We start from the raw sequence: 72,089 nt of genomic DNA on the forward strand, positions 1-72,089 counted from the left end.
GTAACAATAAACACATTAGATTAAGATACAGTGAATAAAACATGAATTCATCACATTTCATATAGATGGAATAAATGTGTATTCTATGAGAATACACACATTAGTCAAAGATATTCAGAATATAAATTAATTTTAATTATTTTTGGAAATGAATGCAAAAAGTAAAATTTAAAATAAATGCTAATTTTCAGACTGGCCACAAGTGGAAAAACGAGTTTAACTCTGGTGTTTTAAGTTTCAGAACGGGCTAAACAATTCCAATGTTCGAAATAGCTGAACTCTCTAGGAAAACACATATTAGATTAAGATAACCTATGTAAACCCTGAAATCATTATGTTTCTGATAGATGGAATAATGAAAGAACAAACTAAATGTGAAATTGTGCAACATACATATTTGGTTAAGATATTGACTATATCTAGTTTATTTGTATGAGAAAATACATGCTAAAGAGTCCTAAACGATTAATAGAGCTATCTTGTTAAAGAATACGCTCGTTGGATTATTTAACACTGAATAAAAATTGAAATCATCAGGGTTTAATAGAGGAATCAGGAAAAAGCAAAAAAAAAAATGGTGAATGTCAAAAATAGCCAAATTTGGATAAGACAGTTATAATCTGTGGTGTTATAATTAAGAGAACAAGGTTAACATTTCCAAACAATTCATCCAGTCTTATTATGTAGGGATATACACGTTCTTTGGCTTGGCTTCGCGGATGACAATTTATGGAGGGGGTAAATGTGCACGTCATCTGCAGACTCGCTTGTGGCTGACTATCCATTGCGGGACAGTCAGACACAGCTGCAGCGGTTGCAGGGTAAAACTGCTTGGTTGGGGCTGGGCGATGCGTTTTTCTTCCTTTGTCCTTTGTTAGAGAGGTGGGCTCTGTGGTCTCCATGGAAGCAGGTTGCTGCCCGCCGAACTGTGAGGCGCCAAGATGTATGGTTTGATGCGATATAAGCCCATTGGCAGTGGTCAATGTGGGGGGCATGAAGAGATTTCTTTAGGCTGTCCTGGTACCTCTTCTTTGGTGCCCTCTGTCATGGTGGCCAGTGGAGAGCACGCCATATAACACTATCTTGGGAAGGCGATGGCCCTCCATTCTGGAGATTTGACCCACCCAGCGCAGCTGGATCTTCAGCAGCGTGGTCTCGATGCTGTTGGCCGCTGCCATCGAGTACTTTGTTGTTAGGGATGAAGGCGCTCCAATGAATGATGAGGATGGAGCGGAGACAATGCTTGTGGAAGAGTTTGAGGAGCCATAGGTGATGCCGTTATAGGAGCCATGATTCGGAGATGAACAGGAGTGTGGGTATGACAACGGCTCTGTATTCACTTATCTTTGTGAGGTTTTTCAGTTGGTTGTTTTTCCAGACTCTTTTGTGTAATCTTCCAAAGGCGTATTTGCCTTGGCGTGTCTGTTTTCTATCTCGTTTTCGAATCTTGCATCTGATGAAATGGTTCAGCAGAGATAGGTAAACTGGTTGACCATTTTAAGTTTTATGTGCCCGATGGAGATGTGGGGGCGCTGGTAGTCATGGTGGGGAGCTGGCTGATGGAGGACCTCTGTTTTCTTCAGGCTGACTTCCAGGCCAAACATTATGGCAGTTTCCACAAAACTGGCTCTGAATGGGCAACTAAAGCGGCATCATCTGCAAAGAGTAGTTCATGGACAAGTTGCTCTTGTGTCTTGGTGTGATCTTGCAGGCGCCTCAGATTGAAGAGACTGACATCCTTGTGGTATCGGATATAAACAGCGTCTTCATTGTTGAGTTCTTGCATGGCTTGGTACAGCATCATGCTGAAGAAGATTGAAAAGAGGGTTGGTGCGAGAACGCAGCCTTGCTTCCCGCCATTGTTAATGGGTAAGTGTTTAGAGAGCTCATTGCTGTATCTGACCCGACCTTGCTGGTTTTCGTGCAGTTGGATGAACATGTTGAGGAACATTGGGAGCTAGCCGATGCGGTCTCGTATTTGCCAAAGCATTTTCCTGCTCACGGTGTTGAAGGGTTTGGAGAGGTCAATGAAGGTGATGTAGTGTCCTTTGTATTGTTCTCTGCACTTTTCTTGGAGCGATCTGAGTGCAAAGACCATGTCAGTAGTTCCTCTGTTTGCGCGAAAGCTGCACTGTGATTCTATGAGAATATTCTTGGCGACACTAGGTATTATTCTATTTAGAAGAATCCTAGCGAAGATTTTGCCAACAATGGAGAGCAGCGTGATTCCACTGTAGTTTGAGCAGTCTGATTTCGCACCATTGTTTTCGTACAAGATGATGATGAGGGCATTGTGAAGGTCCTGAAACAGTTTTCCTTGATCCCAACAAAGATTGAAAAACTCATGCAGTTCGACATGCAGAGTTTTGCCGCCAGCCTTCCAGACCTCTGGGGGGATTTCATCCATACCTGTTGCTTTGCCACTTTTCAGTTGTTAATTTGCCTTATATATCCCATCCTGGGTGAGGACCTCATCCAGCTCTAAACGTAGGGGCTGTTGAGGGAGCTGGAGCAGGGCAGAATCTTGGACTGAGTGGTAAGATTACAAATAAATGACTAAAATCTTAATTTATCATGGCAGGAATGAATTGAAAAAGGAAACATCAAAATAAACATGAATTTCATGAACAGACAAATTTTGTTAAGACAGCGCATATATATCTATTGTTTTTGGTTACAAAATGTACTAACAGGTCCCAGAGAATTCAGACAGATTAAATGTGTAAAAATACACAGCTTAGATAAAGATATTTAGAATACAAATTTATGTTATTGTTTTGCAATAAATGCAAAAATGAAACAGCAAAATAACCACTAATAATCAAAATATAAAAATTAGGATGGTAATTTTCTCTGCTGTCTCAAGCAATAGCACAGGTTAATCATTTCCTAACAATGCTACATGAAGTTTTCTAAAGGAAAACAAACTTTAGATTAAGATATTCAGAATATAATTAAATTTTATAATTGTTGAAACTAATGCAAACAGGAAACAGCAGAGAAAATGCAAATTTCCATATAGACTCATCTGGATCCTGGGGTCTAAAGTATCAGAATGAGCTAAACATTTACATGAATTGCACTCACCTGTAATTTGTAGGAGAATTCACATTAGATTAAGATACATTGTGTAAAACATGTATTTATAATTTCTTAAAGATGGATTGAAGAAACAGCAAAATATATGTGATTTTCCTGATCAGAAACATTTGGTTAAGACTGTGATTATATCTACATTTTTGGTGATAAAATGTGCTAAATGGTTCCACATGATGAAAATAGGTATCTTCTATAATATATGCAGGTTAATTTATTGTGGACTGAATAAAACCAAAAATCTTTATCGATGTATTAGAGGAATGAGGAAACATTAAGATGAAGGTGAATTTCAACAACAATAAAATTTGATGGGTCATTTATAATCTGTGGTGTCATAATTAACGGATCATGCTAATCTTTCCATAGGATGCAGAGAGTTGTATTTTATATCGGTAAATACATTAGATTAAAATACAGTGAATAAAACATGAATTCCTCATATTTCATATAGATGGAATAAATGTGTATTCCATGAGAATACACACATTAGTTAAAGCTATTCAGAATATAAATTAATTTTAATTATTGTTTGAAATCAATGCAAAAAGGAAAATTTAAAATAAATGCTAATTTTCAGACAAGCCACAAGTGGAAATATGAGTTTAACTCTGGTGTCTTAAGTTTCAGAACGGGTAAATGATTCCTGTGTTCGACATAGCTGAACTCAGTAAAACACACATTAGATTAAGATAAACTTTTTAAATCGTGAAATCATTATGGTTTGGATGGATGGAATAATGAAAAAACAATCTAAATGAGAAATTCCAAAACATACATATTTGGTTATGATATTGATTATATCTAGTATATTTGTAAAAGAAAATACATGCTAAATAGTTCTAAACGATTAATAGAGCTATCTTGTTAAAGAATACGCACATTGGATTATTTAACACTGAATAAAAACCGAAATCATCAGGGTTTAATCGACGAATCAGGAAAAAAGCAAAACAAAATGGCGAATTTCAAAAATAGACATATTGGAATAAACCAGTTATAATCTGTGGTGTTATAATTAGGAGAACAAGCTTAACATTTCCAAACAATTCAGATAGTTGTATTTTGTGGAGATGTACACGTTAGATTACAGATAAATGACTAAAATCTTAATTTATCATGGCAGGAATGTATTGAAAAAGGAAACATCAAAATGAACGTGAATTTCCTGAACAGACAATTTTGTTATTACAGCGAGATATCTATTGTTTTTGGTTAAAAAATGGACTAACCAATCACAGAGAATCCAGACAGATTAATTGGGTAACAATACACAGCTTAGACAAAGATATTTAGAATACAAATTGATGTTATTGTTTTGCAATAAATGCAAAAATGAAACAGCAAAATAATTGCTCATTATCAAAATATAGAAATTAGGATGGTGATTATCTCTGCTGTCTTAAGCAATAGAACAGGTTAATCATTTCCTAACGATGCTACATGAAGTTTTCTAAAGGAAGAGAAACATTAGATTAAGATGTTCAGAATATAATAAGATTTTATCATTGTTGAAACTAATGAAAACAGTAAACAGCAAAGAAAATGCAAATTTCCAAATTAGGCTCATCTGGATTCTGGGGTCTAAAGTATCAGAACGAGCTCAACATGTGCATAAGTTGCACTCACTTGTAATCTGTAGGAGAATTCACATTAGATTAAGATACATTGTGTAAAAAATGAATTTATAATTTCTTACACATGTATTAAAGAAACAGCAAAATATATGCGAATTCCCTGAACAGAAACATTTGGTTAAACCTGCAATTATATCTACACATTTGGTAATGAAATGTGCTAAATGGTTCCACATGATGAAATTAGCTATCTTCTATAATATATGCACGTTATATAATTGTGGACTGTGTAAAACCAAAAATATTTATCGATGTATTAGAGGAATGAGGAAACAGTAAAATAAAGGTGAATTTCAACAAACATAAAATTTGATGGGAAGTTATAATCTGTGTTGTCATAATTAGCAGAACATGCTAATGTTTCCAAAGGATGCAGACAGTTGTGTTTTGCAACGATAAAAACATTAGATTAAGATACCGTGAATAAAACATGAATTCATCTTATTTCATATACATGGAATAAATGTGCATTCCATAAGAATACACACATTAGTCAAAGATATTCAGAATATAACTTGATTTTAATTATTGTTTGAAATCAATTTAAAAAGGAAACTTTAAAATAAATGCTAATTTTCAGCCTAGGCACAAGTGGAAAATAGAGTTTAACTCTGGTGTCTTAAGTTTCAGAACGGGCTAAAAGATTCCAATGTTCGACATAGCTGAACTCTCTAGGAAAACACACATTAGATCAAGATAATCTTTGTAAATTCCTAATTCATTATGTTTTGGATGGATGGAATAATGCAAAAACAATCTAAATGTGAAATTCTGGAACATACATATTTGGTTAAGATATTGATTACATCTAGCATATTTGTAAAAGAAGATACACACTAAATGGTTCTAAACAATGAATACTGCTATCTTGTTAAAGAATACCCACATTGGATTATTTTACACTGAATAAAAACTGAAATCATCAGATTTTAATAGAGGAAACAGGAAAAAGGAAAACAAAATGTCGATTTTCAAAAATAGCCAAATGTGGATAAGATAGCTATAATCTGTGGTGTTATAATTAAGAGAACAAGCTTAACATTTCCAAACAATACATACAGTTGTATTTTGTAGTGATATACACGTTTCTTGGCTTGGCTTCGCAGATGAAGATTTATGGAGGGGGTAAATGTCCACGTAAGCTGCAGACTCGCTTGTGGCTATCAAGTCCGAAGTCTGACAGTCAGACACAGCTGCAGCGGTTGTGGTGTAAAACTGGTAGGTTGGGGCAGGGCGTTGTGTTTTTCCTCCTTTGTCTTTCGTCAGAGAGGTGGGCTCAGCGGTCTCCTTCAAAGGAGGTTGCTACCTGCCGAACTAGGAGGCGCCAAAATGTATGGTTTGAGGCAATATTAGCCCACTGGCGGTGGTCAATGTGGCAGGCACCAAGAGATTTCTTTAGGCAGTCCTGGTACATCTTCTTTGGTGTACCTCTGTCATGGTGGCCAGTGGAGAGCTCACCATATAACACTACCTTGGGAAGGCGATGGTCCTCCATTCTGGAGACGTGACCCACCCAGCGCAGCTGGATCTTCAGCAGCATGGACTCGATGCTGTTGGCTCCTGCCATCTCAAGTACTTTGATGTTATGGATGAATGCGCTCCAATGAATGTTGAGGATGGAGCGGAGAAAACGCTGGTAGAAGCGTTCCAGGAGCCGTAGGTGATGCCGGTAGAGGACCCATGATTCAGAGACCAACAGGAGTGGGGGTATGACAAGAGCTATGTATACGCTTATCGTTGTGAGGTTTTTCAGTTGGTTGTTTTTCCAGACTCCTTTGTGTAGTCTTCCAAAGGCGCTATTTGCCTTGGCGAGTCTGTTGTCTATCTTGTTGTTGATCCTTGCATCTGATGAAATGGTGCAGCCGAGATAGGTAAACTGGTTGACCGTTTTGTGTTTTGTGTGCCCGATGGAGAAGTGTGGGGGCTGGTAGTCATGGTGGGGAGCTGGTTGATGGAGGACCTCCATTTCCATCAGGCTGACTTCCAGGCCAAACATTATGGCAGTTCCCACAAAATAGGACATCAAGCGCTGAAGAGCTGGCTCTGAATGGGCAACTAAAGCGGTATCATCTGCAAAGAGTAGTTCATGGACAAGTTGCTCTTGTGTCTTGGTGTGATCTTGCAGGCGCCTCAGATTGAAGAGACTGCCATCCTTGCGGTACTGGATATAAACAGCGTCTTCATTGTTGAGTTCTTGCATGGCTTGGTACAGCATCATGCTGAAGAAGATTGAAAAGAGGGTTGGTGCGACAACGCAGCCTTGCTTCATGCCATTGTTAATGGAGAAGTGTTCAGAGAGCTCATTGCTGTATTTGTCCCGACCTTGTTTGTTTTCGTGCAGTTGGATAACCATGTTGAGGAACTTTGGGAGGCATCCGATTCAGTCTAGTATATGCCAAAGCCCTTTCCTGCTCACGGCATTGAAGGCTTTGGAGTGGTCAACAAAGGTGATGTAGAGTCCCTTGTTTTGTTCTCTGCTCTTTTCTTGGGGCTGTTTGATGGCAAAGACAATGTCAGTAGTTCCTCTGTTTGCGCGAAAGCCGCACTACGATTCCGGGGGAATAATCTCGGCGACACTAGGTATTATTCTATTTAGGAGAATCGTAGCGAAGATTTTGCCAACAATGGAGAGCAGCGTGATGCCCCTGTAGTCTGATTTCTCGCCTTTGTTTTCATACAGGGTGATGATGACGGCATCACGAAGGTCCTGAAACAGTTTCCCTTGATCCCAACAAAGCTTGAAGAACTCATGCAGTTTGACATGCAGAGTTTTGCCGCTAGCCTTCCAGACCTCTGGGGGGGATTTCATCCATACCTGCTGCTTTGCCACTTTTCAGTTGTTCATTTGCCATATATATCCCATCCTGGGTGAGGACCTCAGCATTAGCAGCTGTTGAGGGTTATGAGCAGGTCAGAATCTTGAACTGAGCGGTACGATTACAAATTAATGACTAAAATCTTAATTTATCTTGGTAGGAATGAATTAAAAAAGCAAACATAAAAATGAACGTGAATTTCGTGAACAGACAATTTTGTTATGACAGCGAAGATACCTATTGTTTTTGGTTACAAAAAGGACTAACCGATCACAGAGAATCCAGACAGATTAACTGGGTAACAATACACATCTTAGACAAAGATATGTAGAATACAAATTGATGTTATTGTTTTGCAATAAATGCAAAAATGAAACAGGAAAATAATCACTCATAATCAAAATATAGAAATTAAGATGGTGATTATCTATGCTGTCTTAAGCAATAGAACAAGTTAATCATTTCCTAACGATGCTACATGAAGTTTTCTAAAGGAAAAGAATCATTAGATTAAGATATTCAGAATATAATTAGATTTTATCATTGTTGAAACTAATGAAAACAGTAAACAGTAAGGAAAATGCAAATTTCCAAATTAGACTCATCTGGATTCTGGGGTCTAAAGAGTCAGAACGAGCATAACATTTACATAAGTTGCACTCACCTGTAACCTGTAGAAGAATTCACATTAGATTAAGATTCATTGTTTAAAACATGAATTTATAATTTCTTACAGATGGATTAAATAAACAGCAAAATATATGCGAATTCCCTGAACAGAAACATTTGGTTAAAACTGCAATTATAGCTACATATTTGGTAATGAAATGTGTTAAATGGTTCCACATAATGAAATTAGCTATCTTCTATAATATATGCACGTTAAGTAATTGTGGACTGTTGAAAACCAAAAATCTTTATCGATGTATCAGAGGAATGAGGAAACAGTAAAATAAAGGTGAATTTCAACAAACATAAAATTTGATGGGACAGTTATAATCTGTGGTGTCATAATTAACAGAACATGCTAATATTTACAAAGGATGCAGACAGTTGTGTTTTGCAACGATAAACACATTAGATTAAGATACCGTGAATAAAACATGAATTCATCTTATTTCATATACATGGAATAAATGTGCATTCCATAAGAATACACACATTAATCAAAGATATTCAGAATATAACTTGATTTTAATTATTGTTTGAAATCAATGTAAAAAGGAAACTTTAAAATAAATGCTAATTTTCAGCCTAGCCACAAGTGGAAAATAGAGTTTAACTCTGGTGTCTTAAGTTTCAGAACGGGCTAAAAGATTCCAATGTTCGACATAGCTGAATTCTCTAGGAAAACACACATTAGATCAAGATAATCTTTGTAAATCCTGAATTCATTACGTTTTGGATGGATGGAATAATTGAAAAACAATCTAAATGTGAAATTCCGGAACATACATATTTGGTTAAGATATTGATTATATCTAGCATATTTGTAAAAGAAAATACACGCTAAATGGTTCTAATCAATGAATACTGCTATCTTGTTAAAGAATACCCACATTGGATTATTTTATACTGAATAAAAACTGAAATCATCAGGGTTTAATAGAGGAAACAGGAAAAAGCAAAAAAAGATGTCGAATTTCAAAAATAGCCAAATTTGGATAAGATAGCTATAATCTGTGGTGTTATAATTAAGAGAACAAGCTTAACGTTTTGAAACAATTCATACAGTTGTATTTTGTAGCGATATACACGTTTCTTGGCTTGGCTTCGCAGATGAAGATTTATGGAGGGGGTAAATGTCCACGTCAGCTGCAGACTCGCTTGTGGCTATCAAGTCCGATGTCTGACAGTCAGACACAGCTGCCGCGGTTGCAGGGTAAAACTGGTTGGTTGGGGCTGGGCGTTGGGTTTTTCCTCCTTTATCTTTAGTGAGAGAGGTGGGCTCAGCGGTCTCCATCAAAGGAGGTTGCTGCCTGCCGAACTAGGAGGCGCAAAGATGTATTGTTTGAGGCAGAATTAGCCCACTGGTGGTGGTCAATGTGGTAGGCACCAAGAGATTTCTTTTGGCAGTCCTGGTACATCTTCTTTGGTGCACATCTGTTATGGTGGCCAGTGGAGAGCTCGCCACATAACACTATCTTGGGAAGGCGATGGTCCTCCATTTTGGAGACGTGACCCACCCAGCGCAGCTGGATCTTCAGCAGCATGGACTCGATGCAGTTGGCTCCTGCCATCTCGAGTACTTCGATGTTAGGCATGAATGTGCTCCAATGAATGTTGAGGATGGAGCGAAGACAACGCTGGTGGAAGCGTTCCAGGAGCCATAGGTGATGCCGGTATAGGACCCATGATTCAGAGACCAACAGGACTCTGGGTATGAAAACGGCTCTGTACACACTTATCTTTGTGAGGTTTTTCAGTTGGTCGTTTTTCCAGACTCCTTTGTGTAGTCTTCCAAAGGCGCTATTTGCCTTGGCGAGTTTGTTGTCTATATCGTTGTCGATCCTTGCATCTGATGAAATGGTGCAGCTGAGATAGGTAAACTGGTTGACCGTTTTGAGTTTTGTGTGCCTGATGGAGATGTGGGGGCGTTGGTTGTCATGGTGAGTAGCTGGCTGAAGGAGAACCTCTGTTTCCTTCAGGCTCACATCCAGGCCAAACATTATGGCAGTTTCCGTAAAACAGTACATCAAGCGCTGAAGTGCTGGCTCTGAATGGGCAAATAAACTGGGATCATCTGCAAAGAGTAGTTCATGGACAAGTTGCTCTTGTGTCTTGGTGTGATCTTGCAGGTGCCTCAGATTGAAGAGACTGCCATCCTTGTGGTACTGAATATAAACAGCGTCTTCATTGTTGAGTTCTTGCATGGCTTGGTACAGCATCATGCTGAAGAAGATTGAAAAGAGGGTTGGTGCGACAACGCAGCCTTACTTCACGCCATTGTTAATGAAGAAGGGTTCAGAGAGCTCATTGCTGTATCTGACCCGACCTTGATGGTTTTCGTGCAGTTGGATATCCATGTTGTGGAAATTTGGAAGGCATCCGATGCGGTCTAGTATTTGCCAAAGCCCTCTCCTGCTCATGGTGTCGAAGGCTTTGGAGAGGTCAACAAATGTTATGTAGAGTGCTTTGTTTTGTTCTCTGCACTTTTCTTGGAGCTGTCTGAGGGCAAAGACAATGTCAGTAGTTCCTCTGTTTGCGCGAAAGCCGCACTGTGATTCTGGGAGAATATTCTCGGCGACACTAGGTGTTATTCTATTTAGGACAATCCTAGCGAAGATTTTGCCAACAATGGAGAACAGCGTGATTCCCCTGTAGTTTGAGCAGTCTGATTTCTCACCTTTGTTTTCGTACAGGGTGATGATGTCGGCATCACGATGGTCCTTAAACAGTTTTCCTTGGTCCTAACAAAGCTTGAAAAACTCATGCAGTTTGACATGCAGAGTTTTGCCGCCAGCCTTCCAGAACTCTTGGGGGATTTCATCCATACCTGCTGCTTTGCCACTTTTCAGTTGTTCAATTGCCTTATATATCCCATGCTGGGTGAGGATCTCATCCAGCTCTAGCCTTAGGGGCTGTTGAGTGTGCTGGAACAATGCAGAATCCTGGACTGAGCAGTAAGATTACAAATAAATGACCAAACTCTTAATTTATCATGGCAGGAATGAATTGAAAAAAGAAACATGAAAATGAATGTGAATTTCCTGAACAGACAAATTTTGTTAAGACAGCGAAGATATCTATTGCTTTTGCTTACAAAATGTAGTACCAGGTCCCAGAGAATCCAGGCAGATGAATTCTGTAAAAATACACATCTTAGACAAAGATATTTAGAATACAAATTGATGTTATTGTTTTGCAATAAATGTAAAAATGAAACAGCAAAATAATCACTCATAATCAAAATATAGAAATTAGGATGGTGATTATCTATGCTGTCTTAAGCAATAGAACAAGTTAATCATTTCCTAACGATGCTACATGAAGTTTTCTAAAGGAAAAGAAACATTAGGTTAAGATATTCAGAATATAATTAAATTTTATCATTGTTGAAACTAATGAAAACAGTAAACAGTAAAGAAAATGCAAATTTCCAAATTAGAGTCATCTAGATTCTCGGGTTTAAAGTACCAGAACGAGCTCAATATTTACATATGTTGGACTCACCTGTAATTTGTACGAGAATTCACATTATATTAAGATACATTGTGTAAATGATGAATTTATCATTTCTTACAGATGGATTAAAGAAACAGCAAAATATATGCGAATTTCCTGAACGGAAACATTTGGTTAAGACTGTGATTACATCTACATATTTGGTAATAAAATGTGCTAAATGGTTCCACATGATGAAAATACCTATCTTCTATAATATATGCACGTTAAATTATTGTGGACTGAGTAAAACCAAAAATCATTATCGATGTATTAGAGGAATGAGGACACAGTAAAATAAAGATGAATTTCAACAACAATAAAATTTGATGGGAAGTTATAATCTGTGGTGTCATAATTAACAGAACATGCTAACGTATGCAAAGGACGCAGAAAGATGTATTTTGTAACGATAAACACATTAGATTAAGATACAGTGAATACAACATGAATTCTTCACATTTCATATAGATGGAATAAATGTGTATTCTATGAGAATACACACATTAGTCAAATATATTCAGAATATAAATTAATTTTAATCATTTTGGAAATCAATGCAAAAAGAAAAAATTAAAATAAATGCTAATTTTCAGACTAGCCACAAGTGGAAAAAAAGAGTTTAACTATGGTGTTTTAAGTTTCCGAACGGGCTGAACGATTCCAATATTCTAAATAGATGAACTCTCTAGGAAAACACACATTAGATTAAGATAACCTATGTAAATCCTGAAATCATTATGTTTCCGATAGATGGAATAATGAAAGAACAAACTAAATGTGAAATTGCGGAACATACATATTTGTTCAAGATATTGATAATATCTAGTTTATTTGTACGATAAAATACATGCTAAAGAGTTCTAAACAATTAATAGAGCTATCTTGTTAAAGAATACACACATTGGATTATTTAACACTGAATAAAATCGAAATCATCAGGGTTTAATAGAGGAATCAGGAAAAAGTAGCAAAAAAAAATGGCGAATTTCAAAAATAGCCAAATTTGGATAAGACAGTTATAATCTGTGGTGTTATAATTAAGAGAACAAGCTTATCATTTCCAAACAATTCATACAGTTGTATTTTGCAGGGATTTACACGTTTCTTGCTTTGGCTACGTGGATGAAGATTTCTTCTTCTTTGTCTTGGCTTCGCGGACGAAGATTTATGGAGGGGGTAAAAAGTCCACGTCAGCAGCAGGCTCGTTTGTGGCTGACAAGTCCGATGTGGGACAGGCAGACATGGTTGCAGCGGTTGCAGGGGAAAATTGGTTGGTTGGTGTTGGGTCTTGGGTTTTTCCTCCTTTGCATTTTGTCAGTGAGGTGGGCTCTGCGGTCTTCTTCAAAGGAGGTTGCTGCCCGCCAAACTGTGAGGGGCCAAGATGCATGGTTTGAGGCGTTATCAGCCCACTGGTGGTGGTCAATGTGGCAGGCACCAAGAGATTTCTTTTGGCAGTCCTTGCAACATTTCTTTGGTGCACCTCTGTCACGGTGGCCAGTGAAGAGCTCGCCATATAACACGATCTTGGGAAGGCGATGGTCCTCCATTCTGGAGACGTGACCCATCCAGTGCAGCTGGATCTTCAGCAGCGTGGACTCGATGCTGTCGACCTCTGCCATCTCGAGTACTTCGACGTTAGGGATGAAAATGCTCCAATGAATGTTGAGAATGGAGTGGAGATAACGCTGGTGGAAGCGTTCTAGGAGCCGTAGCTGGTGCCGGTAGAGGACCCATGATTCGGGGCTGAACAGGAGTGTGGTTATGACAACGGCTCTGTATACGCTTATCTTTGTGAGGTTTTTCAGTTGGTTGTTTTTCCAGACTCTTTTGTGTAGTCTTCCAAAGGCGCTATTTGCCTTGGCGAGTCTGTTGTCTATCTCATTGTCGATCCTTGCATCTGATGAAATGGTGCAGCCAAGATAGGTAAACTGGTTGACGGTTTTGAGTTTTGTGTGCCCGATGGAGATGTGGGGGGGGGGGGTGGGTGGTCATGGTGGGTAGCTGGCTGATGGAGGACCACAGTTTTCTTCAGGCTGACTTCCAGGCCAAACATGTTGGCAGTTTTTGCAAAGCAGGACGTCAAGCGCTGAAGAGCTGGCTCTGAATGGGAACTAAAGCGTTATCATCTGCAAAGAGTAGTTCATGGACAAGTTTCTGTTGTGTCTTGGTGTGAGCTTGCAGGTGGCTCAGATTGAAGAGACTGCCATCCGTGCGGTACCGGATGAAAACAGCATCTTCTTTGTTGGGGTCTTTCATGGCTTGGTTCAGCATCATGCTGAAGAGATTGAAAAGAGGGTTGGTGCGAGAACACAGCCTTGCTTTACGCCATTGTTAATGGAGAAGGGTTCAGAGAGCTCATTGCTGTATCTGACCCGACCTTGTTGGTTTTCGTGCAGTTGGATAATCATGTTGATGAACTTTGGGGGACATCCGATGCGCTCTTGTATTTGCCAAAGCCCTTTCCTGCTCACGGTGTCGAAGGCTTTGTTGAGGTCAACAAAGGTGATGTAGAGTCCTTTGTTTTGTTCTCTGCACTTTTCTTGGAGCTGTCTGAGGGCAAAGACCATGTCAGTAGTTCCTCTGTTTGCGCGAAAGCCGCACTGTGATTCTGGGAAAGTATTCTCGGTGACACTAGGTATTATTCTATTTAGTAGAATCCTAGCGACGATTTTGCCTGCAATGGAGAGCAACGTGATTCCCCTGTAGTTTGAGCAGTCTGATTTCTCGCCTTTGTTTTTGTACAGGGTGATGATGGTGGCAACACGAAGATCCTGAGGCAGTTTTCCTTGGTCCCAACAAAGCTTGAAAAACTCATGCAGTTTGGCATGCAGAGTTTTGCCGCCAGCCTTCCAGACCTCTGGGGGGATTCCATCCATACCTGCTGCTTTGCCATTTTTCGGTTGTTCGATTGCCTCATATGTCTCATCCAGGGTGAGAACCTCTTCCAGCTCTAGCCTTAGGGGCTGTTGAGGGAGCTGGAGCAGGGCGGAATCTTGGACTGAGCGGTTGGCACTGAAAAGAGATTGGAAGTTTCTGACCATCGGTTGAGGATGGGGATCTTGTCGCTGAGGAGGACTTTGCCATCTGAGCTGCGCAGCGGGCTTTGGACTTGGGGTGAGGGGCCGTACACAGCCTTTAGAGCCTCGTAGAAACCCCTGAAGTCGCCAATGTCCGCGCTGAGCTGGGTTCGTTTGGCGAGGCTAGTCCACCACTCATTTTGGATCTCCCGGAGTTTGCGCTGAGGATGTCTGCATGCGCGACGGAAGGCTTGTTTCTTCTCTGGACAGGACGGCTTTGTAAGGTGAGCCTGGTGGGCAGCTCGCTTCTTTGCCAGCAGCTCCTGGATTTCCTGGCTGTTGTTGTCAAACCAGTCCTTGTTTTTCCTGGAGGAGAAGCTCAGTACCTCTTCAGTGGATTGCAGTATGGTAGTCTTCAACTGATCCCAGAGGGTTTCAGGGGACGTGTCCGTGAGGCGGGTGGCATCGTCGAGCTTTGCTTTGAGGTTTGCCTGGAAGTTTCCTCTCGCTTCGTCTGACTGCAGGTTTCCAACATTGAACCTCTTTCTGGTGCTTTATTGTTCCTGGGCTTTGGCTTGAAGTGAAGTTTGAGCTTGCAGCGAACCAGCCGGTGGTCAGTGTGGCATTCCGCGTTAGGCATGACCCTGGTGTGGAGCACATGTCATTCGTCACTTTCTCACACCAGGATGTAGTCCAGGAGGTGCCAGTGTTTGGATCGGGGATGGATCCAGGTGGTCTTAAGGCTGTCCCTCTGCTGAAAAGGGGTGTTTGTAATGAGGAGCTGCTGTTCTGCGCAGAGCTCCAACAGGAGGCGCCCATTGTCATTGAACTTGCTGACGCCATGCTTGCCCAGGATTCCTGGCCAGGTTTCTGAGTCTTTGTCGACACGAGCATTTAAGTCGCCCAGGATGACAACCTTGTCGGCTGTAGGGGTGCGTTGGATGAGGTTGCGCAGGTCGGTGTAGAACTTGTCCTTTTCTGCTGGTTCCGCCTGGAGGGTTGGAGCATAGACACTGATGAGGGTGATTTGACGCTTGTTTTGAAGGGGGAGTCGCATGGATATGATTCGGTCCGAGAGGCCTGTCAAAAGGTTTTCCAGTTTGGAGGCAATGAAGCTCTTGACCATGAAGCCTACAGCAGATAGGCGTCATTCATCCGAAGGCCTGCCAGACCAGTAGAGTGTTTAGCCCGCGCCGCGTTCTTGGAGGCTTCCTACATCTGCCAGGCGGACTTTACTGAGAGCGGCTATGTCGAAGTCAAGTCTGAGGAGTTCATGTGCAATGAGGGCAGACCGACGTTCAGGTCGGTGGCTGTCAGCCTTGTCTAGCATGGTTCTGATGTTCCAGCATGCTAGCTTGAGTTTGTGAGCATCTTTTGAGGGGGAGGACGTGGAGGGGGAGGACGTGGAGGGGGTGGACGTGGACTTGTCCTCGGGCCTGTGCAAAACAATTCATACAGTTGTATTTTGCAGGGATTTACACATTTCTTGGCTTGGCTTCGTGGATGAAGATTTATGGAGTGGGTAAATGTCCACATCAACTGCAGACTCGCTTGTGGCTTACAAGTCCGATGCGGGACAGTCAGACACAGCTGCAGCGGTTGCAGGGTAAAACAGGTTGGTTGGGGATGGGTGTTGGATTTTTCCTCCTTTGTCTTTTGTCAGTGAGGTGGGCTCTGAGGTCTCCTTCAAAGGATGTTGCTGCCCGCCAAACTGTGAGGCGCCAAAATGTACGGTTTGAGGCGATATCAGCCCACTGGCGGTGGTCACTGTGGCAGGCATCAAGAGATTTCTTTAGGCAGTCCTGGTACCTCTTCTGTGGTGCACCTCTGTCATGGTGGCCAGTGGAGAGCTCGCCATATAACACTATCTTGGGAAGGCGATGGCCCTCCATTTTGGAAACGTGACCCACCCAGCGCAGCTGGATCTTCAGGAGCATGGACTCGATGCTGTTGGCTCCTGCCATCTCGAGTACTTCGATGTTAGGGATGAATGCGCTCTAATGAATGTTGAGGATGGAGCGGAGACAACGCTGGTTGAAGCGTTCCAGGAGACGTAGGTGATGCCGGTATAAGACCCATGATTCAGAGACCAACAGGTGTGTGAGCATGAGAACGGCTCTGTATACGCTTATCTTTCTGAGGTTTTTCAGTTGGTTGTTTTTCCAGACACCTTTGTGTAGCCTTCCAAAGGCGATATTTGCCTTGGCGAGTCGTTTGTCTATCTTGTTGTTGATCCTTGCATCTGATGAAATGGTGCAGCCGAGATAGGTAAACAGGTTGACCGTTTTGAGTTTTGTGTGCCCGATGGAGATGTGGGGGCTTTGGTAGTCATGGTGGGGAGCTGCCTGATGGAGGACCTCTGTTTCCTTCAGGCTGACTTCCAGGCCAAACATTATGGCAGTTTCCTCAAAACAGGACATCAAGGGCTGAAGTGCTGGCTCTGAATGGGCAACTAAAACAGCATCATCTGCAAAGAGTAGTTCATGGACAAGCTGCTCTTGTGTCTTGGTGTGATCTTGTAGGCGCCTCAGATTGAAGAGACTGCCATCCTTGCAGTACCGGATATAAACAGCGTCTTCATTGTTGAGTTCTTGCATGGCTTGGTACAACATCATTCTGAGGAAGATTGAAAAGAGGGTTGGTGCGAGAATGCAGCCTTGCTTCACGCCATTGTTAATGGAGAACGGTTCAGAGAGCTCATTGCTGTATCTGAGCCGACCTTGATGGTTTTCGTGCAGTTGGATAACCATGTTGAGGAAGTTTGGAAGGCATCTGATGCGGTGTAGTATTTGACAAATCCCTTTCCTGCTCACGGTGTCGAAGGCTTTGGTGAGGTCAACAAATGTTATGTAGAGTGATTTGTTTTGTTCTCTGCACTTTTCTTGGAGCTGTCTGAGGGCAAAGACAATGTCAGTAGTTCCTCTGTTTGCGTGAAAGCCGCACTGTGATTCTGGGAGAATATTCTCGGCGATGCTAGGTATCATTCTATTTAGGAGAATCCTAGCGAAGATTTTGCCAACAATGGAGAGCAGCGTGATTCCCCTGTAGTTTGTGCAGTCTGATTTCTCGCGTTTGTTTTCATACAGGGTGATGATGTCGGCATCACAAAGGTCCTGAAACAGTTTTCCATGATCCCAATAAAGCTTGAAAAACTCATGCAGTTTGACATGCAGAGTTTTGCCGCCAGCCTTCCAGACCTCTGGGGGGATTTCATCCATACCTGCTGCTTTACCATGTTTCAGTTGTTCAATTGCCTTATATATCCCATCCTGGGTGAGGACCTCATCCAGCTCTAGCCTTTGGGGCTGTTGAGGGAGCTGGAGCAGGGCAGAATCCTGGACTGAGCAGTAAGATTACAAATAAATGACTAAACTCTTAATTTATCATGGCAGGAATGAATTTAAAAAGCAAACATCAAAATGAATGTGAATTTACTGAGCACGCAAATTTTGTTAGGACAGCGAATATATCTATTGTTTGTGCTTACAAAATGTAGTACCAGGTCCCAGAGAATCCAGACAGATTAATTCTGTAAAAATACACAGCTTAGACAAACATATTTAGAATACAAATTGATGTTATTGTTTTGCAATAAATGCAAAAATGAAACAGCAAAATAATCACTCATAATCAAAATATAGAAACTAGGATTGTGATTATCTCTGCTGTCTTAAGCAATAGAACAAGTTAATCATTTCCTAACGATGCTACATGAAGTTTTCAAAAGGAAAAGAAACATTAGATTATGATATTCAGAATATAATTAGATTTTATCATTGTTGAAACTAATGAAAACAGTAAACAGTAAAGAAAATGCAAATTTCCAAATTGTTCTCATCTGGATTCTGGGGTTTAAAGTATCAGAACGAGCTCAACATTTACATATGTTGCACTCACCTGTAATTTGTAGGAGAATTCACATTAGATTCAGATACATTGTGTAAATGATGAATTTATCATTTCTTACAGATGGATTAAAGAAACAGCAAAATATATGCGAATTTCCTGAACAGAAACATTTGGTTAAGACTGTAAGTACATCTACATATTTGTTAATAAAATGTGCTAAATGGTTGCACATGATGAAAATAGCTATCTTCTATAATATATGGTCGTTAAATTATTGTGGACTGAGTAAAACGAAAAATCTTTATCGATGTATTAGAGGAATGAGGAAACAGTAAAATGAAGGTGAATGTCAACAACAATAAAATTTGATGGGACAGTTATAATCTGTGGTGTCATAATTAACAGAACATGCTAATGTTTGCAAAGTACGCAGAAAGATGTATTTTGTAACGATAAACACATTAGATTAAGATACAGTGAATAAAACATGAATTCATCACATTTCATATAGATGGTATAAAGGTGTATTCTATGAGAATACACACATTAGTCAAAGATATTCAGAATATAAATTAATTTTAATCATTTTTGGAAATCAATGCAAAAAGAAAAAATTAAAATAAATGCTAATTTTCAGACTAGCCACAAGTGGAAAAAAGTGTTTAACTCTGGTGTTTTAAGTTTCAGAACGGGCTAAACGATTCCAATGTTCGAAATAGCTGAACTCTCTAGGAAAACACACATTAGATTAAGATAACCTATGTAAATCCTGAAATCATTATGTTTCCGATAGATGGAATAATGAAAGAACAAACTAAATGTGAAATTCTGGAACATACATATTTGTTTAAGATATTGATAATATCTAGTTTATTTGTACGATAAAATACATGCTAAAGAGTTCTAAACAATTAATAGAGCTATCTTGTTAAAGAATACGCACATTGGATTATTTAACACTGAATAAAATCGAAATCATCAGTGTTTAATAGAGGAATCAGGAAAAAGTAGCAAAAAAAATGGCGAATTTCAAAAATAGCCAAATTTGGATAAGACAGATATAATCTGTGGTGTTATAATTAAGAGAACAAGCTTAACATTTCCAAACAATTCATACAGTTGTATTTTGAAGGGATTTACACGTTTCTTGGGTTGGCTTCGTGGATGAAGATTTATGGAGGGGGTAAATGTCCACATCAAATGCAGACTCGCTTGTGGCTGACAAGTCCGATGCGGGACAGTCAGACAGAGCTGCAGCGGTTGCACGGTAAAACAGGTTGGTTGGGGCTGGTTGTTGGATTTTTCCTCCTTTGTCTTTTGTCAGGGAGGTGGGCTCTGAGTTCTCCTTCAAAGGATGTTGCTGCCCGCCAAACTGTGAGGCGCGAAAATGTATGGTTTGAGGTGATATCAGCCCACTGGCGGTGGTCAATGTTGCAGGCACCAAGAGATTTCTTTAGGCAGTCCTGGTACCTCTTCTTTGGTGCACCTCTGTCATGGTGGCCAGTGGAGAGCTCGCCATATAACACTATCTTGGGAAGGCGATGGTCCACCATTTTGGAGATGTGACCCACCCAGCGCAGCTGGATCTTCAGCAGCATGGACTCGATGCTGTTGGCTCCTGCCATCTCGAGTACTTCGATGTTAGGGATGAATGCGCTCTAATGAATGTTGAGGATGGAGCGGAGACAACGCTGGTTGAAGCGTTCCAGGAGCCGTAGGTGAAGCCGGTATAGGACCCATGATTCAGAGACCAACAGGAGTGTGTGTATGACAACGGCTCTGTATACTCTTTTCTTTTTGAGGTTTTTCAGTTGGTTGTTTTTTCCAGACTCCTTTGTGCAGCCTTCCAAAGGCGCTATTTGCCTTGGCGAGTCTGTTGTCTATCTTGTTGTCGATCCTTGCATCTGATGAAATGGTGCAGCCGAGATAGGTAAACTGGTTGACCGTTTTGAGTTTTGTGTGCCCGATGGAGATGTGGGGGCTCTGGTAGTCATGGTGTGGAGCTGGCTGATGGAGGATCTCCGTTTCCATCATGCTGCCTTCCAGGCCAAACATTATGTCAGTTTCCACAAAACAGGACATCAAGCGCTGAAGAGCTGGCTCTGAATGGGCAACTAAAGTGGCATCATCTGCAAAGAGTACTTCATGGACAAGTTGCTCTTGTGTCTTGGTGTGATCTTGCAGGCGCCTCAGATTGAAGAGACTGCCATCCTTGCAGTACCGGATATAATCTGCATCTTAATTGTTGAGAACTTGCATTGCTTGGTACAGCATCATGCTGAAGAAGATTGAAAAGAGGGATGGTGCGAGAACACAGCCTTGCTTCACGCCATTGTTAATGGAAAAGGGTTCAGAGAGGTCATTGCTGTATTTGACCCGACCTTGCTGGTTTTCGTGCAGTTGGATAACCATGTTGAGGAAATTTGGAAGGCATCCGATGCGGTCTAGTATTTGCCAAAGCCCTTTCCTGCTGATGGTGTCGAAGGCTTTTGAGAGGTCAACAAATGTTATGTGGAGTCCTTTGTTTTGTTCTCTGCACTTTTCTTGGAGCTGTCTGAGGGCAAAGACAATGTCAGTAGTTTCTCTGTTTGGGCGAAAGCTGCACTGTGATTCTGGGAGAATATTCTAGGCGACACTAGTTATTATTCTATTTATGAGAATCCTAGCGAAGATTTTGCCAACAATGGAGAGCATCGTGATTCCCCTGTAGTTTGAGCAGTCCGATTTCTCACTTTTGTTTTTGTACAGGGTGATCATGAAGGTCCGAAACAGTTTTCCTTTATCCCAACAAAGCTTGAAAAACTCATGCAGTTTGACATGCAGAGTTTTGCCTCCAGCCTTCCAGACCTCTGGGGGGATTTCATGCATGCCTGCTGCTTTGCTACTTTTCAGTTGTTCATTTGCCTGATATATCCCATTCTGGGTGAGGAACTCATCCAACTCTAGCCTTAGGAGCTGTTGAGGGAGTTGGAGCAGGGCAGAATCTTGGACTGAGCGGTAATATTACAAATAAATGACTAAAATCTTAATTTATCATGGCAGGAATGAATTGAAAAAGGAAACATCAAAATGAACGTGAATTTCCTGAACAGACAAATTTTGTTAAGACAGCGAATATATCTATAGTTTTTGGTTACAAAATCGATGTATTAGAGGAATGAGGAAACAGTAAAATGAAGGTGAATTTCAACAACAATAAAATTTGATGGGACAGTTATAATCTGTGGTGTCATAATTAACAGAACATGCTAATGCATCAAAAGGATGCAGAGAGTTGTATTTTATAGCGATAAACACATTAGATTAAGATACCGTGAATAAAACATGAATTCATCATATTTCATATAGAAGGAATAAATGTGTATTTTATGATAATACACACATTAGTGAAAGATATTCAGAATATAACTTGATATTAATTATTGTTTGAAATAAATTCAAAAAGGAAATTTTAAAATAAATGCTAATTTTCAGACTAGCCACAAATGGAAAAAGGAGCTTAACTCTGGTGTCTTAATTTTCGGAACGGGCTAAACGATTCCAATGTTCAACAAAGCTGAACTCTGTAAAACACTCATTACATTAAGATAACCTTTGTAAATCGTGAGATCATTATGTTTCGGATAGATGGAATAACGAAAGAACAAACTAAATGTGAAATTCCGGGACATACATATTTGGTTAAGATATTGATTATATCTAGTTTATTTGTACAAGAAAATACATGCTAAAGAGTTCAAAACGACTAATAGAGCTATCTTGTTAAAGAATACGCACATTGGACTATTTAACAATGAAAAAAAATCGAAATCATCAGGGTTTAAAAGAGGAATCAGGAAATAGCAAAAAAATATGGTGAATTTCAAAAATAGACAAATTTGGATGACTGTTATAATCTCTGGTGTTATAATTAAGAGAACAAGCTTAACATTTCCAAACAATTCATACAGTTGTATTTTGTAGGGATAAACACGTTTCTTGGCTTGGCTTCGCGGATGAATATTTATGGAGGGGGTAAATGTCCACCTCATCTGCAGACTTACTTGTGACTGACAAGTCCGATGCGGGACAGTCAGATACAGCTGCAGCGATTGCAGGGTTAAAATGGTTGGTTGGGGCTGGGCGTTGGGTTTTTCCTCCTATGTGTTTTGTCAGTGAGGTGGGCTCTGCGGTCTCCTTTAAAGGAGGTTGCTGCCCGCCGAACTGTGAGGCGCCAAAATGTACGGTTTGAGCCGATATCAGCCCACTGGCTGTGGTCAATGTTGCAGGCACCAAGAGACTTCTTTAATCAGTCCTGGTACCTCTTCTTTGGTGCACCTCTGTCATGGCGGCCAGTGGAGAGCTCGCCATATAACACTATCTTGGGAAGGCGATGGTCCTCCATTCTGGAGACGTGACCCACCCATCGCAGCTGGATCTTCAGTTGGCTCCTGGCATCTCGAGAACTTCGATGTTAGGGATGAAGGCGCTCCAATGAGTGTTGAGGATGGAGCGGAGACAATGCTAGTGGAAGCGTTCGAGGAGCCGTAGGTGATGCCGGAATAGGACCCATGATTCAGAGTCCAACAGGAGTGTGGGTATGACAACGGATCTGTACATGCTTACCTTTGTGACGTTTTTCAGTTGGTTATTTTTCCAGACACTTTTGTGTAGTCTTCCAAAGGCGCTATTTGCCCTGACGAGTCTGTTGTCTATCTCGTTGTCGATCATTGCATCTGATGAAATGGTGCAGCCGAGATAGGTAAACTAGTTGACCGTTTTGAGTTTTGTGTGCCCGATGGAGATGTGTGGGCGCTGGTTTTCCTGGTGGGGAGCTGGCTGATGGAGGACCTCCGTTTCCATCAGACTGACTTCCAGGACAAACATTATGGCAGATTCCACAAAACAGGACATCAAGCGCTGAAGTGCAGAATCTGAATGGGCAACTAAAGCGGCATCATCTGCAAAGAGTTGTTCATTGACAAGTTGCTCTTGTGTCTTGGTGTGATCTTGCATGCGCCTCAGATTGAAGAGACTGCCATCCTTGCAGTACCGGATATAAATAGCGTCTTCATTTTTGAGTTCTTGCATGTCTTGGTACAGCATCATGATGAAGAAGATTGAAAAGAGGGTTGATGTGAGAATGCAGCCTTGCTTCATGCCATTGTTAATGGAGAAGGGTTCAGAGAGCACATTGCTGTATTTCTCCCAACTCTGCTTGATTTCGTGCAGTTGGATAACCATGTTGAGGAACTTTGGGATGCATCCGATGCGGTCTATTATTTGCCAAAGCCCTTTCCTGCTCCCGGCGTCGAAGGCTTTGGAGAGGTCAACAAAGGTGATGTAGAGTCCTATGTTTTGTTCTCTGCACTTTTCTTGGAGCTGTCTGATGGCAAAGACAATGTCAGTAGTTCCTCTGATTGCGCGAAAGCCACACTATGATTCCGGGAGAATATTCTCAGTGACACTAGGTATTATTCTATTTAGGAGTATCCTACTGAAGATTTTGCCAACAATGGAGAGCAGCATGATTCCCCTGTAGTTTGAGCAGTCTGATTTATTGCCTTTGTTTTCGTAAAGGGTAATGATGACGGCATCATGAAGGTCCTGAGACAGTTTCCCTTGATCCCAACAAACATGAAGAACTCATGCAGTTTGACATGCAGAGTTTTGCCGCCAGCCTTCCAGACCTCTGGGGGGGATTTCATCCATACCCGCTGTTTGCCACTTTTCAGTTGTTCATTTGCCTTCTATATGCCATCCTGGGTGAGGACCTCATCCAGCTCTAGCCTTAGGAGATGTTGAGGGTGTTGGAGCAGGACAGAATCTTTGACTGAGCGGTAAGATTACAAATAAATGATTAAATTCTTAATTTATCATGGCAGGAATGAATTGAAAAAGCAAACATAAAAATGAACGTGAATTTCCTGAACAGACAATTTGTTATGATAGCAAAGATATTTATTGTTTTTGGTTACAAAAAGGACTAACCGATCACAGAGAATCCAGACAGATTAATTGGGTAACAATACACATCTTAGACAAAGATATGTAGAATACAAATTGATGTTATTGTTTTGCAATAAATGCAAAAATGAAACAGCAAAATAATCACTTATAATAAAAATATAGACATTAGGATGGTGATTATCTATGCTGTCTTAAGCAATAGAACAAGTTAATCATTTCCTAACGATGCTACATGAAGTTTTCTAATGGAAAAGAAATATTATATTATGATATTCAGAATATAATTAGATTTTATAATTGTTGAAACTAATGAAAACAGTAAACAGTAAAGAAAATGCAAATTTCAAAATTAGACTCATTTGGATTCTGGGGTCTAAAGAGTCGGAACGAGCTCAACATTTACATAAGTTGCACTCACCTGTAACCTGTTGAAGAATTCACATTAGATTAAGATACATTGTTTAAAACATGAATTTATCATTTCTTACAGATGGATTAAAGAAACAGCAAAATATATGCGAATACCCTGAACAGAAACATCTGGTTAAAACTGCAATTATATCTACATATTTGGTAATGAAATGTGCTAAATGGTTCGACATGATGAAATTAGCTATCTTCTATAATATATGCACGTTAAGTAATTGTGGACTGAGTAAAACCAAAAATCTTTATCGATGTATTAGAGGAATGAGGAAACAGTAAAATAAAAGTGAATTTCAAAAACATAAAATTTGATGGGACAGTTATAATCTGCGGTGTCATAATTAACAGAACATGCTAATGTTTGCAAAGGATGCAGAGAGTTGTATTTTGCAACGATAAACACGTTAGATTAAGATACCGTGAATTAAACATGAATTCATCTTATTTCATATACATGGAATAAATGTGTATTCTATAAAAATACACACATTAGTCAAAGATATTCAGAATATAACTTGATTTTAATTAATGTTTGAAATCAATTCAAAAGGTAAATTTTAAAATAAATGCTAATTTTCAGACTAGCCACAAATGGAAAAAGGAGTTTAAATCTGCTGTCTTAAGTTTCAGAACGGGCTAAACAATTCCAATGTTCGACAAAGCTGAACTCTGTAAAACACACATTAGATTATGATAACCTTTGTAAATCGTGAAATCATTATGTTTTGGATAGATGGAATAATGCAAAAACAAACTAAATGTGAAATTCCGGGACATACATATTTGGTTAAGATATTGATTATATCTACTTTATTTGTATGAGAAAATACATGCTAAAGAGTTCTAAACGACTAATAGAGCTATCTTGTTAAAGAATACGCATATTGGATTATTTAACAGTGAATAAAAATCGAAATCATCAGGGTTTAAAAGAGGAATCAGGAAAAAGCAAAAAAAATGGTGTATTTCAAAAATAGACAAATTTGTATAAGACAGTTATAATCTCTGGTGTTATAATTAATAAACAAGCTTAACATTTCCAAACAATTCATACAGTTGTATTTTGTAGGGATATACACGTTTCTTGGCTTGGCTTCGTGGATGAATATTTATGGAGGGTGTAAATGTTCACGTCATCTGCAGACTCACTTGTGGCTGACAAGTCCGATGCGGGACAGTCAGATACAGCTCCGGCGATTGCAGGGTTAAAATGGTTGGTTGGGGCTGGGCGTTGGGTTTTTCCTCCTTTGTGTTTTATCAGTGAGGTGGGCTGTGCTGTCTCCTTCAAAGGAGGTTGCTCCCCGCCGAACTGTGAGGTGCCAAAATGTACGGTTTGAGCCGATATCAGCCCACTGGCGGAGGTCAATGTGGCAGGCACCAAGAGATTTCTTTAGGCATACCTGGTACCTCTTCTTTGGTGCACCTCTGTCATGGTGGCTGTGGAGAGCTCGCCATATAACACTATCTTGGGAAGGCGATGGTCCTCCATTCTGGAGACGCGAGCCACCCAGCGCAGCTGGATCTTCAGCAGCTTGGACTCGATGCGGTTGGCTCCTGCCATCTCGAGTACTTCGATGTTAGGGATGAAGGAGCTCCAATGAATGTTGAGGATGGAGTGGAGACAACGCTGGTGGAAGTGTTTGAGGAGCCTTAGGTGATGCCAATATAGGACGTATGATTCAGAGACCAACAGGACCTATGATTCAGAAAACGTATCTGTATACGCTTATCTTTGTGAGGTTTTTCAGTTGTTTGTTTTTCAAGGCACATTTGTGTAGTCTTCCAAAGGCGCTATTTGGCTTGGCGAGTCTGTTGTCTATCTCGTTGTTGATCCTTGAATCTGATGAAATGGTGCCGCCGAGATAGGTAAACTGGTTGACCGTTTTGAGTTTTGTGTGCCCGATGGAGATGTGGGGATGCTGGTAGTCATGGTGGGGAACTGGGTGATGGAGGATCTCCGTTTCCTTCAGGCTGACTTCCAGTACAAACATTATGGCAATTTCCGCAAAACAGGACGTCAAGCACTGAAGAGCTGGCTCTGAATGGACAACTAAAGCGGCATCATCTGCAATGAGCAGTTCATGGAAAAGTTACTATTGTGTCTTGGTGAGATCTTGCAGGCACCTCAGAGTGAAGAGACTGCCATACTTGCGGTACCGGATATAAACAACATCTTCATTGTTTAATTCTTGCATAGCTTGGTACAGCATCATGCTGAAGAAGATTGAAATGAGGGTTGGTGCGAGAACGCAGCCTTGCTTCATGCCATTGTTAATGGAGAAGTGTTGAGAGAGCACATTGGTGTATTTGACCCGACCTTGCTTGTTTTCGTGCAGTTGGATAACCATGTTGAGGAACAGTGGGAGGCATCCAATGCGGCCTATTATTTGCCAAAGCCCTTTCCTGCTCACGGCGTCAAAGGCTTTGGAGAGGTCAACAAAGGTGATGTAGAGTCCTTTGTTTTGTTATCTGCACTTTTCTTGGAGCTGTCTGATGGCAAACACAATTTCAGTAGTTCCTCTGTTTGCGAGAAAGCCACACTATGATTCCGAGAGAATATTGTCGGTGACACTAGGTATTATTCTATTTAGGAGAATTCTAGTGAAGTTTTTGCCAACAATGGAGAGCAGCATGTTTCCCCTGTAGTTTGAGCAGTCTGAATTCTTGCCTTTGTTTTCATACAGGGTGATGATGACGGCTTCACGAAGGTCCTGAAACAGTTTTCCATGATCCCAACAAAGCTTGAAAAACTCATGCAGTTTGACATGCAGAGTTTTGCCGCCAGCCTTCCAGACCTCTGGGGGCGATTTCATGCATACCTGCTGCTTTGCTACTTTTCAGTTGTTCATTTGCCTGATATATCCCATTCTGGGTGAGGAACTCATCCAACTCTAGCCTTAGGAGCTGTTGAGGGAGTTGGAGCAGGGCAGGATGTTGGACTGAGTGGTAAGATTACAAATAAATGACTAAAATCCTTAATTTATCATGGCAGGAATGAACTGAAAAAGCAAACATAAAAATGAAAGTGAATTTCCTGAACAGACAATTTTGTTATGACAGCGAAGATATCCATTGCTTTTGGTTACAAAAAGGACTAACCGATCACAGAGAATCCAGACAGATTAATTGGCTAACAATACACAGCTTAGACAAAGATATTTAGAATACAAATTGATGTTATTGTTTAGAAATAAATGCAAAAATGAAACAGCAAAATAATCACTCATAATCAAAATATAGAAAGTAGGATGGTGATTATCTATGCTGTCTTAAGCAATAGAAAAAGTTCCTAACGATGCTACATGAAGTTTTCTAAAGGAAAAGAAATATTAGATTATGATATTCAGAATATAATTAGATTTTATAATTGTTGAAACTAATGAAAACAGTAAACAGTAAAGAAAATGCAAATTTCCAAATTAGACTCATCTGGATTCTGGGGTCTAAAGAGTCAGAAAGAGCTCAACATTTACATAAGTTGCACTCACCTGTAACCTGTTGAAGAATTCACATTAGATTAAGATTCATTGTTTAAAACATGAATTTATCATTTCTTACAGATGGATTAAAGAAACAGAAAAATATATGTGAATACCCTGAACAGAAACATTTGGTTAAAACTGCAATTATATCTACATATTTGGTAATGAAATGTGCTAAATGGTTCGACATGATGAAATTAGCTATCTTCTATAATATATGCACGTTAAGTAATTGTGGACTGTGTAAAACCAAAAATCTTTATCGATGTATTAGAGGAATGAGGAAACAGTAAAATAAAGGTGAATTTCAACAACAATAAAATTTGATGGGACAGTTATAACCTGTGGTGTCAAAATTAACAGAACATGCTAATGTTTCCAAAGGATGCAGAGAGATGTATTTTGTAACGATAAACACATTAGATTAAGATACAGTGAATAAAACATGAATTCATCACATTGCATATAGATGGAATAAGTGTATTCTATGAGAATACACACATTAGTCAAAGATATTCAGAATATAAATTAATTTTAATTATTTTTGGAAATTAATGCAAAAAAAATTAAAATAAATGCTAATTTTCCCCTGTAGTTTGATCAGTCTGATTTCTTGCCTTTGTTTTTGTACAGGGTGATGATCACGGCATTATGATGGTCCTGAGGCAGTTTTCCTTGGTCCCAACAAAGCTTGAAAAACTCTTACAGTTTGACATGCAGAGTTTTGCCACCAGTTGTCCAGACCTCTGGGTGTATTTCATCAATACCTGCTGCTTTGCCACTTTTCAGTTGTTCTGGGTGACGACATAATCCAGCTCTAGCCTTAGGAACTGTTGAGGGAGCTGGAGCAGGGCAGAATCTTGGAATGAGCGGTACGATTACAAATAAATGACTAAAATCTTAATTTATCATGACAGGAATAAATTGAAAAAGGAAACATCAAAATGAACGTGAATTTTCTGAACACACAAATTTTGTTAAGATAGCGGATATATCTCTTGTTTTTGGTTAAAAAAATATAATAACAGGTCCCAGAGAATCCAGACAGATTAATTCTGTAAAAATACACAGCTTAGACAAAGATATTTAGAATACAAATTGATGTTATTGTTTTGCAATAAATGCAAAAATGAAACAGCAAAATAATCACTCATAATCAAAATATAGATACTAAGATTGTGATTATCTCTGCTGTCTTAAGCAATAGAACAAGTTAATCATTTCCTAACGATGCTAAGTGAAGTTTTCAAAAGGAAAAGAAACATTAGATTAAGATATTAAGAATATAATTAGATTTTATCATTGTTGAAACTAATGAAAATAGTATACAGTAAGGAAAATGCAAATTTCCAAATTAGACTCATCTGGATTCTGGGGTCTAAAGAGTCAGAACGAGCATAACATTTACATTAGTTGCACTCACCTGTAACCTGTAGAAGAATTCACATTAGATTAAGATACATTGTTTAAAACATGAATTTATCATTTCTTGCAGATGGATTGAAGAAACAGCAAAATATATGCGAATTCCCTGAACAGAATCATTTGGTTAAAACTCCAATTATATCTACATATTTGGTAACGAAATGTGCTAAATGGTTCCACATGATGAAATTAGCTATCTTCTATAATATATGCACGTTAAGTAATTGTGGACTGTGTAAAACCAAAAATCTTTATCGATGTATTAGAGGAATGAGTAAACAGTAAAATAAAGGTGAATTTCAAAAATATAAAATTTGATGGGACAGTTATAATCTGTGGTGTCATAATTAACTGAACATGCTAATGCATCAAAAGGATGCAGAGAGTTGTATTTTATAGCGATAAACACATTAGATTAAGATACCGTGAATAAAACATGAATTCATCATATTTCATATACATGGAATAAATGAGTATTCTATAAGTATACTCATATTAGTCAAAGATTTTCAGAATATAACTTCATTTTAATTATTGTTTGAAATCAATTCAAAAAGGAAACTTTAAAATAAATGCTAATTTTCAGCCTAGCCACAAGTGGAAAAAAGAGAATAACTCTGGTGTCTTAAGTTTCAGAATGGGCTAAAAGATTCCAATGTTCGACATAGCTGAACTCTCTAGGAAAACACACATTAGATCAAGATAATCTTTGTAAATCCCTAATTCATTTTGTTTTGGATGGATGCAATAATGCAAAAACAATCTAAATGTGAAATTCCGGAACATACATATTTGGTTAAGATATTGATTATATATAGTATATTTGTAAAAGAAAATACATGCTAAATGGTTAGAAACAATGAATACAGCTATCTTGTTAAAGAATACGCACATTGGATTATTTTACACTGAATAAAAACTGAAATAATCAGGTTTTAATAGAGGAAACCGGAAAAAGCAAAATAAAAAATGGCAAATTTCAAAAATAGACAAATTGGGATAAGACAGTTATAATCTGTGGTGTGATGAATAAGAGAACAAGCTTAACATTTCCAAACAATTCACACGGTTGTATTTTGTAGGGATATACACGTTTCTTGGCTTGGCTTCGCAGATGAAGATTTATGGAGTGGGTAAATGTCCACATCAGTTGCAGACTTGCTTCTGGCTATCAAGTCCGATGCGGGACAGTCAGAAACAGCTGCAGCGGTTGCAGGGTAAAACTGGTTGGTTGGGGCTGGGTGTTGGATTTTTCCTCCTTTGTCTTTAGTCAGATAGGTGGGCTCAGCGGTCTCATTCAAAGGAGGTTGCTGCCTTCCGAACTAGGAGGTGCCAAGATGTATGGTTTGAGGCAATATTAGCCCACTGGCGGTGGTCAATGTGGCAGGCACCAAGAGATTTCTTTAGGCAGTACTGGTAAGTCTGCTTTGGTGCACCTCTGTCATGGTGGCCAGTGGAGAGCTCACCATATAACACTATCTTGGGAATCGATGGTCCTCCATTCTGGAGACGTGACCCACCCAGCGCAGCTTGATCTTCAGCAGCGTGGACTTGATGCTGTTGGCCGCTGCCATCTCGAGTACTTCCATGTTAGGGATGAAGGCGCTCCAATGAATGTTGAGGATGGAGTGGAGACAATGCTGGTGGAAGCATTCAAGGAGCCATAGGTGATGCTGGTATAGGACAAATGATTCGGCGTCCAACAGGAGTGTGGGTATGACAACGGCTCTGTATACGCTCATCTTTGTGAGGTTTTTCAGTTGCTTGTTTTTCCAGACTCTTTTGTGTAGTCTTCCAAAAGCGCTATTTGCCTTGACGAGTCTGTTGTCTATCTCGTTGTTGATCCTTGCATCTGATGAAATGGTGCAGCCGAGATAGGTAAAATGGTTGACCGTTTTGAGTTTTGAGTGCCCGATGGAGATGTGTTGGAGCTGGTTGTCATGGTGGGGAGCTGGCTGAAGGAGGACCTCTGTTTCAGGCTGACATCCAGGCCAAACATTATGGCAGTTTCATAAAAAAGGACGTCAAGCACTGAAGTGCTGTCTCCGAATGGGCAACTAAAGTGGCATCACTTTTCTAATGGAAAACAATCATTAGATGAAGATATGCAGAATATAATTAAATTTTATAATTGTTGAAACTAATGCAAACAGGAAACAGCAAAGTAAATGCAAATTTCCAAAATAGACTCATCTGGATTCTGGGGTTTAAAGTATCAGAACAAGCTCAATATTTACATATGTTGCCCTCACGTGTAATTTGTAGGAGAATTCACATTAGATTAAAGTACATTGTGTAAATGATGAATTTATCATTTCTTACAGATGGATTAAAGAAACAGCAAAATATATGCGAATTTCCTGAACAGAATCATTTGGTTAAGACTGTGATTAAATCTGCATATTTGGTAATAAAATGTGCTAAATGGTTCCAAATGATGAAAATAGCTATCTTCTATAATATATGCACGTTAAATTATTGTGGACAGAGTAAAACCAAAAATCTATATCGATGTATTAGAGGAATGAGGAAACAGTAAAAGAAAGGTGAATTTCAACAACAATAAAATTTGATGGGACAGTTATTACCTGTGGTGTGAAAATTAACAGAACATGCTAATGTTTCCAAAGGATGCAGAGTGATGTATTTTGTAACGATAAACACATTAGATTAAGATACAGTGAATAAAACATGAATACATCACATTGCATATAGATGGAATAAATGTGTATTCTATGAGAATACACACATTAGTCAAAGATATTCAGAATATAAATTAATTTTAATTATTTTTTGAAATTAATGCAAAAAAAAATTTAAAATAAATGCTAATTTTCAGTCTAGCCACAAGTGGAAAAAAAGAGTTTATCTCTGGTGTTTTAAGTTTCAGAATGGGCTAAACGATTCCAATGTTCGAAATAGCAGAACTCTCTAGGAAAACCCACATTAGATTAAGATAACCTATGTAAATCCTGAAATCAATATGTTTCCGATATATGGAATAATGAAAGAACAAACTAAATGTGAAATTCCGGAACATACATATTTGGTTAAGATATTGATTATATCTACTTTATTTGTGCGAGAAAATACATGCTAAAGAGTTCTAAATGATTAATAGAGCTATCTTGTTAAAGAATACGCACATTGGATTATTTAAAACTGAATAAAAATTGAAATCATCAGGGTTTAATAGAGGAATCAGGAAAAATCAACAAAGAAAAATGGCCAATTTCAAAAATAGCCAAATTTGGATAAGACAGTTATAATCTGTGGTGTTATAATTAAGGGAACAATCTTAACATTTCCAAATAATTCAGACAGTTGTATTTTGTAGGGATATACATGTTAGATTACGAATAATTACTAAAGTCTTAATTTATCATGGCAGGAATGAATTGAAAAAGCAAACATCAAAATGAACGTGAATTTCCTGAACAGACAAATTTTGTTAAGACAGCGAATATATCGACTGTTTTTGGTTACAAAATGGACTAATCGATCACAGAGAATCCAGGCAGATTAATTGGGTAACAATACATAGCTTAGACAAAGATATTTAGAATGCAAATTTATGTTATTGTTTTGCAATAAATGGAAAAATGAAACAGCAAAATAATCGCTCATAATCAAAATATTGAAATTAGGATGGTGATTATATCTGCTGTCTTAAGCAATAGAACAGGTTAATCATTTCCTAACGATGCTACATGATGTTTTCTAAAGGAAAACCAACATTAGATTAATATATTCAGAATATAATTTGTTTTTATCATTGTTGAAACTAATGCAAACAGGAAACAGCAGAGAAAATGCAAATTTCCAAACCAGTCTCTTCTGGATCCTGGGGTCTAAAGTATCAGAATTAGCTAAATATTTACATGAATTGCACTCACCTGTAATTTGTAGGAGAATTCACATTAGATTAAGATACATTGTGTAAAACTTGAATTTATAATTTCTTAAAGATGGATTGAAGAAACAGCAAAATATACGCAAATTTCCTGAAAAGAAACATTTAGTTAAGACTGTGATTAAATCTACATATTTGGCAATAAAATGTGCTAAACGGTTCCACATGATGAAATTAGCTATCTTCTATAATATATGCACGTTAAGTAATTGTGGACTGTGTAAAACCAAAAATCTTTATCGATGTATTAGAGGAATGAGGAAACAGTAAAATAAAGGTGAATTTCAAAAACATAAAATTTGATGGGACAGGTATAATCTGTGGTGTCATAATTAACAGAACATGCTAATGTTTCCAAAGGATGCAGAGAGATGTATTTTGTAACGATAAACACATTAGATTAAGATACAGTGAATAAAACATGAAAACATCACATTTCGTATAAATGGAATAAAGATATTCAGAATATAATTTAAATTTAATTATTTTTGGAAATTAATGCAAAAAGAAAAATTTAAAATAAATGCTAATATTCAGACTAGCCACAAGTGGAAAAAAGAGTTTAAATCTGGTGTTTTAAGTTTCAGAACGGGCTAAATGATTCCAATGTTCGAAATAGCTGAAATCTCTAGGATAACAGACAGTAGATTAAAATTATCGTTGTAAATCATGAATTCATTATGTTTTGGATAGATTTAAGAATGAAAGAAGAAACTAAATGTGAATTTGTGGGACCTACATATTTGCTAAAGATATTGATTACATCTTTGTATGAGAAAATACTTTCTAAATAGTTCTAACCGATTAATAGAGCTATCTTGTTAAAGAATACGCATATTGGATTATTTAACACTGAATAAAAAGCGAAATCATCATGGTTTAATCGAGGAATCAGGAAAAAGCAAAAAAAAATGGCGAATTTAAAAAAATAGACATATTTGGATAAGATAGTTATAATCGGGAGTGTTATAATTAGGAGAACAAGTTTAACATTTCCAAACAATTCAGATAGTTGTAGTTTTTAGGGATATACACGTTAGATTACAAATAAATGACTAAAATCTTAATTGAAAAGGGAAACATCAAAATGAACGAGAATTTCCTGAACAGACCATTTTGTTATGACAGCGAAGATATCTATTGTTTTTGGTTCCAAAAAGGACTAACCGATCACAGAGAATCCAGACAGATTAATTGGGTAACAATACACATCTTATGCAGAATACAAATTGATGTTATTGTTTTGCAATTAATCCAAAAATGAAACAGCAAAATAATCGCTCATAATCAAAATATAGAAATTAGGATGGTGCTGTCTTAAGCAATAGAACAAGTTAATCATTTCCTAACGATGCTACATGAAGTTTTCGAAAGGAAAAGAAACATTAGATTAAGAAATTCAGAATATAATTAGATTTTATAATTGTTGAAACTAATGAAAACAGGAAAGAGTGAAGTAAATGCAAATTTCCAAACTAGACTCATCTGGATACTGGGGTTTAATGTATTAGAACGAGCTCAACATTTACATATGTTGCACTCACCTGTAATTTGTAGGAGAATTCACATTAGATTATGATACATTGTGTAAATGATGAATTTATCATTTCTTACAGATGGATTAAATAAACAGCAAAATATATGTGAATTTCCTGAACAGAAACATTTGGTTAAAACTGCAATTATATCTACATATTTGGTAATGAAATTTGCTAAATGGTTCCACATGATGAAATTAGCTATCTTCTATAATATATGCACGTTAAGTAATTGTGGACTGTGTAAAACCAAAAATCTTTATCGATGTATTAGAGGAATGAGGAAACAGTAAAATAAAGGTGAATTTCAACAACAATAAAATTTGATGGGACAGTTATAATCTGTGGTGTCATAATTAACAGAACATGCTAATGCATCAAAAGGATGCAGACAGTTGTGTTTTGCAACGATAAACACTTTAGATTAAGATACCGTGAATAAAACATGAATTCGACTTATTTCATATACATGGAATAAATGAGTATTCTATAAGTATACTCATATTAGTCAAAGATTTTCAGAATATAACTTCATTTTAATTATTGTTTGAAATCAATTCAAAAAGGAAACTTTAAAATAAATGCTAATTTTCAGCCTAGCCACAAGTGGAAAAAAGAGAATAACTCTGGTGTCTTAAGTTTCAGAATGGGCTAAAAGATTCCAATGTTCGACATAGCTGAACTCTCTAGGAAAACAAACAATAAATTAAGATAATCTTTGTAAATCCTGAATTCAATATGTTTTGTATAGATGGAATAATGAAAGAATAATCTAAATGTGAAATTCTGGAACATACATATTTGGTTAAGTTATTGATTATATCTAGTATATTTGTTAAATAAAATACATGCTAAATGGTTCTAAACTATGAATACTGCTATTTTGTTAAAGAATATGCACATTGGATAATTTTACACTGAATAACAACTGAAATCATGAGGTTTTAATAGAGCAAACAGGAAAAAGCAAAAAAAAAAAAATGGCCAATTTCAAAAATAGCCAAATTTGGATAAGACAGTTATAATCTGTGGTGTTATAATTAAGAGAACAAGCTTAACATTTCCGAATCATTCATACAGTTGTATTTTGTAGGGATATGCACGTTTCTTGGCTTGGCTTCGCAGATGAAAGTTTATGGAGGGGGTAAATGTGCACGTCAGCTGCAGACTCGCTTGTGGCTGACAAGTCCGATGCAGGACAGTCAGACACATCTGAAGTGGTTGCAGGGTAAAACTGTTTGGTTGGGGCTGGGCCCAACTTTTTTTTGTCAGAAAGGTGGGCTCATTGGTCTCCTTCAAAGGAGGTTGCTGCCCGCCGAACTGTGAGGCACCAAGATGTACGGTTTGAGGCGATATCTGCCCACTGGCGGTGGTCAATGTGGCGGGTAATAAGAGATTTCTTTAGGCAGTCCTCGTACCTCTTCTTTGGTGCCCCTCTGTCATGGTGGCCAGTGGAGAGCTCGCCATATAACACTATCTTGGGAAGGCAATGGTCCACCATTCTGGAGATGTGACCCACCCAGCACAGCTGGATCTTCAGCCGTGTGGACTCGATGCTCTTGGCCGCTGCCATCTCGAGTACTTCGATGTTAGAGATGAAGGCGCTCCAATGAATGATGTGGTTGGAGCGGAGACAACACTGGTGGAAGCGTTCGAGGAGCCGTAGGTGATGCCAGTATAGGACCCATGATTCAGAGACCAATAGGGTTGTGGGTATGACTACGGCTCTGTATACGCTTATCTTTGTGAGGTTTTTCAGTTGGTTGTTTTTCCAGACTCTTTTCTGTAGTCTTCCAAAAGTGCTATTTGCCTTGGCAAGTCTGTTATCTATCGCGTTGTCGATCATTGCATCTGATGAAATGGTGCAGCCGAGATAGTTAAACTGGTTGACCGTTTTGAGTTTTGTGTGCCAGATGGAGATGTGGGGGCGCTGGTTCTCCTGGTGGAGAGCTGGCTGAAGGGGTAACCTCTGTTTCCTTGAGGCTGACTTCCAGGCCAAACATTATGGCAGTTTCAGGAAAACAGGACGTCAAGTGCTGAAGTGCTGGCTCTGAATGGGCAACTAAAGCGGGATCATCTTCAAAGAGTAGTTCATGGACAAGTTTCTCTTGTGTCTTGGTGTGATCTTGTAGGCTCCTCAGATTGAAGAGACTGTCATCCTTGCGGTACCGGATATACACAGCGTCTTCATTGTTGAGGTCTTGCATTGCTTGGTACATCATCATTCTGAAGAAGATTGAAAGGAGGGTTGGTGCAAAAACGCAGCTTTGCTTCACGCCATTGTTATTGCAGAAGGGTTCTGAGAACTCATTGCTGTTTCTGACCCGACCTTGTTGGTTTTCGAGCAGTTGGATAATCATGGTGACGAACCTTGGGAGGCATCTGATGCGGTCTAGTATTTGCCAAAGCCCTTTCCTGCTCACGGTGTCGAAGGCTTTGGTGAGGTCAACAAAGGTGATGTAGAGCCCTTTGTTTTGTTCTCTGCACTTTTCTTGGAGCTGTCTGAGGGCAAAGACCATGTCAGTAGTTCCTTTGTTTGCACGAAAGCCACACTGTGATTCTAGGAGAATATTCTCGGCGACACTAGGTATTATTTTATTTAGGAGAATCCTAGCAAAAATTTTGTCTGCAATGGAGAGCAGCGTGATTCCCCTGTAGTTTGAGCAGTCTGATTTCTTGCCTTTGTTTTTGTAAAGGGTGATGATGATGACATCACGAAGGTCCTGAGGCAGTTTTCCTTGTTCCCAACAAAGCTTGAAAATCTCTTGCAGTTTGACATGCAGTGTTTTGCCGCCAGCCATCCAGACCTCTGGGTGTATTTCATCCATAACTGCTGCTTTGCCACTTTTCAATTGTTCAATTGCATTATATATCCCATCCTGGGTGAGGACCGCATCCAGCTCTAGCCTTAGGTGCTGTAGAGGGAGCTGGAGCAGGGCAGAATCTTGGACTGAGCGGTAAGATTACAAATAAATGACTAAAATCTTAATTGATCATGGCAGGAATGAATTGAAAAAGGAAACATCAAAATGAACGTGAATTTACTGAACAGACAAATTTTGTTAAAACAGCGAATATATCTATTGTTTTTGGTTGCAAAATGTACTAACAGGTCCCAGAGAATCCAGACAGATTAATTATGTAAAAATACACAGCTTAGACAAATATATTTAGAATATAAATTGAGGTTATTGTTTTGCAATAAATGCAAAAATGGAACATCAAAATAACCACTAATAATCAAAATATAGAAATTAGGATGGTAATTATCTCTTAAGCCATAGAACGGGTTAGTCATTTCCGATGCTACATGAAGTTTTCTAAAGGAAATCAATAATTAGATTAAGATATTCAGAATATAATTAAATTTTATAATTGTTGAAACAAATGCAAACAGGAAACAGCTAAGTAAATGCAAATTTCCAAAGTAGACTCATCTGGATTCTGGGGTTTAAAGTATCAGAACGAGCTCAATATTTACATATGTTGCACTCAGCTGTAATTTGTAGGAGAATTCACATTAGATTAAGATACATTGCGTAAATGATGAATTTATCATTTCTTACAGATGGATTAAAGAAACAGCAAAACATATGCAAATTTCCTGAACAGAAACATTTGGTTAAGACTGTGATTAAATCTACATATTTGGTAATAAAATGTTCTAAATGGTTCCACATGATGAAAATAGCTATCTTCTATAATATATGCACGTTAAATTATTGTGGACTGAGGAAAACCAAAAAAACTTTATCGATGTATTAGAGGAATGAGGAAACAGTAAAAGAAAGGTGAATTTCAACAACAATAAAATTTGATGGGACAGTTATAATCTGTGGTGTCATTATTAACAGAACATGCTAATGTTTCCAAAGGATGCACAGAGATGTATTTTGTAATGATAAACACATTAGATTAAGATACTGTGAATAAAACATGAATTCATCACATTTCACATAGATGGAATAAATGTGTATTCTATGAGAATACACACATTAGTCAAAGATATTCAGAAAATAAATAAATTTTCATTATTTTTGGAAATTATTGGAAAAAACTTTAAAATAAATGCAAATGTTCAGACTAGCCACAAGTGGAAAAAAGAGTTTAACTCTGATGTTTTAAGTTTCAGAACGGGCTAAACGATACCAATGTTCGAAATAGCTATAAGCTCTGGGAAAACACACATTAGATTAAGATAACCTATGTAAATCCTGAAATCATTATGTTTCCGATAAATGGAATAATGATAGAACAAATTAATTTGAAATACCGGAACATGCATATTTGGTTAAGATATTTATTATATCTAGTTTATTTGTACGGGAAAATACATGCTAAAGAGATCTAAATGATTAATAGAGCTATGTTGTCAAAGAACACGCACATTGGATTATTTAACACTGAATAAAAATCGAAATCATCAGGGTTTAATAGAGGAATCAGGAAAAAGCAAAATAAAATGGCGAATTTCAAAAATAGACAAATTTCGATAAGACAGTTATAAACTGTGGTGTTATAATTAAGGGAACAATCTTAACATTTCCATATAATTCAGACAGATGTATTTTGTAGAGATACACACGTTAGGTTAGAAATAAATGACTACAATCTTAATTTATCATGGCAGGAATGAATTGAAAAAGGAAACATGAAAATGAACGTGAATTTCCTGAACAGACAAATTTTGTTTAGACAGCGCATATATCTATTGTTTTTGGTTACAAAATGGACTAACCGATCACAGAGAATCCAGACAGATTAATAGGGTAACAATACATAGCTTAGACAAAGATATTTAGAATGCAAATTTATGTTATCGTTTTGTAATTAATGCAAAAATGAAACTGCAAAATAATTGCTCATAATCAAAATATAGAAATTAGGATGGTGATTATCTCTGCTGTCTTACGCAATAGAACAGCTTAATCATTTCCTAACGATGCTACATGAAGTTTTCTAAATGAAAACAAACATTAGATTAAGATATTCCGAATATAATTAGATTTTATCATTGTTGAAACTAATGCAAACAGGAAACATCAGAGATAATGCAAATTTCCAAACCAGACTCATCTGGATCCTGGGGTCTAAAGTATCAGAATGAGCTAAATATTTACATGAATTGCACTCACCTGTAATTTGTAGGAGAATTCACATTAGATTAAGATACATTGTGTAAAACATGAATTTATAATTTCTTACAGATGGATTGAAGAAACAGCAAAATATATGCGAATTTCCTGAACAGAAGCATTTGGTTAAGACTGAGATTAAATCCACATATTTGGTAATATAATGTGCTAAATGGTTCCACATGATGAAAATAGCCATCTTCTATAATATATGCACGTTAAATTATTGTGGACTGAGTAAAACCAAAAATCTTTATCGATGTATTAGAGGAATGAGGAAACGGTAAAATAAAGGTGAATTTCAACAACAATAAAATTTGATAGGACAGGTATAATCTGTGGTGTCATAATTAATAGAACATGCTAATGTTTCTAAAGGATGCAGACAGATGTGTTTAGCAACGATAAACACATTAGATTAAGATAAACACATTAGATGAATTAAACATGAATTCGTCTTATTTCATATACATGGAATAAATGAGTATTCTATAAGTATACTCATATTAGTCAAAGATTTTCAGAATATAACTTCATTTTAATTATTGTTTGAAATAAATTCAAAAAGGAAACTTTAAAATAAATGCTAATTTTCAATCTTGCCACAAGTGGAATAAAGAAATTAACTCTGGTGTCTTAAGTTTCAGAACGGGCTAAAAGATTCCAATGTTCGACATAGCTGAACTCTCTAGGAAAACAAACATTAAATTAAGATAATCTTTGTAAATCCTGAATTCATTATGTTTTGTATGTATGGAATAATGAAAAAAACAATCTAAATGTGAAATTCTGGGACATACATATTTGGTTCAGTTATTGATTATATCTAATATATTTGTAAAAGAAAATACATGCTAAATGGTCCTAAACAATGAATACGGCTATTTTGCTAAAGAATACGGAGATTGGATTATTTTACACTGAATAAAAACTGAAATCATCAAGTTTTAATAGAGGAAACAGGAAAAAGCAAAAAAAAAATTGGTGAATTTCAAAAATATCCAAATTTGGATAAGACTGTTATAATCTGTGGTGTTATAATTAAGAGACCAAGCTTAACATTTCCAAACAATTCATACAGTTGTATTTTGTAGGGATATACACGTTTCTTTGCTTGGCTTCGCAGATGAAGATTTATGGAGGGGGTAAACGTCCACGTCAGCTGCAGACTCGCTTGTGGCTGACAAGTCCGATGCGGGACAGTCAGACACAGCTGCAGCGGTTACAGGATAAAACAGGATTTTTGGTGCTGGGCGTTGGGTTTTTTGTCCTTTGTCTTTTGTCAGAAAGTTGAGCTCAGCCTACTCCTTCAAAGGCGGTTGATTCCCACTGATCTGTGAGGTGCCAAGATGTACGGATTGAGGCGATAGCAGCCCACTTACAGTGGTCAATGTGGCAGGCACCAAGAGATTTCTTTAGGCAGTCCTGGTACCTCTTCTTTGGTGCACCTCTGTCATGGTGGCCAGTGGAGAGCTCGCCATACAACACTATTTTGGGAAGGCGATGGTCCTCCATTCTGGAGACGTGACCCACCCAGCGCAGCTGGATCTTCAGCAGCATGGACTCGATGCTGTTGGCCGCTGCCATCTCGAGTACTTCGATGTTAGGGATGAAGACGCTCCAATGAATGTTGAGGATGGAGCGGAGACAACGATGGTGGAAGTGTTCCAGGAGCCGAAGGTGATGCCCGCAAAAGGACCCATGATTCGGAGACCAACAGGAGTGTGGGTATGACAAAGGCTCCGTATACGCTTATCATTGTGAGGTTTATTAGTTGGTTGTTTTTCCTGACTCTTTTGTGTAGTCTTCCAAAGGTGCTATTTGCCTTGGCGAGTCTGTTGTCTATCTCGTTGCTGATCCTTGCATCTGATGAAATGGTGCAGCCAAGATAGGTAAACTGGTTGACCGTTTTGAATTTTGTGTACCCGATGGTGATGTGGGGTCGCTGGTTGTCATGGTGGGGAGCTGGCTGAAAGAGGACCTCTGTTTCCTTCAGGCTGACTTCCAGGCCAAATTTATGGCAGTTTCCACAAAACAGGATGTCAAGCGCTGAAGTGCTGGCTCTGAATGGGCATCTAAAGTGGCATCATCTGCAAAGAGTAGTTCATGGACAAGTTGGTCTCTGGTCTTGGTGTGATCTTGCAGGCGCCTCAGATTGAAGAGAGTGCCATCCTTGCAGTACCGGATATAAACAGCGTCTTCATTGTTGAGGTCTTACATGGCTTGGTACAGCATCATGCTGACGAAGATTGAAAGGAGGGTTGGTGCAAAAACGCAGCTTTGCCTCACGCCATTATTATTGCAGAAGGGTTCTGAGAAATCATTGCTGTTTCTGACCCGACCTTGATGGTTTTCGAGCAGTTGGATAATCATGATGATGAACTTTGGGAGGCATCCGATGCGGTCTAGTATTTGCCAAAGCCCTTTCCTGCTCACGGTGTCGAAGGCTTTGGTGAGGTCAACAAAAGTGATGTAGAGCCCTTTGTTTTGTTCTCTGCACTTTTCTTGGAGCTGTCTGAGGGCAAAGTCCATGTCAGTAGTTCCTTTGTTTGCACGAAAGCCACACTGTGATTCTGGGAGAATATTCTCGGCGACACTAGGTATTATTTTATTTAGGAGAATCCTAGCGAAAATTTAGTCTGCAATGGAGAGCAGCGTGATTCCCCTGTAGTTTGAGCAGTCTGATTTCTTGCATTTGTTTTTGTAAAGGGTGATGATGATGACATCACGAAGGTCCTGAGGCAGTTTTCCTTGTTCCCATCAAAGCTTGAAAATCTCTTGCAGTTTGACATGCAGTGTTTTGCCGCCAGCCATCCAGACCTCTGGGCGTATTTCATCCATAACTGCTGCTTTGCCACTTTTCAGTTGTTCAATTGAATTATATATCCCATCCTGGGTGAGGACCTCATCCAGCTCTAGCCTTAGGTGCTGTAGAGGGAGCTGGAGCAGGGCAGAATCTTGGACTGAGCGGTAAGATTACAAACAAATGACTAAAATCTTAATTGATCATGGCAGGAATGAATTGAAAAAGGAAACATCAAAATGAATGTGAATTTATTGAACAGACAAATTTTGTTAAGACAGCGAATATATCTATTGGTTTTGGTTGCAAAATGTACTAACAGGTCCCAGAGAATACAGACAGATTAATTCTGGAAAAATACACAGCTTAGACAAAGATATTTAGAATACAAATTGAGGTTATTGTTTTGCAATAAATGCAAAAATGAAACATCAAAATAACCACTAATAATGAAAATATAGAAATTAGGATGGTAATTATCTCTTAAGCCATAGAACGGGTTAGTCATTTCCTAAGAATGCTACATGAAGTTTTCTAAAGGAAAACAATAATTAGATGAAGATTTTCAGAATATAATTAAATTTTATAATTTTTGAAACTAATGCAAACAGGAAACAGCTAAGTAAAAACAAATTTCCAAAATAGACTCATCTGGATTCTGGGGTTTAAAGTATCAGAACGAGCTCAACATTTACATATGTTGCACTCAGCTGTAATTTGTAGGAGAATTCACATTAGATTAAGATACATTGTGTAAATGATGAATTTATCATTTCTTACAGATGGATTAAAGAAACAGCAAAACATATGCAAATTTCCTGAACAGAAACATTTGTTTAAGACTGTGATTAAATCTACATATTTGGTAATAAAATGTGCTAAATGGTTCCACATGATGAAAATAGCTATCTTCTATAATATATGCACTTTAAATTATTGTGGACTGAGGAAAACCAAAAAACTTTATCGATGTATTAGAGGAATGAGGAAACAGTAAAAGAAAGGTGAATTTCAACAACAATAAAATTTGATGGGACAGTTAGAATCTGTGGTGTCATTATTAACAGAACATGCTAATGTTTCCAAAGGATGCACAGAGATGTATTTTGTAATGATAAACACATTAGATTAAGATACTGTGAATAAAACATGAATTCATCACATTTCACATAGATGGAATAAATGTGTATTCTATGAGAATACACACATTAGTCAAAGATATTCAGAAAATAAATAAATTTTCATTATTTTTGGAAATTAATGGAAAAAACTAAAATAAATGCAAATGTTCAGACTAGCCACAAGTGGAAAAAAGAGTTTAACTCTGGTGTTTTAAGTTTCAGAACGGGCTAAACGATACCAATATTCGAAATAGCTATAAGCTCTGGGAAAACACACATTAGATTAAGATAACCTATGTAAATCCTGAAATCATTATGTTTGCGATAAATGGAATAATGATAGAACAAACTAAATGTGAAATACCGGACCATGTATATTTGGTTAAGATATTTATTATATCTAGTTTATTTTTACGAGAAAATACATGCTAAAGAGATCTAAATGATTAATAGAGCTATCTTGTCAAAGAATACGCACATTGGATTATTTAACACTGAATAAAATTCGAAATCATCAGGGTTCAATAGAGGAATCAGGAAAAAGCCAAATAAAATGGCGAATTTCAAAAATAGAAAAATTTCGATAAGACAGTTATAAACTGTGGTGTTATAATTAAGGGAACAATCTTAACATTTCCAAATAATTCAGACAGATGTATTTTGTAGAGATATACACGTTAGGTTAGAAATAAATGACTACAATCTTAATTTATCATGGCAGGAATGAATTGAAAAAGGAAACATGAAAATGAACGTGAATTTCCTGAACAGACAAATTTTGTTTAGACAGCGCATATATTTATTGTTTTTGGTTACAAAATGGACTAACCGATCACAGAGAATCCAGACAGATTAATAGGGTAACAATACATAGCTTAGACAAAGATATTTAGAATGCAAATTTATGTTATTGTTTTGTAATAAATGCAAAAATGAAACTGCAAAATAATTGCTCATAATCAAAATATAGAAATTAGGATGGTGATTATCTCTGCTGTCTTAAGCAGTAGAACAGCTTAATCATTTCCTAACGATGCTACATGAAGTTTTCTAAATGAAAACAAACATTAGATGAAGATATTCAGAACATAATTAGATTTTATCATTGTTGAAACTTATTCAAACAGGAAACAGCAGAGAAAATGCAAATTTCCAAACCAGACTCATCTGGATCCTGGGGTCTAAAGTATCAGAATGAGCTAAATATTTACATGAATTGCACTCACCTGTAATTTGTAGGAGATTTCACATTAGATTAAGATACATTGTGTAAAACATGAATTTATAATTTCTTACAGATGGATTGAAGAAACAGCAAAATATATGCGAATTTCCTGAACATAAACATTTGGTTAAGACTGTGATTAAATCCACATATTTGGTCATATAATGTGCTAAATGGTTCCACATGATGAACATAGCCATCTTCTATAATATATGCACGTTAAATTATTGTGGACTGAGTAAAACCAAAAATCTTTATCGATGTATTAGAGGAATGAGGATACAGTGAAATAAAGGTGAATTTCAACAACAATAAAATTGATGGGACAGGTATAATCTGTGATGTCATAATTAATAGAACATGCTAATGTTTCTAAAGGATGCAGATAGATGTGTTTAGCAACGATAAACACATTAGATTAAGATAAACACATTAGATGAATAAAACATGAATTCGTCTTATTTCATATACATGGAATAAATGAGTATTCTATAAGTATACTCACATTAGTCAAAGATTTTCAGAATATAACTTCATTTTAATTATTGTTTGAAATCAATTCAAAAAGGAAACTTTAAAATAAATGCTAATTTTCAGCCTAGCCACAAATGGAAAAAAGAGTTTAACTCTGGTGTCTTAAGTTTCAGAACGGGATAAAAGATTCCAATGTTCGACATAGCTGAACTCTCTAGGAAAAACACACATTAGATTAAGATAATCTTTATAAATCCTGAATTCATTATGTTTTGGATGGATGGAATAATGAAAAAAAACAATCTAAATGTGAAATTCCGGAACATACATATTTGGTTAAGATATTGATTATATCTAGTATATTTGTAAAAGAAAATACATGCTAAATAGTTCTAAACAATGAAAACTGCTATCTTGTTAATGAATACGCACATTGGATTATTTTACACTGAATAAAAACTGAAATAATCAGGTTTTAATAGAGGAAACAGGAAAAAGCAAAAAAAAAAGGTGAATTTCAAAAATAGCCAAATTTGGATAAGACAGTCATAACATACATAACATAATAACATAACAATTACAGCACGGAAACAGGCCATTAGACCCTTCTAGTCCGCACCGAACCAAACACCCCTTTCTAATCCCACCTCCCTGCACAATGCCCATAACCCTCCATCTTCCTCTAATCCATATACCTGTCCAACCTTTTGTTAAATAATACAATTGACTCCGCCGCCACTATTTCTCCCGGAAGATCATTCCACACAGCTACCACTCTCTGAGTAAAGAAGTTCCCCCTCATGTTACCTCTAAACCTCTGCCCCTTAATTCTTAACACATGTCCTCTTTTTTTAATCTTTCCTCCTCTTAACGGAAATAGTCTATCCAATTCCACTCTGTCTATCCCTTTCATAATCTTAAATACTTCTATCAAATCCCCTCTCAACCTTCTACGCTCCAAAGAATAAAGACCCAATCTGTCCAATCTCTCCCCATACTCCAGATGCTTAAACCCAGGCAACATTCTGGTAAACCTTCTCTGCACTCTCTCCACTCTGTTTATATCCTTCCTATAATTAGGTGACCAGAACTGCACACAGAACTCCAAATTAAGCAGAACCAACGTCTTATACAATCTCAACATCACCTCCCAACTCCTATATTCCATGCAATGATTGATAAAGGCCAGCATACTAAAAGCCTTCTTCACCACCCTATTCACTTGAGTTTCTACCTTCAAGGAACGATGTACCGTCACTCCTAAATCTTTCTGCTCTTCTGTATTCCTCAATGCTCTCCCATTTACCACATATCCTATTCTGATTCTTCTTACCAAAATGAAGCACCTCACACTTATCAGCATTAAATTCCATCTGCCATTTTTCAGCCCACTTTTCTAAGCAGCCCAAATCCCTCTGCAATCCTAGAAAACCTTCTTCATTATCCACTATTCCACCTATCTTAGTATCGTCTGCATATTTACTAATCCAATTCACCACCCCATCATCTAGATCATTAATGTATATAATGAACAACAATGGGCCCAATACAGATCCTTGAGGCACACCACTGGTCACCGGCCTCCAACCTGACAGACAATTATCCACTACCACTCTCTGGCCTCTCCCTTTCAGCCAATGTTTAATCAATTTGACTATCTCAAAATTTATACCTAAAGACTGCACCTTCCTATCTAACCTTCCATGTGGTACCTTATCGAAGGCCTTACTGAAGTCCATATAGACAACATCCACTGCGCTACCCTCATCCACATTCCTAGTCACCTCTTCAAAAAATTCAATCAGATTGGTCAAACATGACCTTCCTCCCACAAATCCATGTTGAGTGCTCCTGATCAGACCCTGTCTATCCAGATGTTTACAAGTACTATCTCTAAGAATTGTCTCCATTAATTTACCTACCACAGACGTCAAACTTACAGGCCGATAGTTGCCAGGCTTCCTCCTTGAACCCTTTTTAAATAACGGAACCACATGCGCAATGCGCCAATCCTACGGCACTATCCCCATATCTAATGACATTCGAAAAATTACCGCCAGAGCCTCTGCTATTTCCTCCTTCACTTCTCTCAATGTCCTGGGGAAGATCCCGTCTGGTCCCGGAGACTTATCCACCTTTATATTCTTCAAAAGCCTTAAAACTACACCTTTTGTAATCTCTATATTCCCCATATTTACCCAATTTGCTTTTTTTATCCCACATCTCCCAATATCCTTCTCCTTAGTGAATACCGAAGAAAAGAAACTGTTCAATATCTCCCCCATTTCTCTAGGTTCCACACACAGTTTTCCACTCTGATTTTCTAAGGGACCAATTTTGACTCTAGCTTTCCTCTTACCATTAACATATTTGTAGACCTCTTTTGGATTAGTTTTCACCCTGCTTGCCATAGTTTTCTCGTACCTTCTTTTAGCTTTCCTAATTCCTCTCTTAAGATTCCTCTTACATTCAATGTATCTTTCAAACATCTCCATGCTTCTTATATCTAATGTACGCCTCCCTTTTTCTTCGAACCAAGTTTCCAATATTCCTTGAAAACCACGGCTCTCTCAAACCTTTTGCCCCTCCTTTTAACCTAACAGGAACATAAAGCTTTTGCACTCTCAAAATCTGATCTTTAAAAGACTTCCATCTCTCTACTACATCCTGCCCATAAAACAAATTGTCCCAATGCACACCCTGCATGTCCTTTCGCATCTCCTCAAATCTAGCTTTTCCCCAATCAAAAACCTCAATCCTTGGCCCTGATTTCTCTCTTTCCATAATGACATTGAAGCTGATGGCATTATGATCACTGGACCCGAAGTGCTCGCCAACCCATTTGCCAACAGTAGATCTAACACTGCTCCTTCTCTGGTTGGCACCTCTACATATTGTTGTAAAAAACTATCTTGCACACATTTCACAAACTCTACCCCATCCATTCCTTTCACAGAATGTGTTTCCCAATCTATATGTGGAAAATTAAAATCTCCCATAATTACAACCCTGTGCTTATCACAAATATCTACTATCTCCCTACAGATTTGCTCCGTTAGGTCTCGATCCCCTCCGGGTGGTCTATAATACACCCCTACAAGTGTAACCTCTCCTTTCCTACTCCTCAGTTCCACCCAAATAGCCTCCGTGGATGTGCCCTCTAATCTATCCTTCCTAGGCACCGCTGTAATATTTTCCCTGACAAGCAATGCAACCCCACCTCCTCTTGCCCCTCCAACTCTATCACACCTAAAACAACGAATCCCAGGGATATTCAGTTGCCAATCACATCCCTCCTGCAACCATGTCTCACTAATCGCTACCACATCATACTTCCAAGTATCAATCCACACCTTCAGCTCATCCACCTTTTTTACAATACTCCTGGCATTAAAATATATGAATTTCAGGGATTTCCCATTTTTTAATCCCTGTTTTCCCTCATCTTTAAGAACAACATTATTTACTTTTCCTGACAATTGCCCTTCATCTTCTTCCAGAGCATTTCCCTTCTCTATCACCTGCCCATCCATATTCAAATACTTACTACAAACTTTCATTGTTTTCATTCTAACCTTCTCCTTACTGCTCTGTACTATTTTGTTCCCTCCCCCCAACCATTCTAGTTTAAAGGATCCTGAGTAGCCCTAGCAAATACCTCTGCCAGGATTCTGGTCCCACTGGGATTTAAGTGTAACCCGTCCTTACTGTACAGGTCACATCTCCCCCAAAAAACGTCCCAGTTATCCAGAAACTTAAAACCCTGCCCCTTACTCCACCCCTTCAGCCACGTGTTAATCCTCCACCTCATCCTATTTCTATTCACACTGTCATGTGGCACAGGGAGTAATCCAGAGATTACCCCCTTTGCAGTCCTTCTTTTTAACTCCCTACCTAACTGCCTGTACTCACTTTTTAGGACCTCTTCTCTAATTCTCCCTATGTCATTGGTACCTACATGTACCACGACCTCTGGCTCCTGTCCCTCCCACTTTAGGATATCTGGGACACGAGCAGCAACATCTCGGACCCTGGCACCAGGGAGGCAAACCACCATCTGGTTCTCCTTGCTGCGTCCGCAGAATCCCCTATCCGTCCTCTTAACTATGGAGTCTCCTACCACAATTGCCCTCCTCTTCCTTTCCCTCCCTTTCTGAGCTACAGGGGCCGACCTCGTGCCGGAGGCACAGCCACTGTCACTCCCCCCAACCTTGATGTCCCCCTCAACAGTGCTCAAAGAGGTGTACTTATTGCTGAGGGTTACATTCACAGGGCTTGTCTCTGGCACCTTACGTTCTTTTGTCCCTCTCGTAACAGTTACCCACCTTTCATCCTCCCGTGGCCCTGGCGTGACCACCTGGCTGTAACTCCTGTCTATGACTACCTCTGTTTCCCTAACCAGCCTGAGGTCATCGAGCTGCAGCTCTAGTTCCCTAACACGGTCCCTGACAACCTGCAGCTCGACACACCTAGCGCAGATATGGACATCCGGGAGTCTGGAAGACTCCAGGACCTCCCACATCCGGCACTCCCGACAACACAGAGCCTTAACACTCATCCCTTACCCTAATGAAGTTGTAATGAAGACTATCTTAGCTTTCTCTCCACCTGCTTTCGCCGAAGCCTGATGAGCCAAAGCCTGGAAGTCCCACTCCTTCACTGGGCCACTCACTCGCTGGGCCGCTCGCTGTCCCTCTTATTTATTGGCCTTTCTCCAATTAACCCCTACACACTCTCCTGTACGCTGGCTCAACCAATGGCCGCCTCCGACGCCGACTCCTCCCCGCAGACCCTGGTAAGAAACTTTTAAAAAGTTTTGGCCTTTCTCCAATTAACCCCTACACACTCTCCTGTACGCTGGCTCGACCAATGGCCGCCTCCGACGCCGACTCCTCCCTGCAGACCCTGGTAAGAAACTTTTAAAAAAGTTTTCTTACCTGCCCCGGACTCTTTTCTTTTCTGTCCTTCTCCTATCCTCTCCTCTCCTCTCCTCTCCTCTCCTCTCCCTACTGCTAAGCTCTGTCCCCAGTAAGAGTCTTTAAAAAGACCTTACCTTCCCGTCACACTCTCCTGTATGCTGGCTCGACCATTGGCCGCCTCCGACGCCGACTCCTCCCCGCAGACCCTGGTAAGAAACATTTAAAAAAGTTTTCTTACCTGCCCCGGACTCTTTTCTTTTCTGTCATTCTCCTCTCCTCTCCTCTCCTCTCCTCTCCTCTCCTCTCCTCTCCTCTCCTCTCCTCTCCCTACTGCTAAGCTCCGTCCCCAGTAAGAGTCTTTAAAAAGACCTTACCTTCCCGTCACACTCTCCTGTACGCTGGCTCGACCAATGGCCGCCTCCGACACCGACTCCTCCCCGCAGACCCTGGTAAGAAACTTTAAAAAAAGTTTTCTTACCTGCCCCGGACTCTTTCCCTTTCTGTCCTTCTCCACTCCTCTCCTCTCCTCTCCTCTCCTCTCCTCTCCTCTCCTCTCCTCTCCTCTCCTCTCCTCTCCTCTCCTCTCCTCTCCTCTCCTCTCCCTACTGCTAAGCTCTGTCCCCAGTAAGAGTTTTTAAAAAGACCTTACCTTCCCGTCACACTCTCCTGTACGCTGGCTCGACCAATGGCCGCCTCCGACGCCGACTCCTCCCCACAGACCCTGGTAAGAAACTTTTAAAAAAGTTTTCTTACCTGCCCCGGACTCTTTTCTTTTCTGTCCTTCTCCTCTCCTCTCCTCTCCTCTCCTCTCCTCTCCTCTCCTCTCTTCTCCTCTCCTCTCCTCTCCCTACTGTGGTGTTATAATTAAGAGAACAAGCTTAACATTTCCAAACAATTCATACAGTTGTATTTTGTTGGGATATACATGTTTCCTGGCTTGGAATCGCAGATGATGATTTATGGAGGGGGTAAATGTCCACGTCAGCTGCAGACTCGCTTGTGGCTGCCAAGTCCGATGCGGGACAGTCGGACACAGCTGCAGTGGTTGCAGGGTAAAACAGGTTTTTTGGTGCTGGGCGTTGGGATTTTTGTCCTTTGTCTTTTGTCAGAAAGTTGAGCTCAGCAGTCTCCTTCAAAGGAGGTTGATTCCCACTGATCTGTGAGGCGCCAAGATGTACGGTTTGAGGCGATATCAGCCCACTGGCAGTGGTCAATGTGGCAGGCACCAAGAGATTTCTTTAGGCAGTCCTGGTACCTCTTCTTTGGTGCACCTCTGTCATGGTGGCCAGTGGAGCGCTCGCCATACAACACTATCTTGGAAGGCGATGGTCCTCCATTCTGGAGACATGACCCACCCAGCACAGCTGGATCTTCAGCAGCATGGACTCGATGCTGTTGGCCGCTGCCATCTCGAGTACTTCGATGTTAGGGATGAAGACGCTCCAATGAATGTTGAGGATGGAGCGGAGACAACGATGGTGGAAGTGTTCCAGGAGCCGTAGGTGATGCCGATATAGGACCCATGATTCGGAGACCAACAGGAGTGTGGGTATGACAAAGGCTCCGTATACGCTTATCTTTGTGAGGTTTATCAGTTGGTTGTTTTTCCTGACTCTTTTGTGTAGTCTTCCAAAGGTGCTATTTGCCTTTGCGAGTCTGTTGTGTATCTCGTTGCTGATCCTTGCATCTGATGAAATGGTGCAGCCAAGATAGGTAAACTGTTGACCATTTTGAATTTTGTGTACCCGATGGTGATGTGGGGTCGCTGGTTGTCATGGTGGGGAGCTGGCTGAAAGAGGACCTCAGTTTCCTTCAGGCTGACTTCAAGGCCAAATTTATGCAGTTTCCGCAAAACAGGATGTCAAGCGCTGAAGTGCTGGCTCTGAATGGGCATCTAAAATGGCATCATCTGCAAAGAGTAGTTCATGGACAAGTTGGTCTCTGGTCTTGGTGTGATCTTGCAGGCGCCTCAGATTGAAGAGACTGCCATCCTTGCAGTACCGGATATCAACAGCGTCTTCATTGTTGAGGTCTTACATGGCTTGGTACAGCATCATGCTGAAGAAGATTGAAAGGAGGGTTCGTGCAAAAACGCAGCTTTGCTTCACGCCATTGTTAATGGAGAAGGGTTCAGAGAGCTCATTGCTATATCTGACCCGACCTTGTTGGTTTTCGTGCAGTTGGATAACCAAGTTGTGGAACTTTGGGAGGAATCCAATGCGGTCTAGTATTTGCCAAAGCGCTTTCCTGCTCACGGTGTCGAAGGCTTTGGTGAGGTCAACAAAGGTGATTTAGGGTCCTTTCTTTTGTTCTCTGCACTTATCTTGGAGCTGTCTGAGGGCAAAGACCATGTCAGTAGTTCCTTTGTTTGCTCGAAATCCGCACTGTGATCCTGGGAGAATATTCTTGGCGACACTTGGTATTATTTTATTTAGTAGAATCCTTGCAAAAATTTTGCCAACAATTGAGAGCAGCGTGATTCCCCTGTAGTTTGATCAGTCTGATTTCTTGCCTTTGTTTTTGTACAGGGTGAAGATCACGGCATTATGAAGGTCCTGAGGCAGTTTTCCTTGGTCCCAACAAAGCTTGAAAAACTCTTGCAGTTTGACATGCAGAGTTTTGCCACCAGTTGTCCAGACCTCTGGGTGTATTTCATCAATACCTGCTGCTTTGCCACTTTTCAGTTGTTCTGGGTGACGACATAATCCAGCTCTAGCCTTAGCGGCTTTTGAGGGAGCTGGAGCAGGGCAGAATCTTGGACTGAGCGGTAAGATTACAAATAAATGACTAAAATCTTAATTTATCATGGCAAGAATGAATTGAAAAAGGAAACATCAAAATGAATGTGAATTTCCTGAACTGATAAATTTTGTTTAGACAGCGAATATATCTATTGTTTTTGGTTACAAAATGTACTATCATGTCCCAGAGAATCCAAACAGATCAATTCTGTAAAAATATAAAGCTTAGACAAATATATTTAGAATACAAATTGATGTTATTGTTTTGCAATAAATGCAAAAATGAAACAGCAAAATAATCGCTCATAATCAAAATATAGAATTTAGGATGGTAATTATCTCTGCTGTCTTAAGCAATAGAACAGGTTAATCATTTCCTCCCAATGCTACATGAAGTTTTCTAAAAGAAAACAATCATTAAATTAAAATATTCAGAATATAATTAAATTTTATAATTGTTGAAACTAATGCAAACAGGATTCAGTGAAGTAAATGCAAATTTCCAAACTAGACTCATCTGGATTCTGGGGTTTAAAGTATCAGAACGAGCTCAAAATTTACATATGTTGCACTCACCTGTAATTTGTAGGAGAATTCACATAGATTAAGATACATTGTGTAAATGATAAATTTATCATTTCTTACAGATGGATTAAAGAAACAGCAAAATATATGCGAATTTCCTGAACAGAATCATTTGGTTAAGACTCCGATTAAATCTACATATTTGGTAATAAAATCTGCTAAATGGTTCCACATCATGAAAATAACTATTTTCTCTAATATATGTACGTTAAATTATTGTGGACTGAGTAAAACTAAAAATCTTTATCGATGTATTGGAGGAATGAGGAAACAGTAAAATGAAGGAGAATTTCAACAATAAAATTTGATGGGACAGTTATAATCTGTGGTGTCATAATTAACAGAACATGCTAATATTTCCAAAGGATGCAGAGAGTTGTATTTTGTAAAGATAAACACATTAGATTAAGATTCAGTGAATAAAACATGAATTCATCATATTTCATATAGATGGAATAAATGTGTATTCTATGAGAATACACACTATAGTCAAAGAAATTCAGAACATAAATTAATTTTAATTATTTTTGGAAATTAATGCAAAAAGAAAAATTTAAAATAAATGCGAATTTTCAGACTAGCCACATGGAAAAAAGAGTTTAACTCTGGTGTTTTATGTTTCAGAACGGGCTAAATGATTCCAATGTTCGAAATAGCTGAACTCTCTAAGAAAACACACATTAGATTAAGATAACCTATGTAAATCCTGAAATCATTATGTTTCCGATACATGGAATAATGAAAAAACAAACTAAATGTGAAATTCCGGAACATACATATTTGGTTAAGATATTGATTATATCTATTTTATTTGTACGAGAATATACATGCTAAAGAGTTCTAAATGATTAATAGAGCTATCTTGTTAAAGAATACGCACATTGGATTATTTAACACTGAATAAAAATCGAAATCATTAGGGTTTAATAGAGGAATCAGGAAAAAGCAAAAAAAAAAAGGCGAATTTCAAAAATAGACAAATTTGGATAAGACAGTTATAATCTGTGGAGTTATATTTAAGAGAACAAGCTTAACATTTCCAAACAATTCAGACAGTTGTATTTTGTAGGGATATATACGTTAAAGTACAAATAAATGACTAAAATCTTAATTTATCATGGCAGGAATGAATTGAAAAAGGAAACATCTAAATGAACGTGAATTTCCTGACAGACAAATTTTGTTAAGACAGCGAATATATCTATTGTCGTTGGTTACAGAATGGACTAACCGACCACAGAGAATCCAGACAGATTAATTGGGTAACAATATACAGCTTAGACAATGATATTTAGAATGAAAATTTATGTTATCATTTTGCAATAAATAGAAAAGTGAAACAGCAAAATAATCGTTCATAATCAAAATTTAGAAATTAGGATGGTGATTATCTCTGCTGTCTTACGCAATAGAAGAGGTTAATCATTTCCTAACAATGCTACATGAAGTTTTCTAAAGGAAAACAAACATTAGATTAAGAAATTCCGAATATAATTAGATTTTATCATTGTTGAAACTAATGCAAACAGGAAACAGCAGAGAAAATGCAAATTTTCAAACTAGACTCATGTGGAACCTGGGGTCTAAAGAATCAGAATGAGCAAAACATTTACATTAATTGCACTCACCTGTAATTTGTAGGAGCATTCACATTAGATTAAGATACATTGTGTAAATGATAAATTTATCATTTCTTACAGATGGATTAAAGAAATAGCAAAAGTTATGCGAATTTCCTGAACAGAAACATTTGGATAAGACTGTGATTAAATCTACATATTTGGTAATAAAATGTGCTAAATGGTTCCACATGATGAAAATAGCTATCTTCTATAATATATGCTCGTTAAATTATTGTGGACTAAGTAAATCTAAAATTTTTTATCAATGTATTGGAGAACTGAGGAAACAGTAAAATAATGGAGAATTTCAACAACAATAAAATTTGATGGGACAGTTATAATCTGTGGTGTCATAATTAACAGAACATGGTAATGTTTCCAAAGGATGGAGAGAGATGTATTTTGTAACGATAATCACATTAGATTAAGATATAGTGAATAAAACATGAATTCATCACATTTCATATAGATGGAATAAATGTGTATTCTATGAGAATACACACATTAGTCAAAGATATTCAGAATATAAATTAATTTTAATTACTTTTGGAAATTAATTTCAAAATCAAAAATTTAAAATAAATGCAAATTTTCAGACTAGCCACAAGTGAAAAAAAAAAGAGTTTTAGAACGAGCTAAATGATTCCAATGTTCGAAATAGCTGAACTGTCTAGGAAAACACACATTAGATTAAGATAACCTATGTAAATCCTGAAATCATTATGTTTCCGATACATGGAATAATGAAAAAACAAACTAAATGTGAAATTCCGGAACATACATATTTGGTTACGATATTGATTATATCTACTTTATTTGTACGAGAAAATACATGCTAAAGAGTTCTAAACGATTAATAGAGCTATCTTGTTAAAGAATACGAACATTGGATTGTTTAACACTGATGAAAAATCGAAATCATCAGGGTTTAATAGAGAAATCAGGAAAAAGCAAAAAAAAAAATGGCTAATTTCAAAAATATCCAAATTTGGATAAGACAGTTATAATTTGTGGTGTTATATTTAAGAGAACAAGCTTAACATTTCCAAACAATTCAGACAGTTGTATTTTGTAGGGATATAAACGTTAGAGTACAAATAATTGACTAAAATCTTAATTTATCATGGCAGGAATGAATTGAAAAAGGAAACATCAAAATGAACGTGAAATTCCTGAACAGACAAATTTTGTTAAGACAGCGAATATATCTATTGTCTTTGGTTACAGAATTGACTAACCGACCACAGAGAATCCAGACAGATTAATTGGGCAACAATACGCAGCTTAGATAAAGTTATTTAGAATGCAAAGAATGTTCTTGTTTTGCAATAAATTCAAAAATGAAACAGCAAAATAATCGCTCATAATCAAAATATAGAAATTAGGATGGAGATTATCTCTGCTGTCTTAAGCAATAGAACAGGTTAATAATTTCCTAACGATCCTACATGAAGTTTTCTAAAGGAAACAAACATTAGATTAAGATATTCAGAATAAAATTAGATTTTATCATTGTTGAAACTAATGCAAACAGGAAACAGCAGAGAAAATGAAAATTTCCAAACTAGACTCTTCTGGATCCTGGGGTCTAAAGTATCAGAATGAGCTAAACATTTACATGAATTGCACTCAAATGTAATTTGTAGGAGAATTCACATTAGATTAAGATACACTGTGTAAATGATAAATTTATCATTTCTTACAGATGGATTAAAGAAACAGCAAAAGATATGCGAATTTCCTGAACAGAAACATTTGGTTAAGACTGTGATTAAATCTACATATTTCGCAATATAATGTGCTAAATGGTTTCACATGATGAAAATAGCTACCTTCTCTAATATATGCACGTTTAATTATTGTGGACTGAGGAAAACTAAAAATCTTTAACAATGTATTGGAGGAATGAGGAAACAGTAAAATAAAGGAGAATTTCAACAAAAATTAAATTTGATGGGACAGTTATAATCTGTGGTGTCATAATTAACAGAATATGCTAATGTTTCCAAAGGATGGAGAGAGTTGTATTTTGTAAAGATAAACACATTAGATTAAGATTCAGTGAATAAAACATGAATTCATCATATTTGGTATAGATGGAATAAATGTGTATTCTATGAGAATACACACATTAGTCAAAGATATTCGGAATGTAAATAAATTTAAATTATTTTTGGAAATTAATGCAAAAAGAAAAGTTTAATATAAATGATAATTTTCAGACTACCTACAAGTGGAAAAAAGAGGTTAACTCTGGTGTTTTATGTTTCAGAACGGGCTAAATGATTCCAAACTTCGAAATAGGTGAACTCTCTAGGAAAACACATATTAGATTAAGTTAACCTATGTAAATCCTGAAATCATTATGTTTCCGATAGATGGTATAATGAAAGAAGAAACTAAATGTGAAATTCCGGAACATACATATTTGGTTAAGATATTGATTATATCTACTTTATGTGTACGAGAAAATGCATGCTAAATAGTTCTAAACGATTAATAGAGCTATCTTGTTAAAGACTATGCACATTGGATTATTTAACACAATAAAAATCGAAATCTTTAGGGTTTAATAGAGGAATCAAGAAAAAGCAACTAAAAATGTGGCGAATTTCAGAAATAGCCAAATTTGAATAAGAAAGTTATAATCTGTGATGTTATAATTAAGGGAACAAGCTTAACATTTCCAAACAATCCAGACAGTTGTACTTTGTAGGGATATACACGTTAGAATACAAATAAATGACTAAAATCTTAATTTATCGTGGCAGGAATGAATTTAAAAAAGAAACATCAAAATGAACGTGAATTTCCTGGACAGACAAATTTTGTTAAGACAGCGAATATATCTATTGTTTTTGGTTACAAAATGGACTAACCGATCACACAGAATCCAGACAGATTAATTGGGTAACAATATAGAGCTTAGACAAAGATATGTAGAATGCAAATTTATGTTATTGTTTTGTAATAAATGCAAAAATGAAACAGCAAAATAATCGCTCATAATCAAAATATTGAAATTAGGATGGTGATTATCTCTGCTGTCTTAAGCAATAGAACAGGTTAATCATTTCCTAACGATGCTACATGAAGTTTTCTAAAGGAAAACAAACATTAGATTAAGAAATTCAGAATATAATTAGATTTTATCATTGTTGAAACTAATGCAAACAGGAAACAGCAGAGAAAATGCAAATTTTCAAACTAGACTCATGTGGATCCTGGGGTCTAAAGTATCAGAATGAGCAAAACATTTACATGAATTGCACACAGCTGTAATTTGTAGGATAATTCACATTAGATTAAGATACATTGTGTAAATGATAAATTTATTATTTCTTACAGATGGATTAAAGAAAGAGGAAAATATATGCGAATTTCCTGAACAGAAACATTTGGATAAGACTGTGATTAAATCTACATATTTGGTAATAAAATGTGCAAAATTGTTCCACATGATGAAAATAACTATCTTCTATAATATATGCACATTAAATTATTGTGAACTGAGTAAATGTAAAAATCTTTATCAATGTATTGGAGAAATGAGGAAACAGTAAAATAATGGAGAATTTCAACAAAAATAAAATTTGATGGGGCAGTTATAATCTGTGGTGTCATAATTAACAGAACATGCTAATGTTTCCAAAGGATGCAGAGAGATGTTTTTTGTAAACATAAACACATTAGATTAAGATACAGTGAATAAAACATGAATTCATCACATTTCATATAGATGGAATAAATGTGTATTCTATGAGAATACACACATTAGTCAAAGATATTCAGAATATAAATTAACTTTAAATTATTTTTGGAAAATAATGCAAAAAGAAAAATTTAAAATAAATGCTTTTTTTCAGACTAGCCACAATTGGAAAAAAAGTTTAACTCTGGTGTTTTATGTTTGAGAACGGGCTAAATGATTCCAATGTTCGAAATAGCTGAACTCTCTAGGAAAACACACATTAGATTAAGTTAACCTATGTAAATCCTGAAATAATTATGTTTCCGATAGTTGGTATAATGAAAGAACAAACTAAATGTGAAATTCCGGAACATACATATTTGGTTAAGATATTGATTATATCTACTTTATTTGTACGAGAAAATGCATGCAAAAGTGTTCTAAACGATTAATAGAGCTATCTTGTTAAAGAATACGCACATTGGATTATTTAACATTGAATAAAATCGAAATCATCAGGGTTTAATAGAGGAATCAGGAAAAAGCAGAAAAAAATGGAGAATTTCAAAAATAACCAAATTTGGAGAAGACAGTTATAATCTGTGGTGTTATAATTAAGAGAACAAGCGTAACATTTCCAAACAATTCTGACAGTTTTATTTTGTAGGGATATACACGTTAGAGTACAAATAAATGACTAAAATCTTAATTTATCATGGCAGGAATGAATTGGAAAAGGAAACATCAAAATGAACGTGAATTTCCTGAACAGACAAATATTGTTAAGACAGCGAATATATCTATTGTCTTTGGTTACAGAATGGACTAACCGACCACAGAGAATCGAGACAGATTAATTGGGTAACAATATACAGCTTAGACAAAGATATTTAGAATGCAAATAATGTTATTGTTTTGCAATAAATGCAAAAATGAAACAGCAAAATAATCGCTCATAATCAAAATATAGAAATTAGGATGGTGATTATGTATGCTGTCTTAAGCAATAGAAAAGATTAATCATTTCCTAACGATGCTACATGAAGTTTTCTAAAGGAAACAAACATTAGATTAAGATATTCAGAATATAATTAGATATTATCATTGTTGAAACTAATGCAAACAGGAATCAGCAGAGAAAATGCAAATTTCCAAACTAGACTCATCTGGATCCTGGGTCTAAAGTATCAGAATGAGCTAAACATTTACATGAATTGTACTCACCTGTAATTTGTAGGAGAATTCACATTAGATTAAGATACATTGTGTAAATGATGAATTTATCGTTTCTTACAGACGGATTAAAGAAACAGCAAAAGATATGCGAATTTCCTGAACAGAAACATTTGGATAAGACTGTGATTAAATCTACATATTTGGTAATAAATTGTGCAAAATTGTTCCACATGATGAAAATAACTATCTTCTATAATATGTGCACATTAAATTATTGTGAACTTAGTAAATGTAAAAATCTTTATCAATGTATTGGAGAAATGAGGAAACAGTAACATAATGGAGAATTTCAACAAAAATAAAATTTGATGGGGCAGTTATAATCTGTGGTGTCATAATTAACAGAACATGCTAATGTTTCCAAAGGATGCAGAGAGATGTTTTTTGTAAACATAAACACATTAGATTAAGATACAGTGAATAAAATATGAATTCATCACATTTCATATAGATGGAATAAATGTGTATTCTATGAGAATACACACATTAGTCAAAGATATTCCGAATATAAATTAATTTTAATTATTTTTGGAAATTAATTTCCAAATGAAAAATTTAAAATAATTGCTAATTTTCAGACTACCCACAAGTGGAAAAAAGAGTTTAACTCTGGTGTTTGAAGTTTCAGAACGGGCTAAACGATTCCAATGTTCGAAATAGCTGAACTCTCTGGGAAAACACACATTTGATTAAGATAACCTATGTAAATCCTGAAATCATTATGTTTCCAATAGATTGAATAATGAAAGAACAAACTAAATGTGAAATTCCGGAACATACATATTTGGTTAAGATATTGTTTATATCTACTTTATTTGTGCTAGAAAATACATGCTAAAGATTTCTAAACAATTAATAGAGCTATCTTGTTAAAGAATACGCACATTGGATTATTTAATACTGATTAAAAATCGCAATCATCAGGGTTTAATAGAGAAATCAGGATAAAGCAAAAAAAAAAAAAAATGGTGAATTTCAAAAATAGCCAAATTTGGATAAGACAGTTATAATTTGTGGTGTTATATTTAAGAGAACAAGCTTAACATTTCCAAACAATTCAGAGAGTTGTATTTTGTAGGGATATACTCGTTAGAGTACAAATAATTGACTAAAATCTTAATTTATCATGGCAGGAATGAATTGAAAAAGGAAACATCAAAATGAACGTGAAATTCCTGAACAGACAAATTTTGTTAAGACAGCGAATATATCTATTGTCTTTGGTTAAAGAATGGACTAACCGACCACAGAGAATCCAGACATATTAATTGGGCAACAATACACAGCTCAGACAAAGATATTTAGAATGCAAATTTATGTTATTGTTTTGCAATAAATGCCAAAATGAAACAGCAATATAATCGCTGATCACCAAAATATAGATATTAGGATGGTGATTATCTCTCCTGTCTTAAGGAATAGAGCAGGTTAATCATTTCCTAACGACACTACATGAAGTTTCCTAAAGGAAAACAAAATTTAGATTAAGATATTGAGAACATAATTAGATTTTATCATTGTTGAAACTAATGCAAACAGGGAACAGCAGAGAAAATGCAATTTTCCAAACTACACTCATCTGGATCCTGGGATCTAATGTATCAGAATGAGCTAAACCTTTACATGAATTGCACTCACCTGTAATTTGTAGGAGAATTCACATTAGATTAAGATACATGGTGTAAAACATAAATTTACCATTTCTTACAGATGGATTAAAGAAACAGCAAAATATATGTGAATTTCCGGAACAGAAACATTTGGATAAGAATGTGATTAAATCTACATATTTGGTAATAAAATGTGCTAAATGGTTACAAATGATGAAAATAGCTATCTTCTATTTTAGATGCACGTTAAATTATTGTGGACTGTGTAAAACTAAAAATCTTTATGGATGTATTAGAGGAATGAGGAAACAGTAAAATAAAGGTGAATTTCAACAACATTAAAATTTGTTGGGGCAGTTGTAATCTGTGGTTTCATAATTAAAAGAACGTGCTAATGTTTCCAAAGGAGGCAGAGAGATATATTTTGTAACGATAAACACATTAGATTAAGATACAGTGAATAAAACATGAATTCATCACATTTCATATAGATGGAATAAATGTGTATTCTATGAGAATACACACATTAGTCAAAGATATTCAGAATATAAATTAATTTTAAATACTTTTGGAAATTAATGCAAAAAGAAAAATTTAAAATAAATGTTATTTTTCAGACTAGCCACAAGTGGAAAAAAGTGTTTAACTCTGGTGTTTTAATTTTAAGACCGGGCTAAATTATTCCAATGTGCAAAATAGCGGAACTCTCTAGGAAAACACAAATTAGATTAAGATAACCTATGTAAATCCTGAAATCATAATGTTTCAGATAGATGGAATAATGAAAGAACAAACTAAATGTGAAATTCCAGAACATACATATTTGGTTAAGGTATTGATTATATATACTCTATTTGTACGTGAAAATACATGCTAAAGAGATCTAAACGATTAATAGAGATATCTTGTTAAAGAATTCGCACATTTTACTATTTAACACTGAATAAAATTCGAAATCATCGGGGTTTAATAGAGGAATCAGGAAAAAGCAAAAAAAAAAGGCGAATTTCAAAAATAGCAAAATTTGGATAAGACAGTAATAATCTGTGGTGTTATATTTAAGAGAACATGCTTAAAATTTCTAAACAATTCAGACAGTTGTGTTTTGTAGGGATATACACGTTAGATTACAAATAAATGACTAAAATCTTAATTTATCATGGCAGGAATGAATTGAAAAAGAAAACATCAAAATGAACGTGAATTTCCTGAACAGACAAATTTTGTTAAGATGGGGATAATATCTATTTTTTTTGGTTACAAAATGGACTAACCGATCACTGATAATCCAGACAGTTTAAATGGGTAACAATACACAGCTTAGACAAAGATGTTTAGAATGCAAATTTATGTTATTGTTTTGCAATAAATGCAAAAATGAAACAGCAAAATAATGGCTCATAATCAAAATATAGAAATTAAGATGGTGATTATCTTTGCTGTCTTAAGCAATAGAGCAGGTTAATAATTTCCTAACGATGCTACATGAAGTTTTCTAAAGTAAAACAAAATTTAGATTAAGATATTCAGAACATAATTAGATTTTATCATTGTTGAAACTAATGCAAAATGAAACAGCAGAGAAAATGCAAATTTCCAAACTAGACTCATCTGGATCCTGGGGTCTAATGTATCAGAATGAGCTAAACATTTACATGAATTGCACTCACCTGTAATTTGTAGGAGAATTCACATTAGATTAAGATACATTGTGTAAAACATGAATTTATCATTTCTTACAGATGGATTGAAGAAACAGCAAAATATATATGAATTTCTGGAACAGAAACATTTGGTTAAGACTGTGATTAAATCTACATATTTGGTAATAAAATGTGCTAAATGGTTCCACATGATGAAAATAGCTATCTTCTATATTAGATGCATGTTAAATTATTGTGGATTGAGTAAAACCAAAAATCTTTATCGATGTATTAGAGGAATGAGGAAACAGTAAAATAAAGTTGAATTTCAACAACAATAAAATTTGTTGGGACAGTTATAATCTGTTGTTTCATAATTAATAGAACATGCTAATGTTTCCAAAGGATGCAGAGAGATATATTTCGTAATGATAAACACATTAGTTTAAGATACAGTGAATAAAACATGAATTCATCACATTTCATATAAGATGGAATAAATGTGTATTCTATGAGAATACACACATTAGTCAAAGATATTCAGAATATAAATTAATTTTAATTACATTTGGAAATTAATGCAAAAAAAAAAAATAAAATTAATGTTAATTTTCAGATTAGCCACAAGTGGAAGAAAGAGTTTAACTCTGGTGTTTTAAGTTTCAGAACGGGCTAAATTATTCCAATGTTCGAAATAGCGAAACTCTCTAGGAAAACACAAATTAGATTAAGATAACCTATGTAAATCCTGAAATCATTCTGTTTCCGATAGATGGAATAATGATAGGACAAACTAAATGTGAAATTCCGGAACATACATATTTGGTTAAGATATTGATTAAATCTACTTTATTTGTACGAGAAAATACATGCTAAAGAGATATAAAAGATTAATAGAGCTATTTTGTTAAAGAATACGCACATTGGATTATTTAACACTGAATAAAAATCGAAATCATCGGGGTTTAATTTAGGAATCTGGAAAAAGCAAAAAAAAAGGCGAATTTCAAAAATAGCCAAATTTGGATAAGACAGTAATAATCTGTGGTTTTATAATTAAGTGAACAAGCTTAACATTTCCAAACAATTCTGACAGCTGTATTTTGTAGGGATATACACTTTAGATTACAAATAAATGACTAAATTCTTAATTTATCATGGCAGGAATGAAATGAAAAAGAAAACATCAAAATGAACGTGAATTTCCTGAACAGACAAATTTTGTTAAGACGGGGATAATATCTATTTTTTTTGGTTACAAAATGGACTAACCGATCAACGATAATCCAGACAGTTTAATTGGGTAACAATACACAGCTTAGACAAAGATATTTAGAATGCAAATTTATGTTATTGTTTTGAAATAAATGCAAAAATGAAACAGCAAAATAATGGCTCATAATCAAAATATAGAAATTAAGATGGTGATTATCTTTGCTGTCTTAAGCAATAGAGTAGGTTAATCATTTCCTAACGATGCTACATGAAGTTTCCTAAAGTAAAACAAAATTTAGATTAAGATATTCAGAACATAATTAGATTTTATCATTGTTCAAACTAATGCAAAATGAAACAGCAGAGAAAATGCAAATTTCCAAACTAGACTCATCTGGATCCTGGGGTCTAATGTATCAGAATGAGCTAAACATTTACATGAATTGCACTCACCTGTAATTTGTAGGAGAATTCACATTAGATTAAGATACATTGTGTAAAACATGAATTTATCATTTCTTACAGATGGATTGAAGAAACAGCAAAATATATATGAATTTCTGGAACAGAAACATTTGGTTAAGACTGTGATTAAATCTACATATTTGGTAATAAATTGTGCTAAATGGTTCCACATGATGAAAATAGCTATCTTCTATATTAGATGCATGTTAAATTATTGTGGACTGAGTAAAACCAAAAATCTTTATCGATGTATTAGAGGAATGAGGAAACAGTAAAATAAAGGTGAATTTCAACAACAATAAAATTTGTTGGGACAGTTATAATCTGTTGTTTCATAATTAAAAGAACATGCTAATGTTTCCAAAGGATGCAGAGAGATATATTTCGTAATGATAAACACATTAGTTTAAGATACAGTGAATAAAACATGAATTCATCACATTTCATATAAGATGGAATAAATGTGTATTCTATGAGAATACACACATTAGTCAAAGATATTCAGAATATAAATTAATTTTAATTACTTTTGGAAATTAATGCCAAAAAAAAATTTAAAATAAATGTTAATTTTCAGATTAGCCACAAGTGGAAAAAAGAGTTTAACTCTGGTGTTTTAACTTTCAGAACGGGCTAAATTATTCCAATATTCGAAATAGCGAAACTCTCTAGGAAAACACAAATTAGATTAAGATTACCTATGTAAATCCTGAAATCATTCTGTTTCCGTTAGATGGAATAATGATAGGACAAACTAAATGTGAAATTCCGGAACATACATATTTGGTTAAGATATTGATTAAATCTACTTTATTTATACGAGAAAATACATGCTAAAGAGATATAAACGATTAATAGAGCTATTTTGTTAAAGAATACGCACATTGGATTATTTAACACTGAATAAAAATCGAAATCATCGGGGTTTAATTTAGGAATCAGGAAAAAGCAAAAAAAAAAGGCGAATTTTAAAAATAGACAAATTTGGATAAGACAGTAATAATCTTTGGTTTTATAATTAAGAGAACAAGCTTAACATTTGTAAACAATTCAGACAGTTGTATTTTGTAGGGATATACACGTTAGATTACAAATAAATGACTAAAATCTTAATTTATCATGGCAGGAATGAATGGAAAAAGAAAACATCAAAATGAACGTGAATTTCCTGAACAGACAAATTTTGTTAAGACGGGGATAATATCTATTTTTTTTGGTTACAAAATGGACTAACCGATCACCGATAATCCAGACAGTTTAATTGGGTAACAATACACAGCTTAGACAAAGATATTTAGAATGCAAATTTATGTTATTGTTTTGCAATAAATGCAAAAATGAAACAGCAAAATAATGGCTCATAATCAAAATATAGAAATTAGGATGGTGATTATCTTTGCTGTCTTAAGCAATAGAGTAGGTTAATCATTTCCTAACGATGCTACATGAAGTTTCCTAAAGTAAAACAAAATTTAGATTAAGATATTCAGAACATAATTAGATTTTATCATTGTTGAAACTAATGCAAACAGGAAACAGCAGAGAAAATGCAAATTTCCAAACTAGACTCATCTGGATCCTGGGGTCTAATGTATCAGAATGAGCTAAACATTTACATGAATTGCACTCACCTGTAATTTGTAGGAGAATTCACATTAAATTAAGATACATTGTGTAAAACATGAATTTATAATTTTTACAGATTGATTGAAAAAACAGCAAAATATATACGAATTTCTGGATCAGAAACACTTGGTTAAGACTGTGATTAAATCTACATATTTGGTAATAAAATGTGCTAAATGGTTCCACATGATGAAAATAGCTATCTTCTATATTAGATGCACGTTAGATTATTGTGGACTGAGTAAAACCAAAAATCCTTATCGATGTATTAGAGGAATGAGGAAACAGTAAAATAAAGGTGAATTTCAACAACAATAAAATTTGTTGGGACAGTCATAATCTGTTGTTTCATAATTAAAAGATAATGCTAATGTTTCCAAAGGATGCAGAGAGATATATTTCGTAATGATAAACACATTAGTTTAAGATACAGTGAATAAAACATGAATTCATCACATTTCATATAAGATGGAATAAATGTGTATTCTATGAGAATACACACATTAGTGAAAGATATTCAGAATATAAATTAATTTTAATTACTTTTGGAAATTAATGCCAAAGTAAAAATTTAAAATAACTGTTAATTTTCAGATTAGCCACAAGTGGAAAAAAGAGTTTAACTCTGGTGTTTTAATTTTAAGAACGGGCTAAATTATTCCAATATGCGAAATAGCGGAACTCTCTAGGAAAACACAAATTAGATTAAGATAACCTATGTAAATCCTGAAATCATTATGTTTATGATAGATGGAATAATGAAAGAACAAACTAAATGTGAAATTCCGGAACATACATATTTGGTAAAGATCTTGACATATATATACTTTATTTGTACGGGAAAATACATGCTAAAGAGATCTAAACGATTAATAGACCTATTTTGTTAAAGAATACGCACACTGGATTATTTAACACTGAATAAAAATCGAAATCATCGGGGTTTAATAGAGGAATCAGGAAAAAGCAAAAAAAAAGGCGAATTTCAAAAATAACCAAATTTGGATAAGACAGTAATAATCTTTGGTTTTATAATTAAGAGAACAAGCTTAACATTTCTAAACAATTCGGACAGTTGTATTTTGTATGGATATACACGTTAGATTACAAATAAATGACTAAAATCTTAATTTCTCATGGCAGGAATGAATTGAAAAAGAAAACATCAAAATGAACGTGAATTTCCTGAATAGACAAATTCTTGAAGACGGGGATAATATCTATTTTTTTTTGGTTACAAAATGGATTAAACCGATCACTGATAATCCAGACAGTTTAAATGGGTAACAATACACAGATTAGACAAAGATATTTAGAATGCAAATTTATGTTATATTTTTGCAATAAATGCAAAAATGAAACAGCAAAATAATTGCTCATAATCAAATATAGAAATTAGGATGGTGAATATCTCTGCTGTCTTAAGCAATAGAACCGGTTAATCATTTCCTAACGATGCTACATGAAGTTTTCTAAAGGAAACAAACATTAGATTAAGATATTCAGAATATAATTAGATTTTATCATTGTTGAAACTAATGCAAACAGGAAACAGCAGAGAAAATGCAAATTTCCAAACTAGACTCATCTGGATCCTGGGGTCTAGAGTATGAGAATGAGCTAAACATTTACATGAATTGCACTCACCTGTAATTTGTAGGAGAATTCACGTGAGATTAAGATACATTGTGTAAAACATGAATTTATCATTTATAACAGATGGATTGAAGAAACAGCAAAATATATGCGAATTTCCGGAACAGAAACCTTTGGTTAAGACTGTGATGAAATCTACATATTTGGTAATAAAATGTGCTAAATGGTTCCACACGATAAAAATAGCTATCTTCTATAATAGATGCACGTAAAATTATTGTGGACTGAGTAAAACCTAAAATCTTTATCGATATTTTAGAGGAATGAGGAAAGAGTAAAATAAATGTGAATTTCAACAACAATAAAATTTGATGGGACAATTATAATCTGTGGTGTCATAATTAATAGAACATGCTAATGTTTCCAAAGATGCAGAGAGATATATTTTGTAACGCTAAACACATTAGATTAAGATACAGTGAATACAACATGAATTCATCACATTTCATATAGATGGAATAAATGTGTATTCTATGAGAATACACACATTAGTCAAAGATATTCAGAATATAAATTAATTTTAATTACTTTTGGAAATTAATGCAAAAAGAAAAATTAAAAAAAATATATTAATTTTCAGACTAGCCACAAGTGGAAAAAAGAGTTTAACGCTGGTGTTTTAAGTTTCAGAACGGGCTAAATTATTCCAATGTTCGAAATAGCGAAACTCTCTAGGAAAACACAAATTAGATTAAGATAATCTATGTAAATCCTGAAATCATTCTGTTTCAGATAGATGGAATAATGATAGGACAAACTAAATGTGAAATTCCGGAACATACATATTTGGTTAAGATATTGATTAAATCCACTTTATTTGTACGATAAAATACATGCTAAAGAGATATAAACGATTAATAGAGCTATCTTGTTAATGAATACGCAGATTGGATTATTTAACACTGAATAAAAATCGAAATCATCGGGGTTTAATTTAGGAATCAGGAAAAAGCAAAAAAAAAAAAGGCGAATTTCAAAAATAGCCAAATTTGGATAAGACAGTAATAATCTTTGGTTTTATAATTAAGAGAACAAGCTTAACATTTCCAAACAATTGAGACAGCTGTATTTTGTAGGGATATACACTTTAGATTACAAATAAATGACTAAAATCTTAATTTATCATGGCAGGAATGAATTGAAAAAGAAAACATCAAAATGAACGAGAATTTCCTGAACAGACAAATTTTGTTAAGACGGGGATAATATCTATTTTTTTTGGTTACAAAATGGATTATACCGATCACTGATAATCCACACAGTTTAAATGGGTAACAATACACAGCTTAGACAAAGATATTTAGAATGCAAATTTATGTTATATTTTTGCAATAAATGCAAAAATGGAACAGCAAAATAATCGCTCATAATCAAATATAGAAATTAGGATGGTGAATATCTCTGCTGTCTTAAGCAATAGAACAGGTTAATCATTTCCTAACGATGCTACATGAAGTTTTCTAAAGGAAACAAACATTATATTAAGATATTCAGAATATAATTAGATTTTATCATTTTTGAAACTAATGCAAACAGGAAACAGCAGAGAAAATGCAAATTTCCAAACTAGACTCATCTTAATGCGGGGGTCTAGAGTATGAGAATGAGCTAAACATTTACATGAATTGCACTCACCTGTAATTTGTAGGAGAATTCAAGTTAGATTAAGAAACATTGTGTAAAACATGAATTTATCATTTATAACAGATGGATTGAAGTAACAGCAAAATATATGCGAATTTCCGGAACAGAAACCTTTGGTTAAGACTGTGATGAAATCTACATATTTGGTAATAAAATGTGCTAAATGGTTCCACACGATAAAAATAGCTATCTTCTATAATAGATGCACGCAAAATTATTGTGGACTGAGTAAAACCTAAAATCTTTATCGATATATTAGAGGAATGAGGAAACAGTAAAATAAAGGTGAATTTCAACAACAATAAAATTTGATGGATAATTATAATCTGTGGTGTCATAATTAATAGAACATGCTAATGTTTCCAAAGATGCAGAGAGATATATTTTGTAACGATAAACACATTAGATTAAGATACAGTGAATACAACATGAATTCATCACATTTCATATAGATGGAATAAATGTGTATTCTATGAGAATACACGCATTAGTCAAAGATATTCAGAATACAAATTAATTTTAATTACTTTTGGAAATTAATGCAAAAAGAAAAATTAAAAAATATATATTAATTTTCAGACTAGCCACAAGTGGAAAAAAGAGTTTAACTCTGGTGTTTTAAGTTTCAGAACGGGCTAAATTATTCCAATGTTCGAAATAGAGAAACTCTCTAGGAAAACACAAATTAGATTAAGATAATCTATGTAAATCCTGAAATCATTCTGTTTCCGATAGATGGAATAATGATAGGACAAACTAAATGTGAAGTTCTGGAACATACATATTTGGTTAAGATATTGATTAAATCCACTTTATTTGTACGATAAAATACATGCTAAAGAGATATAAACGATTAATAGAGCTATCTTGTTAAAGAATACGCAGATTGTATTATTTAACACTGAATAAAAATCGAAATCATCGGTGTTTAATTTAGGAATCAGGAAAAAGCAAAAAAAAAAAAAGGCGAATTTCAAAAATAGCCAAATTTGGATAAGACAGTAATGATCTTTGGTTTTATAATTAAGAGAACAAGCTTAACATTTCCAAACAATTCAGACAGCTGTATTTTGTAGGGACATACACTTTAGATTACAAATAAATGTCTAAAATCTTAATTTATCATGGCAGGAATGAATTGAAAAAGAAAACATCAAAATGAACGAGAATTTCCTGAACAGACAAATTTTGTTAAGACGGGGATAATATCTATTTTTTTTGGTTACAAAATGGACTAACCAATCACCGATAATCCAGACAGTTTAATTGGGTAACAATACACAGCTTAGACAAATATATTTAGAATGCAAATTTATGTTATTGTTTTGCAATAAATGCCAAAATGAAACAGCAATATAATCGC

The sequence above is a fragment of the Narcine bancroftii genome (genome assembly GCF_036971445.1).
Source record: "Narcine bancroftii isolate sNarBan1 chromosome 12 unlocalized genomic scaffold, sNarBan1.hap1 SUPER_12_unloc_2, whole genome shotgun sequence".
Lineage (NCBI taxonomy): Eukaryota > Metazoa > Chordata > Chondrichthyes > Torpediniformes > Narcinidae > Narcine > Narcine bancroftii.